Here is a 54465-nt window from a genome sequence, read left to right on the forward strand (position 1 = left end):
TAATAAAAGAAACTTTCTAATTGAATTCTTTTTCCATTTTGTATTCGTCCTAATAAGGACGGTTTGTAGATAACTATGTTGATACAAGACGGGAATTTTTTAAAACAATTCAAACCTTGCCGACGATTGTTTTTACTGCGTACATCCATACGATCTTTCCCCTTTCGCAGCTCACACCGAATGAGTACGCTTTGCAGCCTTCGATGTTTTGGTGGCATTTTTAGTGGCAGTTACTACCGCCTTTTCAGTGACTGCGTTTCTTAGCCTTTGGCTTTTTGGACTTCTCACCGCCACCACCTCTACCAACGTTTTTCTTCTTCTCTCCGATGGTAGCTGATTTGATTGGTCGTCCGATGCAGCTTCTCACGACCACGCACGTCTGTTATGCACTGCGTCTTACACACGTCTGGTTTTGAGAAAAGCTGCGACACCCCTATTTATAGGTTTTATCATTAATGTTGATTTCATTTAAAGTAGTTTTTGAACTATTTAAACAAATTTTATATAGCAAAGAACGTATCGGTAGCAAGCATTGAACGTTTTCCTTCCGATTTATGAAACAAGATTGGCAATCCGTTTTGTAGAAGAAAAGTTAATAAGGTTCAAAATGTACGTAACGCTTTCGCTAATATGCACTACTATCGCTTTCTCGCTCGTTCTCGTGGCGTGCATGAGCCTTTCCTTTCCGTCCGACTTCTAATGGCTTAACCAAAATTAATATCCCGGCTTTCCCCCACCAACTGCTCTCGTCAAGCAACCCAATACGAATAATCATAGGAACAAACATGTAGTGGACCTTTATATAAACTTTTCATTATTTTATTGTTCATTCGCTGCACCATTTTGACGGCTCTGTGCGGGATGGGCTGAAAATTTTCACTTTTCCGAGTCGTTTTCGAAAGATTTTTCAAAACACTATTTTTCCGTTGATAATGAATATCCTACATATTCCAAAATTTAATACAACATTGGTACAAATATTTTCGACAAAATGCCGAAGAAATTGATTAAATCCATTCAGTACAACAAAAGATATAAGCGTTCAAAATCTTACATCATTTTTCTTCCGAAATTTTGAAAAGGGGCCCCTATATTGAAAGGTAAGTCGTTAGTCACGACAAAAAAGGGAAACCCAGCGACTGAGCGCGTTGTCGTAACACTGGTCTCTCGCATATCAATCAAAATCGCACACTAAACAGTACGCCCCTGCAACATGAATGAAAATATGAAGGATACATTTCAAACTAATTCTTTTGTCGTGACTAACGACTTACCTTTCAATATAGGGGCCCCTTTTCAAAATTTCGGAAGAAAAATGATGTAAGATTTTGAACGCTTATATCTTTTGTTGTACTGAATGGATTTAATCAATTTCTTCGGCATTTTGTCGAAAATATTTGTACCAATGTTGTATTAAATTTTGGAATATGTAGGATATTCATTATCAACGGAAAAATAGTGTTTTGAAAAATCTTTCGAAAACGACTCGGAAAAGTGAAAATTTTCAGCCCATCCCGCACAGAGCCGTCAAAATGGTGCAGCGAATGAACAATAAAATAATGAAAAGTTTATATAAAGGTCCACTACATGTTTGTTCCTATGATTATTCGTATTGGGTTGCTTGACGAGAGCAGTTGGTGGGGGAAAGCCGGGATATTAATTTTGGTTAAGCCATTAGAAGTCGGACGGAAAGGAAAGGCTCATGCACGCCACGAGAACGAGCGAGAAAGCGATAGTAGTGAATATTAGCGAAAGCGTTACGTACAATTTGAACCTTAATAACTTATCTTCTACTAAACGGATTGCCAATCTTGTTTCATAAATCGGAAGGAAAACGTTCAACGCTTGCTACCGATACGTTGTTTGCTATATAAAATTTGTTTAAATAGTTCAAAAACTACTTTAAATGAGAATCAACATTAATGATAAAACCTATAAATAGGGGTGTCGCAGCTTTTCTCAAAGCCAGACGTGTGTAAGACGCAGTGCATAACAGACGTGCGTGGTCGTGAGAAGCTGCATCGGACGACCAATCAAATTGGCTACCACCGGAGAGAGGAAAAACGGTGGTGGCGGTGAGAAGGCCAAAAAGCCAAAGGCTAAGAAACGCAGTCACTGAAAAGGCGGTAGTAACTGCCACTAAAAATGCTACCAAAACATCGAAGGCTGCAAAGCGTACTCATTCGGTGTGAGCTACGAAAGGGGAAAGATCGTATGGATGTACGCAGTAAAAACAATCGTCGGCAAGGTTTGAATTGTTTCAAAAGATTCCCGTCTTGTATCAACATAGTTATCCACAAACCGTCCTTATTAGGACGAATGCAAAATGGAAAAAGAATTTAATTAGAAAGTTTCTTTTATTAACTAGTATTAAGTTTGCGCTTGGTAATTCTGTACTTTTACCAGTGAATCATGAGAAAATGTTTTTCTAATCTACAAATCCGAAGGTTTTTGCAAATCCTTCCAAGAAAATCAGTGAATGTGGCAACTCTGCCACTAAGCGAAAGCTACACCAAAACGAATGATGAAAATATTTTCATTTATCGAACAAAAGGACGGCCTTCCATCTGCATTGTAAAGTCAATAAATAGGAACACCATGATGAAAACCGTGCTCATTCGGTGTGAGCTGCGAAAGGGGAAAGATGTATGTACGCAGTAAAAACAATCGTCGGCAAGGTTTGAATTGTTTTAAAAGATTCCCGTCTTGTATCAACATAGACAAACCGTCCTTATTAGGACGAATGCAAAATGGAAAAAGAATTTAATTAGAAAGTTTCTTTTATTAACCAGTATTAAGTTTGCGCTTGGTAATTCTGTACTTTTACCAGTGAATCATGAGAAAATGTTTTTCTAATCTACAAATCCGAAGGTTTTTGCAAATCCTTCCAAGAAAATCAGTGAATGTGGCAACTCTGCCACTAAGCGAAAGCTACACCAAAACGAATGATGAAAATATTTTCATTTATCGAACAAAAGGACGGCCTTCCATCTGCATTGTAAAGTCTATAAATAGGAACACCATGATGAAAACTGTGCTCATTCGGTGTGAGCTGCGAAAGGGGAAAGATGTATGTACGCAGTAAAAACAATCGTCGGCAAGGTTTGAATTGTTTTAAAAGATTCCCGTCTTGTATCAACATAGACAAACCGTCCTTATCAGGACGAAGGCAAAATGGAAAAAGAATTTAATTAGAAAGTTTCTTTTATTAACTAGTACTAAGTTTGCGCTTGGTAATTCTGTACTTTTACCTGTGAATCGTAAGAAAATGTTTTTCTAATCTACAAACCCGAAGGTTTTTGCAAATCCTTCCAAGAAAATCAGTGAATGTGGCAACTCTGCCACTAAGCGAAAGCTACACCAAAACGAATGATGAAAATATTTTCATTTATCGAACAAAAGGACGGCCTTCCATCTGCATTGTAAAGTCAATAAATAGGAACACCATGATGAAAACCGTGCTCATTCGGTGTGAGCTGCGAAAGGGGAAAGATGTATGTACGCAGTAAAAACAATCGTCGGCAAGGTTTGAATTGTTTTAAAAGATTCCCGTCTTGTATCAACATAGACAAACCGGCCTTATCAGGACGAAGGCAAAATGGAAAAAGAATTTAATTAGAAAGTTTCTTTTATTAACTAGTATTAAGTTTGCGCTTGGTAATTCTGTACTTTTACCAGTGAATCATGAGAAAATGTTTTTCTAATCTACAAACTCGAAGGTTTTTGCAAATCCTTCCAAGAAAATCAGTGAATGTGGCAACTCTGCTACTAAGCGAAAGCTACACCAAAACGAATGATGAAAATATTTTCATTTATCGAACAAAAGGACGGCCTTCCATCTGCATTGTAAAGTCTATAAATAGGAACACCATGATGAAAACTGTGCTCATTCGGTGTGAGCTGCGAAAGGGGAAAGATGTATGTACGCAGTAAAAACAATCGTCGGCAAGGTTTGAATTGTTTTAAAAGATTCCCGTCTTGTATCAACATAGACAAACCGTCCTTATCAGGACGAAGGCAAAATGGAAAAAGAATTTAATTAGAAAGTTTCTTTTATTAACTAGTATTAAGTTTGCGCTTGGTAATTCTGTACTTTTACCAGTGAAGCATGAGAAAATGTTTTTCTAATCTACAAACTCGAAGGTTTTTGCAAATCCTTCCAAGAAAATCAGTGAATGTGGCAACTCTGCTACTAAGCGAAAGCTACACCAAAACGAATGATGAAAATATTTTCATTTATCGAACAAAAGGACGGCCTTCCATCTGCATTGTAAAGTCTATAAATAGGAACACCATGATGAAAACTGTGCTCATTCGGTGTGAGCTGCGAAAGGGGAAAGATGTATGTACGCAGTAAAAACAATCGTCGGCAAGGTTTGAATTGTTTTAAAAGATTCCCGTCTTGTATCAACATAGACAAACCGGCCTTATCAGGACGAAGGCAAAATGGAAAAAGAATTTAATTAGAAAGTTTCTTTTTTAACTAGTATTAAGTTTGCGCTTGGTAATTCTGTACTTTTACCTGTGAATCGTAAGAAAATGTTTTTCTAATCTACAAACCCGAAGGTTTTTGCAAATCCTTCCAAGAAAATCAGTGAATGTGGCAACTCTGCCACTAAGCGAAAGCTACACCAAAACGAATGATGAAAATATTTTCATTTATCGAACAAAAGGACGGCCTTCCATCTGCATTGTAAAGTCTATAAATAGGAACACCTTGATGCGAAGCGTACTCATTCGGAGTGAGCTGCGAAAGGGGAAAGATGTATGTACGCAGTAAAAACAATCGTCGGTAAGGTTTTAATTGTTTTAAAAGATTCCCGTCTTGTATCAACATAGTTATCTACAAACCGTCCTTATTAGGACGAATGTAAAATGGAAAAAGAATTTAATTAGAAAGTTTCTTTTATTAACTAGTATTAAGTTTGCGCTTGAGAATTTTGTACTTTTACCAGTGAATCATAAGAAAATGTTTTTCTAATCTGCAAACTCGAAGGTTTTTGCAAATCCTTTCAAGAAAATCAGTGAATGTCGCAACTCTGCCACTAAGCGAAAGCTACACCAAAACGAATGATGAAAAGATGGGTTGGTGATGTATATGACATAACAGGGGTGTCGTGACCACACTTCGAAGTTATTTCAAATCTTGCAAAGCATAAATTGACATAATTTCAATGATTGTTCCTTTATGAATGAAATGACAAATTTTCAGGTCAACGCGGCAATAACTTTGCAATTTATAGAACAATTTTATATTTTTAGTTATCATATATTAACTGTCATCTCTTCCAAACAACTTAACCCTCTGCTGCCAACCCCGTGGTTTTGCAGGGTTAAGGAGAATCATTGTAAAATGTCCAATACATGATTTTATGTTGTTACCTCCACTAAAACCACTTCAGAACACTCCCACCTGTCATACATGCACATTGTCTGCTTGTTGAAATCATTATATGAAATTATTGACCTGTATTCAATGCGGAGAACTCGGTAATAAAATTGTTTTGCTGAATATACTAACGAACGGGATCCCCAGGAAAATTTCGCTGAGCCCGGTGAATCGAACTTAATGCGTAAAATTTAGCCATTTGAAAGAGATACAAGCAGAATTTTAAGAATATGATCATCGCGGTTATGTCCCGGACATTACCCGCTCCTAGCTTTTGCTAAGTGTGTTCATTTCTGTACGAAAAAGATTCCGATGGTTGTTTCGAGAGATTTTAACATTGATATTTCAAAGCAAGAAAATTGTTCATTTCATGAATGAATGTCTCAACCAGCTTAGAATCCAGCGCATCCCCTATCAACGCAGACGCCAACAATAAAGGTTCTTTTCAAAACCACCATAATTATTATAAAGAATAACTTGAAACATTCCCACATATTTCATTGAGTATCATTCGATTTGAATTACAAGTCAAACGAGTAGTCACGACACTCCGGTTATGTCCTAGACATTACCCACCCATCTTTTTTCTAAACATTTGGTGGCCCTGAAAAGGGCCTTTTGTGTTGTCGTGAACGTCGTGGTAGGGCTTAACCACCAAAACCGTACAATGTGCGTCCCTGGCGTTTAAGCGCATAGACGACATCCATCGCAGTGACGGTCTTCCGTTTGGCATGTTCAGTGTACGTCACAGCGTCCCGGATAACGTTTTCCAGAAAAATCTTCAGCACACCACGGGTTTCCTCGTATATCAAACCGGAGATTCGCTTCACTCCTCCACGTCGAGCCAGACGACGAATGGCGGGTTTGGTGATGCCCTGGATATTGTCACGAAGCACCTTGCGGTGCCGCTTAGCGCCTCCCTTGCCGAGCCCTTTGCCTCCTTTGCCACGGCCAGTCATCTTCTTGGTTGTTGTAGGTAATAGCTTAGTAGGCTAGCGCAGCACACCTGCAGCAGCGAGATTCCAATACCGAATGTTGCAATTCGGCCCATTGAGTAGCGCTTTTATACTGATGCACACACATTCTCAGTCGCCGCCGCCTAGGTAGATTACCATTTTGCTATCTATATGCTTACTCGTGATGTGTTGGTTTGAAGGGGAAATAGCGCGAACACGAAGTTCACTGTTGCCACTGTTTTAGTAGCTTGGGATTGCCGAAATCTGCTTTATCCGGACTAATGCTGACATGGTAGCATTTTCCCTGGAAAACGATTGCCCGGAAATTGATTCTCCTGAAAAAGAAAGAAAGAAAAAGTAAATCGAAAAACAAACGGGTTTTTTTTTTTTAACTTATAAAGATTTTCTATACATCCGTCTACATGGTACGTTATATTGGCTTCTATGGTACTTAAATATCGATATCTGATACTGATCTATGATGGAACAAATTGTTACTGATGAACAAACTATTTCTGTTTGATATTCTTCTACTGTTGGAATTTTATTGATTTCTAGGCGATTTTTTTTGCTCATACATAGTTTTTCTTTTTAGGAATATTTTTTTGCAAATCTAATGAAAAGCTGAAAAAATCAAGTCTGGCAACACTGGCTCCGGAATGGAAATGGTGGGGGAAGTATAGTAGCCGAATCGAACCGTATACAGAACGAAAAGGCACATGGCACGTACACGAGCGAGACAGGCGATATAGTAGTGTTTATTCGCGACTATAAAAAAACTAGGAGTGGGTAATGTCCGGGACATAACCGCGGTGTTGACGTAGGACTAAACTTGGGCATATCATATGACATTCATGGATAATTTGAACCAATGCACTTTTTGAATGAATGTTTACGGAAATTTCATGTCGAATGAGATTGCCACATTCACTGATTTTCTAGGACTTGCAAAAACCTTCGGGTTTGTAGATTAATTTGATAAACATTTGCTTATATGAATCACTGGTACATGTACAGAAGAATTGACAGGCGCAAACTCAATCCAAGTTATTAAATGGAACTTTCTAATTCAATTCTTTCTCCATTATGTTTTCATCCTAATAAGAACGGTTTGCAGATAACTATTTTTGGTGATACCAGACGAGAATCCTTTCTAACGATTCGAACCTTGCCCCCGAATTCGCTTCTGCTGCGTATATACATGAACCCCTTTCGCAGCTCACATCGAATGAGCATTGTATATCGCAATGCGATCTCTTTTATAAACTTCTTAGTGCAGATGGAAGTCCATCCTTTTGTGCGACAAATGGAAATATTTTCATCATTCTTTTTGGTGTGGCTTTCGCTTAGTAGCAGGGTTGCCACATTCTCTAATGTTCTTGAAAGATTTGCGAAAACCTACGGGTTTGTAGATTAATTCGATAAACATTGGTTTATATGTGTCACTGATAAAGTACAGCAGACTTGACAGGCGCAAACTCAATCCAAGTTATTAAATGGAACTTTATAATTCAATTCTTTCTCCATTATGTTTTCATCCTAAAAAGAACGGTTTGCAGATAACTATTTTTGGTGATACCAGACGAGAATCCTTTCTAACGATTCGAACCTTGCCCGAACTCGCTTCTGCTGCGTACATACACGAACATTCCCCTTTCGCAGCTCACATCGAATGAGCATTGTATATCGCAATGCGATCTCTTTTATAAACTTCTTAGTGCAGATGGAAGTCCATCCTTTTGTGCGACAAATGGAAATATTTTCATCATTCTTTTGTCGTGACTAACGACTTACCTTTCAATATAGGGGCCCCTTTTCAAAATTTCGGAAGAAAAATGATGTAAGATTTTGAACGCTTATATCTTTTGTTGTACTGAATGGATTTAATCAATTTCTTCGGCATTTTGTCGAAAATATTTGTACCAATGTTGTATTAAATTTTGGAATATGTAGGATATTCATTATCAACGGAAAAATAGTGTTTTGAAAAATCTTTCGAAAACGTCTCGGAAAAGTGAAAATTTTCAGCCCATCCCGCACAGAGCCGTCAAAATGGTGCAGCAAATGAACAATAAAATAATGAAAAGTTTATATAAAGGTCCACTACATGTTTGTTCCTATGATTATTCGTATTGGGTTGCTTGACGAGAGCAGTTGGTGGGGGAAAGCCGGGATATTAATTTTGGTTAAGCCATTAGAAGTCGGACGGAAAGGAAAGGCTCATGCACGCCACGAGAACGAGCGAGAAAGCGATAGTAGTGCATATTAGCGAAAGCGTTACGTACATTTTGAACGTTAATAACTTTTCTTCTACTAAACGGATTGCCAATCTTGTTTCATAAATCGGAAGGAAAACGTTCAACGCTTGCTACCGATACGTTGTTTGCTATATAAAATTTGTTTAAATAGTTCAAAAACTACTTTAAATGAGAATCAACATTAATGATAAAACCTATAAATAGGGGTGTCGCAGTTTTTCTCAAAACCAGACGTGTGTAAGACGCAGTGCATAACAGACGTGCGTGGTCGTGAGAAGCTGCATCGGACGACCAATCAAATCAGCTACCATCGGAGAGAAGCAGAAAAACGTTGGTGGAGGTGGTGGCGGTGAGAAGGCCAAAAAGCCAAAGGCTAAGAAACGCAGTCACTGAAAAGCGGTAGTAACTGCCACTAAAAATGCCACCAAAACATCGAAGACTGCAAAGCGTACTCATTCGGTGTGAGCTGCGAAAGGGGAAAGATCGTATGGATGTACGCAGTAAAAACAATCGTCGGCAAGGTTTGAATTGTTTTAAAAGATTCCCGTCTTGTATCAACATAGTTATCCACAAACCGTCCTTATTAGGACGAATGCAAAATGGAAAAAGAATTTAATTAGAAAGTTTCTTTTATTAACTAGTATTAAGTTTGCGCTTGGTAATTCTGTACTTTTACCAGTGAATCATAAGAAAATGTTTTTCCAATCTACAAACCCGAAGGTTTTTGCAAATCCTTCCAAGAAAATCAGTGAATGTGGCAACTAAGCGAAAGCTACACCAAAACGAATGATGAAAATATTTTCATTTATCGAACAAAAGGACGTCCTTCCATCTGCATTGTAAAGTCAATAAAAAGGAACACCATGATGAAAACCGTGCTCATTCGGTGTGAGCTACGAAAGGGGAAAGATCGTACGGATGTACGCAGTAAAAACAATCGTCGGCAAGGTTTGAATTGTTTTAAAAGATTCCCGTCTTGAATCAACATAGTTATCCACAAACCGTCCTTATTAGGACAAAGGCAAAATGGAAAAAGAATTTAATTAGAAAGTTTCTTTTATTAACTAGTATTAAGTTTGCGCTTGGTAATTCTGTACTTTTACCAGTGAATCATAAGAAAATGTTTTTCCAATCTACAAACCCGAAGGTTTTTGCAAATCCTTCCAAGAAAATCAGTGAATGTGGCAACTCTGCCACTAAGCGAAAGCTACACCAAAACGAATGATGAAAATATTTTCATTTATCGAACAAAAGGACGTCCTTCCATCTGCATTGTAAAGTCAATAAATAGGAACAGCTTGATGAAAAGTGTGCTCATTCGGCGTGAGCTGCGAAAGGGGAAAGATCGTATGGATGTACGCAGTAAAAACAATCGTCTGCAAGGTTTGAATTGTTTTAAAAGATTCCCGTCTTGTATCAACATAGTTATCCACAAACCGTCCTTATTAGGACAAAGGCAAAATGGAAAAAGATGGGTTGGTAATGTATATGACATAACAGGGGTGTCGTGACCACACTTCGAAGTTATTTCAAATCTTGCAAAGCATAAATTGACATAATTTCAATGATTGTTCCTTTATGAATGAAATGACAAATTTTCAGGTCAACGCGGCAATAACTTTGCAATTTATAGAACAATTTTATATTTTTAGTTATCATATATTAACTGTCATCTCTTCCAAACAACTTAACCCTCTGCTGCCAACCACGTGGTTTTGCAGGGTTAAGGAGAATCATTGTAAAATGTCCAATACATGATTTTATGTTGTTACCTCCACTAAAACCACTTCAGAACACTCCCACCTGTCATACATGTACATTGTCTGCATGTTGAAATCATTATATGAAATTATTGACCTGTATTCAACGCGGAGAACTCGGTAATAAAATTGTTTTGCTGAATATACTAACGAACGGGATCTCCAGGAAAATTTCGCTGAGCCCGGTGAATCGAACTTAATGCGCAAAATTTAGCCATTTGAAGGAGATACAAGCAGAATTTTAAGAATATGAGCATCGCGGTTATGTCCCGGACATTACCCGCCCCTAGTTTTTCGCTAAGCGTGTTCATTTCTGTACGGAAAAGATTCCGATGGTTGTTTCGAGAGATTTTAACATTGATAGTTCAAAGCAAGAAAATATGAAATTTGTTCATTTCATGAATGAATGTCTCAACGAGCTTAGAATCCAGCGCATCCCCGATCAACGCAGACGCCAACAACAAAGGTTCTTTTCAGAACCACCATAATTATTATAAAGAATAACTTGAAACATTCCCACATATTTCATTGAGTATCATTCGATTTGAATTACAAGTCAAACGAGTAGTCACGACACTCCGGTTATGTCCTAGACATTACCCACCCATCTTTTTGGTGTGGCTTTCGCTTAGTAGCAGGGTTGCCACATTCACTAATGTTCTTGAAAGATTTGCGAAAACCTACGGGTTTGTAGATTAATTCGATAAACATTGGTTTATATGTGTCACTGATAAAGTACAGCAGACTTGACAGGCGCAAACTCAATCCAAGTTATTAAATGGAACTTTATAATTCAATTCTTTCTCCATTATGTTTTCATCCTAAAAAGAACGGTTTGCAGATAACTATTTTTGGTGATACCAGACGAAAAGCCTTTCTAACGATTCGAACCTTGCCCGAATTCGCTTCTGCTGCGTACATACACGAACATTCCCCTTTCGCAGCTCACACCGAATGAGCATTGTATATCGCAATGCGATCTCTTTTATAAACTTCTTAGTGCAGATGGAAGTCCATCCTTTTATGCGACAAATGGAAATATTTTCATCATTCTTTTTGGTGTGGCTTTCGCTTAGTAGCAGGGTTGCCACATTCACTAATGTTCTTGAAAGATTTGCGAAAACCTACGGGTTTGTAGATTAATTCGATAAACATTGGTTTATATGTGTCACTGATAAAGTACAGCAGACTTGACAGGCGCAAACTCAATCCAAGTTATTAAATGGAACTTTATAATTCAATTCTTTCTCCATTATGTTTTCATCCTAAAAAGAACGGTTTGCAGATAACTATTTTTGGTGATACCAGACGAGAATCCTTTCTAACGATTCGAACCTTGCCCGAACTCGCTTCTGCTGCGTACATACACGAACATTCCCCTTTCGCAGCTCTCATCGAATGAGCATTGTATATCGCAATGCGATCTCTTTTATAAACTTCTTAGTGCAGATGGAAGTCCATCCTTTTGTGCGACAAATGAAAATATTTTCATCATTCTTTTTGGTGTGGCTTTCGCTTAGTAGCAGGGTTGCCACATTCACTAATGTTCTTGAAAGATTTGCGAAAACCTACGGGTTTGTAGATTAATTCGATAAACATTGGTTTATATGTGTCACTGATAAAGTACAGCAGACTTGACAGGCGCAAACTCAATCCAAGTTATTAAATGGAACTTTATAATTCAATTCTTTCTCCATTATGTTTTCATCCTAAAAAGAACGGTTTGCAGATAACTATTTTTGGTGATACCAGACGAAAAGCCTTTCTAACGATTCGAACCTTGCCCGAATTCGCTTCTGCTGCGTACATACACGAACATTCCCCTTTCGCAGCTCACATCGAATGAGCATTGTATATCGCAATGCGATCTCTTTTATAAACTTCTTAGTGCAGATGGAAGTCCATCCTTTTGTGCGACAAATGGAAATATTTTCATCATTCTTTTTGGTGTGGCTTTCGCTTAGTAGCAGGGTTGCCACATTCACTAATGTTCTTGAAAGATTTGCGAAAACCTACGGGTTTGTAGATTAATTCGATAAACATTGGTTTATATGTGTCACTGATAAAGTACAGCAGACTTGACAGGCGCAAACTCAATCCAAGTTATTAAATGGAACTTTATAATTCAATTCTTTCTCCATTATGTTTTCATCCTAAAAAGAACGGTTTGCAGATAACTATTTTTGGTGATACCAGACGAAAAGCCTTTCTAACGATTCGAACCTTGCCCGAATTCGCTTCTGCTGCGTACATACACGAACATTCCCCTTTCGCAGCTCACACCGAATGAGCATTGTATATCGCAATGCGATCTCTTTTATAAACTTCTTAGTGCAGATGGAAGTCCATCCTTTTGTGCGACAAATGGAAATATTTTCATCATTCTTTTTGGTGTGGCTTTCGCTTAGTAGTTTGTAGATTAATTCGGTAAACATTGGTTTATATGTGTCACTGATAAAGTACAGCAGACTTGGCAGGCGCAAACTCAATGCAAGTTGTTAAATGGAACTTTCTAATTCAATTCTTTCTCCATTATGTTTTCATCCTAAAAATAACGGTTTGCAGATAACTATTTTTGGTGATACCAGACGAGAATCCTTTCTAACGATTCGAACCTTGCCCGAACTCGCTTCTGCTGCGTACATACACGAACATTCCCCTTTCGCAGCTCACATCGAATGAGCATTGTATATCGCAATGCGATCTCTTTTATAAACTTCTTAGTGCAGATGGAAGTCCATCCTTTTGTGCGACAAATGGAAATATTTTCATCATTCTTTTTGGTGTAGCTTTCGCTTAGTAGCAGGGTTGCCACATTTACTAATGTTCTTGAAAGATTATCAAAAACCACCAATCAAAGCAGGCTAATTAATGCTTTTACAAAATCTATCAAAATTTACGGTAAAATCTACGGAATCTACTACACAATTGTTTTGATTATTTCCCAACGAATCGCGCAAAAATCTGTTTGTTCCGTACAACACAGCGCAAATAATTGACGTTGGAAAACAAATCGGCAACTTCAATAAACTTGGTCAGTTTATTAGTTTTATCGTACATTTTTCGGATATTATTATAGAAAATAACTAACCCGATAAGAGGGAAGTTATTTTCCATAGCACGAAATGGAAATTTCAATTGTAATTCTTCTGAGAACGATTTTGTGGTCCTAATTAGAACCGTTTGTTGTGAATATTATTTCGCCGTTTCCCGCTCGGCATGATGATTATTCGCTTGGTATGGATAGCGCAAAGATTGGTATCTTCTAACAAACTAACCAGGCAGGCCTCGCTGGCTTCTTAGAGGGCCATTACGGCCGAGCTCCGGAAGAGTAGATCGGTTTTGAAATGCTGTGCAATCTCACGGACCAGGCACTGGAAGAGCAGCTTGTGAATTAGTAACTCTGTCCACTTCTGAGAGCGATGAATTTCACGCAGGGCGACGACAGTTCTTGGTTGGCAGCAATAAGGCAGTAGCTATGATTTGGTTGATAGTCCAAATGCAGCTTCTCGTTGAGCAGCACACGTACGTGTGTTCTGCTCTGTGGCTTAGACACGTCTGGCTTTAAGAAAAACTGTGACACCCATATTTATAGGTTCTAGCATTAATGTTGATTCGCATTAAAAGTAGTTTTTGAACTTTTTAAACAAGTTTTACATAGCAAACAAGGTATCAATAGCAAGCGTTGAACGTTTTCCTTTCGATTTATGAAACAATATTAGTAATTCCTTTAGTAGGAGAAAAGTTATTAAGGTTCAAAGTGTACGTAACGCATCCGTTTTGAAAATTTTGAAATGACACCCAGTATAGTAAAGAAAGACGTAAGTCCTACGTCAAAAATCGGTCGGTCTGTTTTGGTCATCATTCGTCGTTTGAACAGCACCACAGTGGTAGCAGTAGTAGAGCAGCATTTTCGCGCCATGGCCCATACGAAACAGACCGCCCGCAAGTCCACCGGAGGGAAAGCTCCCCGCAAACAGTTGGCAACGAAGGCTGCCCGTAAAAGTGCCCCAGCTACGGGTGGCGTTAAGAAGCCCCATCGCTACAGACCAGGAACTGTCGCGCTGCGAGAAATTCGTCGCTATCAGAAGTCGACAGAGCTACTAATCCGCAAGCTGCCCTTCCAGCGTCTGGTTCGTGAGATCGCGCAGGACTTCAAAACCGATCTGCGCTTCCAGAGCTCAGCCGTCATGGCCCTTCAAGAAGCCAGCGAGGCTTACCTGGTTGGTTTGTTCGAGGATACCAATCTGTGCGCTATCCATGCCAAGCGAGTGACCATCATGCCGAAAGACATCCAACTGGCTCGCCGGATCCGTGGGGAGCGGGCCTAAATTTGGTGTGTGCCCATCACCCCCCAGAACGAAACAGCAACAAACGGTCCTTTTCAGGACCACAACCAATCATATTTTACTAAGAATTATTAGCAGAAATTTTCCGTTTCCCTCCAAAAATGCTCAGGCGGGTGGCTGTGTGTGTTTGTTAGAAAGCACGCCGATGGGGGGATTTTTTGCCAGCAGCACCACCTCGTACCGATCGACAGTAGTAGCGTGTGAAAAACAAGACCCATTGAGGGAAATCTTGCGCGGCCGATTTGTGATTTAGCACCAAATCGATGAGTGAACTTTTGAGAGATTGGGTGAAATCGTCAATGCCATGATATGAGGGAAACTATTATTAAGCGTCTGACGAGCATTGCAAAAAAAAACTTGTGCAATGCTCACAGAAATGTACGTTGATGATTATCGGAGTGAAAATCAAATTAACTCTTTTTATCAGAAGAAAATAGTCGCCCTGAAAAGGGCGTTTTTTTTTTCAGCTCGGGCGAAGCGGGATTTAAGTTGCTGCGGAGGCCCTCTTTTCAGTCTTCTTCGGCAGCAGTACGGCCTGTATGTTAGGCAACACGCCACCCTGGGCAATGGTCACACCGGAGAGCAGTTTGTTCAGCTCTTCGTCATTTCGAATGGCCAGCTGCAGATGACGGGGGATGATTCTGGTCTTTTTGTTATCGCGGGCAGCGTTTCCTGCCAGCTCTAGTACTTCGGCGGCAAGATATTCCATTACAGCTGCCAAGTAGACGGGTGCTCCGGCACCGACACGTTCAGCATAATTTCCCTTCCTCAGCAGACGGTGAATTCGGCCAACAGGGAACTGGAGACCGGCACGAACTGAGCGGGATTTTGGCTTTCCCTTCACTTTTCCTCCTTTACCGCGTGCAGACATTGTCGTAGGTTTATCGCTGTGCGCGTTCGTGTGTAGTCACGTAGACAATACGAGTAACACTGATGCCACTCGCGCACACAGCACCCCTTGTTATGCATTCGCTTCATTGCACATCGTTCGCCAAAGGGGCGGAGTAGCGAACGAACGAAACGCGCTAAACACAAAAAAGGACGAACCTTCGTCTCGCTACACGATCGTATATAAGCGATATGTAGTGATTTTTGCTACCATCACCACCCACCATCACCAGAAGTTCCGTTTGTAACGCGAGCAGATTAAGACGTGTATTTAATAGTTGGAAAGTGGTAAAGTTGAAAAGTCGTACAGTTGGATCGGCCTCATGGGCAAGCGCAAAAAGAAAATACCGGGTGCTAGCCCCAATTCGGCTAATGTCACAGCTAGCACGCCAGAGCAATTACCAAAGAAGCAGTGCAATTTTGATGACGTTGAGTCCGTTCTATCGAAAAATCGGTTCAGCATCCTCAGTGAGGAAACGGCCAACAATATTAGTGACCTGAACGGGTTCGGGGATACAGATGCAGGCATACAAAAACCCGCAGCACCCCGCCGAGAGAAACTTCCACCAATTGTTGTACAGTCAATTCGGTTGGACAAATTATCGGAAATCATCAGTTCGATGAAAATCGTTGCAGAGTATCAGCTGACCAGGACAGGGATCAAGGTGATGACCCAGTCGCGCGAGAGTTACGACAGAATTAGAGGCTATCTGAACAAACATAATGCAGAGTATTTCACCCACGACGTAGTATCTGAAAAACCATTCAAGGTGATTGTCCGAGGTCTACCAAACATGAAGACGGATTACATAAAATCAGAGCTGGAGGAGCGGTACAAGCTGAAACCGATTGAAGTGTATGCAATAACCAGAAAGCCGGATGATAAAAAAACTTACAGAGATAGTTTATACCTTATCCACTTCAAGAAAGGCACTGTTACTCTCGGGGCGCTGAAGGCAGTGCGCTCATTGTTCAACATCATCGTTTCATGGGAAGCGTATAGAGGAACATGGAATGACGTCACGCAGTGCATGAGGTGTTTACACTTTGGTCATGGATCTAGGAACTGCCGCATGAAGGTACGATGCAATGTGTGCGCTCAACAACACGAAACAAAAAGCTGCCCAGTCGCAGACGTTGCTGCCTACAAATGTGGAAATTGCCTTAAAAATTATCGAGCTACTGATCGTGCGTGCCCAAAACGCGAGGAATACAAACGTATCCGTAAGGAGGCTTCAAGTAAAAATCAACCAGGACGAAGGCCAACTAAAGGGCCGATGCTGACACCGGAAAACTTCCCGCCCCTCCCTTTGCAGGGAAACCAACACAACGGTCGTGTTCAGAATTGGAACACTCATCAACCGCCCGGTCCCTCCCCCCAGCAACAACAACAAGAGCCCGCAGTCTGGCCCTCTACGAGCAATCGCAACGAAACAGAAGCAGGAAATGCACCAATGTTCACCGCTGAGGAATTGCTACCAATTTTCAGCACGATGTGGACTAAAATGAATCAGTGTCGCACGCGAGCGGACCAAATCCTTTGTCTTGGTGAATTTCTAATTAAATATGGACATTAGTGAATTCAAGATTCTCCTTTGGAATGCCCACGCTGTTAAAAACAAAGCCGTGGAACTACTTGACCTGACGGTAAGAGAAGAAGTGCAAATAATCGTCATCACAGAAACATACCTGAAGCCCGGTGACAATTTCAGTCTCCCGGGATATACTGTAACAAGGCTCGATCGGACACACTCAAAGGGAGGAGGTGTAGCCATCGCAATCAAACAACCAATCAAATTCACGACGCAGCCACACTATCGAACATCCACAATCGAAGCATTGGGAATCGAAATAGACACCACAAATGGACCACTCCTAATTATTGCTGCCTACTGCCCCCGGCAGTGTTACGAAGGACAAGGTAAAGCGCAACAATTCAAGAACGACCTGGTGAAACTGACGCGGCACAAGAAAAAATTCATCGTAGCAGGCGACATAAACGCGAAGCATGAAGCATGGGGAAACCATCGCCGAAACAAGAACGGTAATCTACTTTTCGACGAGTTACAATTGGGATACTTCTCGGTTCAGGCTCCAAACGAACCAACGTATACATCGCCGGCTGGTGCCCCGGCTATCATCGATATTTTCCTCTCAAACGTTACGGTCTCTACACCATCAACAATCAACGAGTTGAGCTCCGATCACCTACCAGTCATACTGCGGGTTGGTGGTGAAGCAGCAGTTCGACAGCGTCGAGAACGGAAGGACTACCATCGTGTAAACTGGGTGGAATTCCAGCGAAGAGTCGACGCCAGAATCGACAGCGAAGCCCAGCTAGAGTCCATCGAAGACATCGACCTTGCGGTGGCAAATCTTCAAAATGCCATTGCGACCGCCGAAGAAGAATGCGTCCCTAAGGTAGCTATCGTAAGTAAACAACTCCAACTCGATCCTGAAACGAAAAGTATCATCCGAGCTAGAAATGTGTTTAGGCGACAGTTCCAGCGTACTGGAGACTTGTCAAAAAGGTCAGCAGCTAATTACCTAACCAGTTTAATAGCCTTTCATGTCCAGGAACTCAAAAATTCTAACTTCAGGCAGGAACTTAGTAAAATGAACCCCTACTCAAGGCCATTTTGGAAGGTGGCAAAAGTGCTTAAAAGTAAACCACAACAAATTCCACCTCTCAAGTGCAATGATAGCCTCCTTGTAGCTCCCTTGGAAAAAGCAAATGCAATAGCAACACAATTGTCCCAAGCTCATCTGTTAGGTAGCAACATAATTAGCCCCATGGAACAAGCAGTTGCAGACACCTTGTCCATCCTGAATAATACCCCATGCTATGTTCCTGAAAACAGAAAAATCACAACTGAACAAGTAGTGTCAGCGCTCAAAGGTTCCAGAAACATGAAGGCACCCGGTTTCGATGCAATTTTTAACCTTGTCCTCAAGAAGCTTAGTATATCTTCCCTTGCCCACATAGCAAAAATTTTCAACAAGTGTCTTGACCTTAATTACTTCCCGTCCTGCTGGAAACTGGCCAAAATTGTCCCAATCTTGAAGCCGGGTAAAGACCCCACAAGCCCGAAGAGCTACAGACCCATTAGCCTGTTGTCCGCTCTAAGTAAGCTGTTTGAGAGGCTAATACTCGACCGTATCCAGACCCACGTGCTAAATAACAACATCATCCCCCCAGAACAGTTCGGTTTCCGTAAAGGACACTCGACATGTCATCAACTATATAGAGTAACGAAGATGATTAAGAGGAACAAAGCTGTTGCTAAGTCCACCGTCATGGCTCTTCTCGATGTAGAGAAAGCCTTGACAATGTGTGGCACGAAGGACTGATCTTTAAACTCTACAGATACAATTTCCCAAATTATCTGATAAAAATGGTACAAAGTTACTTGAAGGATAGAAAATTTCGAGTGTCCCTAGGCGGAGTCCTCTCAGAAAGTCTCCTCATACCTGCTGGCGTCCCTCAGGGCAGTTTATTGGGTCCCATAATGTACAGCATTTACACATCTGATGTTCCCCGACTTCCGGATGGTTGCTACCTGTCTCTCTTTGCTGACGACTCAGCAATAATGGTCAAAGGAAGATCGACCAAAACTACTACTAAAAAGCTGCAGGAATGCCTAAACTCGTTCCAGGAATATGCGTCTACGTGGAAAATCAAGCTGAATGCGAGCAAAACACAAGTGATCATTTTCCCATATAATCGCTCCCAACGATTGGTTCCCAATGAAAGCTGTAAAATTGTCATGGGGGGTTCTACGATAGAATGGTCCCTTGAAGTTGTATATCTGGGACTCACGATAGACCAGAAACTGCTCTTCCGTTCCCACTTGGAAAAAGTAAAAACAAAATGCAGCAAAATTGTTGGAGCACTATTCCCCCTAATCAATAGAAACTCTCGAATGTGTTTGAAAAATAAAATGGCAATATACACGCAAATCATTTCCCCTGTTATTTGCTATGCGATGCCAATCTGGCAAACAGTAGCAGGATCTTACAAAAGGATCCTACAAGCGTTTCAAAACAAAACGCTACGAATTATATTAGATTTGCCATATAACTCAAGAACCAATGAACTGTACAACCTCTCGGGTGTCCAGACCATAGAACAACAAATTACAAATTCTTGTAACAAATTCCAACAAAAATGTTTGCAATCAGAACACGAAACAATAAATACACTCTTCGAGTAGATAGGTTTAGTTTTAAGTTAGTTAGTAAGTAGTTTTAAGGAACATAAAAATCAACATTTGCTCTAAAGCAAAACACACTAGAAAGAATAAAAAGAACAAATTAAACGAAATCATAAATTAGAAAAACGAAGATGAAAAGTTGACAACTGAATCACTTGATATGTAAATCATACACAAATGTAAAATTGAAGAAAATAAATTATAATTGAAGTTAAAAAAAAAAAAAAAGTTTTTGCTACCAATCAGTCAGCGCAGTTCGCATCGAGAGCGTTAACAGCAGCACAACCACGTCGTTACTATGGCACCGAAAGCCAGCGGAAAGGCTGTGAAAAAATCCGGCGGCGGCGGTGGCAAGGCACAGAAGAACATCGCCACAAAAGCAGGAGGAGGAGAGAAGAAGAAGCGAAAGCAACGCCGCAAGGAAAGCTACGCTATCTACATCTACAAGGTGCTGAAGCAGGTCCATCCGGACACCGGTGTCTCGTCGAAGGCGATGAGCATCATGAATAGCTTCGTGAACGACATCTTCGAGCGTATTGCTAACGAAGCATCTCGTCTGGCCCATTACAACCGACGGTCGACGATCACCTCCCGCGAGGTACAGACCGCCGTTCGTTTGCTGTTACCGGGCGAGCTGGCCAAACATGCCGTATCGGAAGGTACCAAGGCCGTTACCAAGTATACCAGCTCGAAGTAAATCGTCGCCCGCCCCGCCGCCGGATGTCACACACCATCGTCATCGGCCCTTTTCAGGGCCACCAAAACACGTTCTGGTAAAGAGTTGAATTGAAATGTACACATAGTTTATATAAACATTAGTTGTTGTTGTTTGTTTGTTTCATTAGAGCTAAAAAGGTTGTCATTTTTGACATTAAAAATGTCTTACTCCACTATCTGGGGCTAGGTGTCATTCTAAAATCTAAACTATCTCCCATGTAACGAAACTATGTAAGGTTTGCACGCTTATAACTCCGATATTACTAGATGGATTTTAATCATTCATACACCAACCGATTCAGAAACACCTAACTTAAATATTGGTAATAATTTAATATCTCCCCAATAAAAGTAGACTTTTGGAAATTGGTAAAATTAAAAAGTTCACAAAAAACGGGAAAAATACCATTCGCGAGGCAGATTTCTCAGACACAGCCGTCAAAAGAGGGCAGCTTAGTTGCTCAATGAAACACGAAAAGTCATAAATAGAAGCAACGCATGTCCGTTTAAATCAGTTGTTGCTCTTATCCCACACGAGCAACGTCGTCTCCGGGCGATGCAATAAGCGCTATCGGTTTTCGGTAACGTTGGCATTTGCACACACTCGCACCTAAGTGACTAAACCATATACGGTTAGTTTATAAATAGAGGTGACGCGTACCCGTTTGAATCAGTTTTTGTTCTTATGTCGAACGGGTAAGATCATGGCTGCAGCGTCTGGGCACTACAATAAGCGGTAGACGCTATGCATTTTCGGCAGCGGTGGCCGTATGCGGATTTTTCGGGTTCCAGCACGGTGTCACAATGATTTGCAAAGTGGGTGGGTGGGGTGGTTTGGATTTAATTCAATACGGTGTGTGCTGCTTAAGAGTGTTGCGTTTGAAAAAAATATATTTATTTTTATGCATGCGTGTGCGTTAATCCATGTTTACGGCGCTTTGTAGCTGCGTAGGGTAAAGAGCCTATTGGTTTTCATGTTTCATATTTCGGTTATATGTTTTTTATCAGTAAGGCATCTGACAACGTGCTTCTGTAGTTATTGCACTGTTCAGCAGCGTAGTATTTTATATAGGAGAGTACACTTAGGTTTTTTACGCGGATTTTGAAATTTACGCGGTTTTCATTAACGCGTTTTTTTAAATTTACGCGGTTTTCATTTACACGGCCTGTATCCCCTGCGTGAAAAATCTGAGTGTAATTGCATCGGAAACAATCACATTCCCAGCAGAACTTTTTGTTTTCTAATTTCAAACACTTTTGTTTCGTACTGCACACAACGGAAAATTTTAAAACAGAACTTACCGTCCCAGCAGCAGTTGAAGCGGGTGTTCTTTTTCGATTCAAATTCAAGCCATGTCTTAAGCGTTACTGGACTTAAATTGTTTTCCCAGTTTAACCAGTCAGAATATCTGTCCTACCCTATGTATTTAAAACACAGTTCTAATGCGTTTTAAGGTATACAACAAATACGGTTGGGTATACTAATTTAAATTTTAAAATAAATCTGTTTTAAATTATGAAACAAACCGCTGTACTGAAGATATAATTATGTCAGTCCTATTACCACATAAAACACCTATATAACATAAAACGCTGCAGAATTGGTTTAATAATACAATGGTTACACTACAGAGTTATAACACGTTTTAATAATTAGCAACAAGAAAAATGTCACCAAGATAGCATAAAAACCCGTTTTAACTGGTAGTGCGAACGTTGCATAACAATGTAATTTATCAAATAATTTCATTTTTCCACCACTAATCGATCAAGAAATACTTACACTTAAGATTGTTTACTTAAGTTCATTAGTACATTATTGAAAATTTAAATGGAAGATGAAATTTCATATTTTATGGAGAATCTGTATATTTCCGTTGGCGGGCGTGGGTTTCCTCATCACAGCTCTCAATATGGAACTTTTCTTTTGAATATATTTTCTGGACAGACCAGCCTATTTTTACTAGATGGATCAGCCAAATAATGCCAATCACCTAGTGAGATACTTGATTAATTAATAGATTACCGTTAAAAGACCTTCAATAAATTATGTTTTAATGGGGAGGGTATATAGCAAATTGTGACATATGAAAACAGGCGAGTAAACAAGAACGTGTGTCGATATGTGTGATAGATAAAAAAGCTATATTTTTAATGTCACCGTGGTCGTGTCCTGTACACAACCCTTTAATTTTTTTCTCTGTCCATTTTTCTAATCAAATGTGTTTTGCTGTAGTTTGTGGAAGTAGTCTTTCCCCTTACCGCGCTAGTTGACTGTTTTTCGTTAAGACGGAAAACGGTCTTTTTGTCGTCTATTCTATTCAGTTTAAAACAGCCCATTATATGACCGACCCCCAGCGTGTGAGAAAATTCTGCCGCAAAAAGAACACACTTCTGGATCATACTTGTTAATACAATAAACTTCCCAGTCTTCAAACTTTTGATCTTCGTAGAAACCGTACCCAACACAATTTGTAATCTCAAAGTTGATCGATCAATACAATACGTTCGCCAATTTAGGCTAAAAAATCGGTAATTATCGTTCGTTCGTTTGTTTATTGTGCCAGCCAATTTTTCTCTGTTTTATTATAGCCAAAATAAGCGCGTTGTTTGCTAATCAGAGTAATATTATACTTGCTCTGTTTGTTTGTTTGTTTGTTAAGGCAACAGAAAACCACGGCCTGCTATTAATTTACCTGTACGTACGTTTATCTGAGCAAGAAACCGCGCCTATTTACTATAGTGATTTGTTTAATCAAACTAACGACTGATTTATCTTGCCAATCGGCGGGCCAGTTGAATGCGGGTGTGCTGCTCAAGCTAGAAAACTCATGGGGGGAACGGAGCATTGACGGAAAATAAGCATCAATCAATTCTTTACAATTTTGTTAGTCCTGAAAAGGACTGTTGTTTTGGGAGGACGCGCACGTTGTCGGGAATTTACTTCTTGCCGGCGGTGACCTTCTTCGGGGCGGTGGCGGCCTTCTTTGGCTTAGGTGCCTTCGGCTTGTTCGCTGCAGCCTTCGATGGTTTGGTGGCTTTCTGTTTAGTGGCAGCCGTTACCGCCTTTGCAGGGGCAGCAGCTTTCGCTTTCTTCGTAGCCGATTTCTTAGCGGCCGCGATCGCCGCCTTGGGCTTGCTGGTCTTCTCACCACCACCAGCCGGCGGATTTTTCTTCTCCCCGGATTTAGTAGCCGATTTCTTCGGTTTTTTCGCTGCACCCGATGGTGGTTTCTTATCGCCAGCCGGTTTCTTTGCTTCGACCGTCACCTTAAACGATCCGGAAGCACCGGTACCCTTGGTCTGGGTGATGTTTCCCTTCTCGACACCCGTTTTCAAAGCCTTCCGGATAAACGGAGCCAGCCTGGCGACGTCACACATGTAGTTGACGGCGATGTACTTTTTGATCGCCTGCAGTGATGATCCGCTCCGTTCCTTCAGGGTCCGGATGGCAGCCAGAACCATCTCACTCACTGGTGGATGGGTTGAAGATTTTTTCGGTTTCTTGGCGTCACTCTTGCTAGCCTTGGCCGCCTGCTTCGGTGGTGCTTTGGCAGCTGGCGGAGAGGCGACGACGGCAGGGGCCGTGGCAGCAACGTCGATAGCAGTTTCAGCCATTGCGCGTTCGTTTGGTTTGGTTTTCTTCCACACACAGTTGTAGACGACGAGTTGATGGATGCACGATGATGCAAGTCTGCGAATATGATAACCGGGGGTCCGGTGTCTGTTGTTTAGGATCGTATTCATCGGCTCTGTTTGGGAACGCGTAGATGACGGTTGAAAGTTACTATTCGATCGGTGCCGGTAAAATTTTACGGACTGTTGTTTTAAATCAACCAAAATTGAATTACTGCTTGTGAAAAGTACACTGGAAGTTTGCATTCAATTTACTGCACTGTCCGCACCGTCCAAACTAACACCCGCTGAACATTCTGTGTTAAGCGTATGGCCGAATATTATCAAATCATGTATCCGACTATGGCGGCACGTGCAAATTGAATTGTGGAAAATAGGTTAATTTGAACCTTCTAGCAATTGGAAAACCTTTTCGGTGCTATCCAATCGAAAGAAAACTTCTCTCTATATAAAATTATTTCATTTTTGTACATATTTGCTCGAGCGGAAGTGCTCGTAATTTGGCGACCTGCGGAAAACGTTTCGGTCGGCTGGTCCTTTGCTGAAAACTTTCGTTATTAAAATAACTAAAACACAAAAAGTTAACGGGTGGCAACACAAATTTTGGATTTTTTTTTCTCAACCTGTCAAAAAAAAAAAAAAGACAAACGATTTGATTGAAATTAGAAGATACGTTCTCCATTGTTGGCCAAAAATTAGTGAACATTTCAAACCGATCCGTAATTGGATGCTGTTCGGCGAAGCTTCCGTTTGATGTCGGAACAGGCGCGTAGTACGGCGTCTATGTCAACTTTGCTAATACATTTCGTGATCTTCTACCAGTCCACTTGTTTGCAATTCGTGGCTCTCAAAACGAAATCCGGAAGAAATCTGCGATTGGGCAACACTGAAGCAAATTGTGAAGCGGGTTGTGCTTTTTAGGGTACAAATGGAATCGAATGGGTATTCGGGAACGATTGTGTGTTTTTTCTTTTTTTTTTTTGCTTTTTTTGCGAGGGAAGTAACTTGCTTCGTGCAAAACAAAATATTTACCCAAAATAATTTTTATCAACCGGCAAGCGGCATTGAGATTGCAGCGTCGAAAGGTGTTGTAAACAGTCGATGGCGCAACGTTTTCCCCTTTGAAATATTGTACCGTGCACTTTTCGCCGAGATTCTTGTGTTGCTCGTAGAACCGTACAACGCGCTCGCGAAATGCTTTCTTGTTTCGACGGCAGAGACAGACAGAGAGAAATACCTCGAAAAAAATCCAACATTTTAGTTGCGGATTTGGATTTTAGTGCTCTAATCATCAGTGTTATTTCGAATTGCTTTGGCTAACTCAAAATTCTATTATTTAGTATGTACTGATCAACTCGCTACATCGTTGTGTAGCAGACTTCTCGCATACATAGTCGTCGACATGGCTGTGAGCTGATAAACCGCACGCGTCGACCATCACACCCAGGTGCTTCATTCAGCGCACGCATCGATGGGAACGATTGTCCCCCGACACAGATCACAAGCTGGACTTTTTTTACGGTTGCTCAATCTCTCTCTTCCTGTGTGTGTGTGTGTGTGTGTTGTAATTGCTTCCTGATTGATACAGTACTAACTCACCAGCCATCAACTTTACTTTTATCATTCAGACCAGTTAAAGGTACGCAAATTCATAGGTAGACAGGTAGGTGAAAGCGTGGTAAGCTAAAACGCGCGCGCGAAAAAAAGAGTCGGTCGGCGGTTCGTTGCTATCGAGAAACGAGCAGTTTTGTCCCATGATACGCAAGCTCAGGAGAAAGAAAAAGGAAATGCGTATATGAAAAAAAAAAAAAGGGAAACCCAGCGACTGAGCGCGTTGTCGTAACACTGGTCTCTCGCATATCAATCAAAATCGCACACTAAACAGTACGCCCCTGCAACATGAATGAAAATATGAAGGATACATTTCAAACTAATTCTTTTTTCTAAACATTTGGTGGCCCTGAAAAGGGCCTTTTGTGTTGTCGTGAACGTCGTGGTAGGGCTTAACCACCAAAACCGTACAATGTGCGTCCCTGGCGTTTAAGCGCATAGACGACATCCATCGCAGTGACGGTCTTCCGTTTGGCATGTTCAGTGTACGTCACAGCGTCCCGGATAACGTTTTCCAGAAAAATCTTCAGCACACCACGGGTTTCCTCGTATATCAAACCGGAGATTCGCTTCACTCCTCCACGTCGAGCCAGACGACGAATGGCGGGTTTGGTGATGCCCTGGATATTGTCACGAAGCACCTTGCGGTGCCGCTTAGCGCCTCCCTTGCCGAGCCCTTTGCCTCCTTTGCCACGGCCAGTCATCTTCTTGGTTGTTGTAGGTAATAGCTTAGTAGGCTAGCGCAGCACACCTGCAGCAGCGAGATTCCAATACCGAATGTTGCAATTCTTTTTTTTTTTTTTTTTTTTTTTTATTTATGTGACTTTAAATTTATTCATTCGTCACATCAATCAAAAATAAATAACTACATTTCATTTAACAAAGTGAACTTAAATACTATCTAATAATTTTTCTTCTTTCATAAATTCAATCAATTTTTCTTCATGATCTGGTCCAAGTATTTCACCTAAAGTCAGGTTGGCAAAATGTAGGTCCCTACTCTGCTGATTTCGTTGACAGTCTACCAGTAGGTGCCGTATTGTGAGGTCTTCCCCGCAGCATTGTGGTTTGTCTATCCGGTCCAGGAGAAAATCGTGCGTCAGCTTTGTGTGCCCGATGCGGAGCCTGGTGATAGCAGTTTGTTCTGAAGAATCATTCCTGTCTTTCCAGGCCGCGGTTGTTGATTTTATACTTCTCGTGAAAGTGTTACAGTTGTTCCATTCTGCATCCCATGCTTGTCGGAGTTGAGCTTTTGCATATTGCACGAAGTCCTTAGCTGGTACTGGGATATCGTTGCACTCTCTGGTTCGACCCTCACCGGCTAGATGATCTGCTCTTTCGTTTCCAGTAATGCCAGAGTGACTTGGCACCCAGCAGAATGTGATATTTTTATCAGCCGATGTGCATTCGACAGCCTGTATCCACGGGTGTCGGGACTTTCCGTGGTCAATAGCTTGAATGCAGCTCGCTGAATCGCTAAATATAATCGTGTGGCCAGAGATCGGTGCATTTTCAGCGGCAATCATAAGTGCTAATGCCTCTGCTGAAAAAATGGTACAACAGTCCGGAATGCGCATAGAGATATTGGTGTGTTCACTGTGTACTCCCAGACCGACGCCCTTCTCGTCTAACGAGCCGTCGGTGTAAAACTTTGTCGATGTGGAGTATTGTTTCGTTAGCATCTCGTTGAATACAGCTTGTATTTTTGCTGGGGCTTCATGAGCTTTCAGTTGGTTCTTTATTTTCCAGTCGATAGCAGGTTCGGATGAATTCCATGCTCTGTCGCTTACTCGGCTAAGGGTACTGATGGTCGGCAATTGACGTGATGTTAACCGCTTCAGCCACTCTGATGTCCTTCTGACCATAGGACAGATCAGTTCTTCATCTATTGGTCGTTTTTCCAGCCAGCTGCATGCTTTGCTAACGAGGCAACCGGTCATGAGGTATTCAAAAGGCATTTGTCCACTTTCTATGAGTAGTGAAGGTATGGGACTGGTTATATGTGCTTTCGAGATAGTTCTAATCGCAGTGTGGTAGATCGGTTGAAGCCGTTTCATCACCCTTTCACCACCCCTACTATATAGTCCGAATCCATGGGTAATTTTGGTTATCAGGATGCTGTTGCAGATCCTGATAAGTGTTTGACGGCTACCGCTAGCATATCTTCTACTAATTGCTTTTAGTATCTTTAGTTGGTTTTGACAATTTTTGACGAGGTAATCAGCGTGCTTCATAAACTTCAGATTTGAATCTATTTGTACTCCTAGTACCTTTGTACTTCCTACTTTTTCGATGATGCCTTTCGGGGTTTTCAAGTCTGGGACGTTTTTGTGCTTACCGCCACTGCATACATGGAGCAGTTTGGACTTTGCAGCAGAAAATTCAAGCCCTTGCTGTTCAGCCCAGGTTAGCACACAGTTTAGTGTAGTTTGTGCTTTTATTCGAACGGCTCGTGGGAAGCTTCCAGCAGCGATGATGATTAAATCGTCCGCGTAAATCAGTATATCTATATCTTCCGGGATGCATTCGCAAATGGAGTTGATGGCGATATTAAAGAGAGTTGGCGAAATCACTGAGCCTTGTGGTATTCCATTCTCAAGTGGTCGTCGATCAGAAAGTGCACCATCTACAAACACTCTAAAGCATCTTTCGTTCAGGAAGTTGTGGACATACCTCTGCATCCTGCTCCCAACGTTCCACTGGCTGAGAGTAGAGATAATTGGGTGTCTCCACGTTCTGTCGAATGCCTTCGATAAGTCAAGCATTATCACATCTGCATGCATGCCGGATTCTAGCGCGTCTTCTAGAATCGTCTCAAGTTGAGCTAAATGGCTGTCCACGCCGGAGCCTGGACGAAAGGCAAACTGTCGGTTTCCAAGTCTGTTATTTGATTCTATTTCCTCAGTCAATCGCCGATTTATCATCCGTTCAAGAATTTTACCGACACAACTGGTTAGTGATATCGGTCTGTATTCTTCTGCTTCGGTTCCTTTTTTGTCGGGTTTCTTGATTGGTATAATAGTAGCCTCTTTCCACTCGGTTGGAATGTTACCGCTACTCCAAACACCGTTGTATATGTCTAGTAGAACCAATTTCGCCTGTACGGGAAGATGTTTCAGCAGTGGGTATCCAATTCGATCAGGACCTTCAGATAGCCCTGCAGCCTTGTTGAGTGCCCAGTTTAATTCGCTAAAGCTGAAGTTAGCATCCAGTGGTGAGTATTCTGTGTTGAAGTTGGGTACGTTTCTCTCTTCTTGTTCCTTACGTTCCTGGAACGTTTTCGAGTAGCCATCAGTTGCCGATACTGCTGCAAAGTGATCAGCAAGTGAATTGGCCATGTCGGCAGGGGTGTCGGTGAATGTGCCGTCAATTCGCAGATATTTTCTATTGCTTCTCCGTTTTCCGCTTAGTGCGTTGATTTTTTCCCATAGCTTCTTGGATGTAGTGGTTGGGTTGATTTCCTCAACAAATTTCTTCCAGCTCGAATTTTTTGCTTCTTGAATAGCGTTTCTAGCATCCCTTCGTGCTTCCTGGAAATCCTTTAGCGCCTGTACTTTTCTTGAATCTTTGTCATCCAATCGTCGTAGTGCTCGAAGTGTTTTTCTTCTGTACTTAATGGCTTTTTTTACCGTGTCATTCCACCATGGTACAGATTTAGGTCCTGGGCGACCACTAGTTCGCTGGATTGATTTCTTGGCGGCATTGAAGATAAGCTGACTGAATTCGGAGGCGGAGTATTCTTTCGATATGTCCATGTTATCTTTAATTTCGTTCTGAAATTTCTCCCAGTTGGCGTTGTCGTATTTCCATCGTGGCCTTGCACAGACTGTCGGAGACGAGCGGCCAGTAACCAATCTAATGGGATAATGGTCACTGCCGTGATTGTCTTCCTCCACCTGCCAGCTAAATCTGGCTGAGATTTGCCAGGATATTATGGAAAGATCGATTGCAGAAGTTGATCCATCAGCTAGACTTATTCGGGTGTGGGTGCCGTCATTGAGGAAAACTAGACCTTTGTCAATACACCACTGTTCTATCATTTTCCCTCTCAGATCAGTATGCTTGGATCCCCATTCAGTGCTAGCAGCATTGAAATCTCCCATTAATATTACTGGTTCTGGTAGTTGAAGTATGAGTTCGCTGAGCTGTTTTTCTATATTTCTGTTTGATCGTTCGCTTGGAGGGATGTACACGCTTACAATTGTTGACTTCGAACCTGTGTCAATTTGTACAGCTATTGCCTGCATCTCTGTTCGAATTTGTAGTTGTTTGTGGGGAATATCACTTCGCACTCCCAGTGCTACTCCGTGTTTAATGTTATTTATTATTCCTTCAACTAAGTACAAATCATAGTCCTTAATGGTGGGGGCGCAATCTATCGGGGTCATGGTCTCCTGCAGCGCCAGTACACAGGGTGAGTACTGGTTTATTAGCAATTGTAATTCAGGTAGTCGGCGTCTCAAACTGGCGATGTTCCACTGTATAGCGAAAGTGTTATCAACATACTGGTCTCTTTGTCTTCTTGCTTGTTTATTGGTTGATTGCGTCATTGTTAGGTCGGAGAAGTTTCTTTTTTCCTTTTCGGTTGATAACAATAGTGTCAGATCTGTCAGATTCGTTGTCCGTTATACTCATACCGTCTGTGTTTACATCGGAAATTTCTGTTTCAAAAGTGTGTTCTAGTGTTAACTGTGTCGAAAAAGTTTGTTTTGGGTGATCGTGCTCAGTATTTTTAGTTGTTCCGGAAGTTATCTTCTTCAAGGGTGGGGGACGAAATTCGGATCCAGTTGGCGTTTCCGGCGAGACTTCTTTTTGGCGTTTTTTCTGCAGTTCCTTCTTTTTCTTTTTTCCTTCGTCGGTTTTTTGGCATTGGCAGTTTGAGCGTCCTTTTAGTTCGGTTATCACAGCAGCAAGTTGATTCCGTAGGGCGGTTATTTCTTCTTTCAGATTCGCGATTTCCTTGTCCTTGTTATCTTCTTGCTGTATGATCAGTCTTTTGCTGACGTTGGAGTACGATTTAGCACCGATTCGGCTGTCGTATAGTTTTTTGGCCTCCGCAAACGATAATCCTTGTTCGGATTTTATCCGGATGATTTCGTTCTCTCGTTTGTATATCAGGCAATTACGGTCGGTCGGTTTGTGGCTTTCCTTGCAGTGGAAACAATTTTCAGTATTTTTGCAATCTTCGGTTTTGTGTTCATGTGCCGAGCAATTTTGGCACCGTGGTGCACTTTTACATCGAGCCTTTGTATGTCCGTATTCAAGACAGTTAAAGCATAACATGGGTACGGGATAATAAAAACGAGTTGCCACTCTAAGCGCTCCGAAGAAAATATGCTGTGGCCAGGTTGTACCTTCCATGGTCAGTACCATTGTAGACGTGTTCACTCTCAAATTGTCCACCAATCTGGTAAAGCGACGCACTGCCGTTACTCCTTGAGGAGCCAACTCAGTTAGTAGCTCTTCCTGTGTCATATCGCTTACTTCTGGACAGTTAACTATGCATCTGCTATAGTTAAGCGTGGGGTGTGCTGTTATTTCGACCGGCGTTCCATCAATTAATTTTTTCATACCGAGCAATTTGGAGGCATGTTCCTGATTTCGCACTTTTACAACATATTTAGTACCTTTGGCTTCGGTAGTAGCGGTATATGCGCCACCGATTAATAATTGGATCGACTTACCCACTGTGAAGGGATGATTTTTCGGTAGTACTCCCTCATTAGCAGCCTTAAGTAGAAGCACAATCACCTTTCCGTGCTTTCCTTCCGCATCCATCCATCTCGGCAGGCCTGCGCCGTAATCATCCGGCGGTCGAGGCAGCCCGTATGTCGATGATGAGGCCATTCGGCCGAACAAAATATTCCCAACAGCCACTCACTTCAATGTTTTATTGCAGAGAAAATCGAGAAATAAAGTGCACTGGCAACAATAACCGGTTTTACAAAAACGTCACTATTCCGACAGGGTTTTTTACAGCCAATTGCGTCTCTCTCTACTCACACACCGACCACGTCACCACGTCGGTTTTTTCCACGATTGCTTCACGACCGTTTCACTTTTGATCGCCGACCGCGTCACTCTACCGATGGCGGTTTTTTCACTGCCAGCGGGATCTTCAATGGTGGTTTTTCTCACCGATAACGTCAATTTTTCTTCCGATAGTAGTTTTTCACATACGATCACTTTGTTTTTTAAAAACCTCCAGCCACCTCACTGCACTAATGGCGGCTTTTTCACTACCAGTGGCGTCACTTTTCTGATGGCGGCTTTTGCACCGTTCTTGTCACTTCTCGTGTGCGGTTTTTTCACTCCCGGTATCGTCATCCAAATGAAAAGGCAGCGGATGCTTCCCCGGTCAATGCCGGTTGTCACTAACACGGGAAATTTGCTACAATTCACATATCACTTTTTCAACATATATGAGTTCGCTAATGTTAACTTTCTGCTGGCGACTCTATGTTTACTCCCGTCGGCGCTACCCAGCCGAAAAAGGGCAGCGGATGCTTTCCCGGTCTATGCCGGTTGTCACACTCGCGGGAAACGAAAAATAAATCCACTGTATTTTTCCACGTCACTTCGACTTTGCTTGCTTACGCGCGTATACAAAAGCGTCCGTACAGCTCGCTGGTCAGACAAAGACTGAATGTTGAATGTTGCAATTCGGCCCATTGAGTAGCGCTTTTATACTGATGCACACACATTCTCAGTCGCCGCCGCCTAGGTAGATTACCATTTTGCTATCTATATGCTTACTCGTGATGTGTTGGTTTGAAGGGGAAATAGCGCGAACACGAAGTTCACTGTTGCCACTGTTTTAGTAGCTTGGGATTGCCGAAATCTGCTTTATCCGGACTAATGCTGACATGGTAGCATTTTCCCTGGAAAACGATTGCCCGGAAATTGATTCTCCTGAAAAAGAAAGAAAGAAAAAGTAAATCGAAAAACAAACGGGTTTTTTTTTTTAACTTATAAAGATTTTCTATACATCCGTCTACATGGTACGTTATATTGGCTTCTATGGTACTTAAATATCGATATCTGATACTGATCTATGATGGAACAAATTGTTACTGATGAACAAACTATTTCTGTTTGATATTCTTCTACTGTTGGAATTTTATTGATTTCTAGGCGATTTTTTTTGCTCATACATAGTTTTTCTTTTTAGGAATATTTTTTTGCAAATCTAATGAAAAGCTGAAAAAATCAAGTCTGGCAACACTGGCTCCGGAATGGAAATGGTGGGGGAAGTATAGTAGCCGAATCGAACCGTATACAGAACGAAAAGGCACATGGCACGTACACGAGCGAGACAGGCGATATAGTAGTGTTTATTCGCGACTATAAAAAAAATCGGTCGGTCTGTTTTGGTCATCATTCGTCGTTTGAACAGCACCACAGTGGTAGCAGTAGTAGAGCAGCATTTTCGCGCCATGGCCCATACGAAACAGACCGCCCGCAAGTCCACCGGAGGGAAAGCTCCCCGCAAACAGTTGGCAACGAAGGCTGCCCGTAAAAGTGCCCCAGCTACGGGTGGCGTTAAGAAGCCCCATCGCTACAGACCAGGAACTGTCGCGCTGCGAGAAATTCGTCGCTATCAGAAGTCGACAGAGCTACTAATCCGCAAGCTGCCCTTCCAGCGTCTGGTTCGTGAGATCGCGCAGGACTTCAAAACCGATCTGCGCTTCCAGAGCTCAGCCGTCATGGCCCTTCAAGAAGCCAGCGAGGCTTACCTGGTTGGTTTGTTCGAGGATACCAATCTGTGCGCTATCCATGCCAAGCGAGTGACCATCATGCCGAAAGACATCCAACTGGCTCGCCGGATCCGTGGGGAGCGGGCCTAAATTTGGTGTGTGCCCATCACCCCCCAGAACGAAACAGCAACAAACGGTCCTTTTCAGGACCACAACCAATCATATTTTACTAAGAATTATTAGCAGAAATTTTCCGTTTCCCTCCAAAAATGCTCAGGCGGGTGGCTGTGTGTGTTTGTTAGAAAGCACGCCGATGGGGGGATTTTTTGCCAGCAGCACCACCTCGTACCGATCGACAGTAGTAGCGTGTGAAAAACAAGACCCATTGAGGGAAATCTTGCGCGGCCGATTTGTGATTTAGCACCAAATCGATGAGTGAACTTTTGAGAGATTGGGTGAAATCGTCAATGCCATGATATGAGGGAAACTATTATTAAGCGTCTGACGAGCATTGCAAAAAAAAACTTGTGCAATGCTCACAGAAATGTACGTTGATGATTATCGGAGTGAAAATCAAATTAACTCTTTTTATCAGAAGAAAATAGTCGCCCTGAAAAGGGCGTTTTTTTTCAGCTCGGGCGAAGCGGGATTTAAGTTGCTGCGGAGGCCCTCTTTTCAGTCTTCTTCGGCAGCAGTACGGCCTGTATGTTAGGCAACACGCCACCCTGGGCAATGGTCACACCGGAGAGCAGTTTGTTCAGCTCTTCGTCATTTCGAATGGCCAGCTGCAGATGACGGGGGATGATTCTGGTCTTTTTGTTATCGCGGGCAGCGTTTCCTGCCAGCTCCAGTACTTCGGCGGCAAGATATTCCATTACAGCTGCCAAGTAGACGGGTGCTCCGGCACCGACACGTTCAGCATAATTTCCCTTCCTCAGCAGACGGTGAATTCGGCCAACAGGGAACTGGAGACCGGCACGAACTGAGCGGGATTTTGGCTTTCCCTTCACTTTTCCTCCTTTACCGCGTGCAGACATTGTCGTAGGTTTATCGCTGTGCGCGTTCGTGTGTAGTCACGTAGACAATACGAGTAACACTGATGCCACTCGCGCACACAGCACCCCTTGTTATGCATTCGCTTCATTGCACATCGTTCGCCAAAGGGGCGGAGTAGCGAACGAACGAAACGCGCTAAACACAAAAAAGGACGAACCTTCGTCTCGCTACACGATCGTATATAAGCGATATGTAGTGATTTTTGCTACCAATCAGTCAGCGCAGTTCGCATCGAGAGCGTTAACAGCAGCACAACCACGTCGTTACTATGGCACCGAAAGCCAGCGGAAAGGCTGTGAAAAAATCCGGCGGCGGCGGTGGCAAGGCACAGAAGAACATCGCCACAAAAGCAGGAGGAGGAGAGAAGAAGAAGCGAAAGCAACGCCGCAAGGAAAGCTACGCTATCTAAATCTACAAGGTGCTGAAGCAGGTCCATCCGGACACCGGTGTCTCGTCGAAGGCGATGAGCATCATGAATAGCTTCGTGAACGACATCTTCGAGCGTATTGCTAACGAAGCATCTCGTCTGGCCCATTACAACCGACGGTCGACGATCACCTCCCGCGAGGTACAGACCGCCGTTCGTTTGCTGTTACCGGGCGAGCTGGCCAAACATGCCGTATCGGAAGGTACCAAGGCCGTTACCAAGTATACCAGCTCGAAGTAAATCGTCGCCCGCCCCGCCGCCGGATGTCACACACCATCGTCATCGGCCCTTTTCAGGGCCACCAAAACACGTTCTGGTAAAGAGTTGAATTGAAATGTACACATAGTTTATATAAACATTAGTTGTTGTTTGTTTGTTTCATTAGAGCTAAAAAGGTTGTCATTTTTTTCTCTGTCCATTTTTCTAATCAAATGTGTTTTGCTGTAGTTTGTGGAAGTAGTCTTTCCCCTTACCGCGCTAGTTGACTGTTTTTCGTTAAGACGGAAAACGGTCTTTTTGTCGTCTATTCTATTCAGTTTAAAACAGCCCATTATATGACCGACCCTCAGCGTGTGAGAAAATTCTGCCGCAAAAAGAACACACTTCTGGATCATACTTGTTAATACAATAAACTTCCCAGTCTTCAAACTTTTGATCTTCGTAGAAACCGTACCCAACACAATTTGTAATCTCAAAGTTGATCGATCAATACAATACGTTCGCCAATTTAGGCTAAAAAATCGGTAATTATCGTTCGTTCGTTTGTTTATTGTGCCAGCCAATTTTTCTCTGTTTTATTATAGCCAAAATAAGCGCGTTGTTTGCTAATCAGAGTAATATTATACTTGCTCTGTTTGTTTGTTTGTTTGTTAAGGCAACAGAAAACCACGGCCTGCTATTAATTTACCTGTACGTACGTTTATCTGAGCAAGAAACCGCGCCTATTTACTATAGTGATTTGTTTAATCAAACTAACGACTGATTTATCTTGCCAATCGGCGGGCCAGTTGAATGCGGGTGTGCTGCTCAAGCTAGAAAACTCATGGGGGGAACGGAGCATTGACGGAAAATAAGCATCAATCAATTCTTTACAATTTTGTTAGTCCTGAAAAGGACTGTTGTTTTGGGAGGACGCGCACGTTGTCGGGAATTTACTTCTTGCCGGCGGTGACCTTCTTCGGGGCGGTGGCGGCCTTCTTTGGCTTAGGTGCCTTCGGCTTGTTCGCTGCAGCCTTCGATGGTTTGGTGGCTTTCTGTTTAGTGGCAGCCGTTACCGCCTTTGCAGGGGCAGCAGCTTTCGCTTTCTTCGTAGCCGATTTCTTAGCGGCCGCGATCGCCGCCTTGGGCTTGCTGGTCTTCTCACCACCACCAGCCGGCGGATTTTTCTTCTCCCCGGATTTAGTAGCCGATTTCTTCGGTTTTTTCGCTGCACCCGATGGTGGTTTCTTATCGCCAGCCGGTTTCTTTGCTTCGACCGTCACCTTAAACGATCCGGAAGCACCGGTACCCTTGGTCTGGGTGATGTTTCCCTTCTCGACACCCGTTTTCAAAGCCTTCCGGATAAACGGAGCCAGCCTGGCGACGTCACACATGTAGTTGACGGCGATGTACTTTTTGATCGCCTGCAGTGATGATCCGCTCCGTTCCTTCAGGGTCCGGATGGCAGCCAGAACCATCTCACTCACTGGTGGATGGGTTGAAGATTTTTTCGGTTTCTTGGCGTCACTCTTGCTAGCCTTGGCCGCCTGCTTCGGTGGTGCTTTGGCAGCTGGCGGAGAGGCGACGACGGCAGGGGCCGTGGCAGCAACGTCGATAGCAGTTTCAGCCATTGCGCGTTCGTTTGGTTTGGTTTTCTTCCACACACAGTTGTAGACGACGAGTTGATGGATGCACGATGATGCAAGTCTGCGAATATGATAACCGGGGGTCCGGTGTCTGTTGTTTAGGATCGTATTCATCGGCTCTGTTTGGGAACGCGTAGATGACGGTTGAAAGTTACTATTCGATCGGTGCCGGTAAAATTTTACGGACTGTTGTTTTAAATCAACCAAAATTGAATTACTGCTTGTGAAAAGTACACTGGAAGTTTGCATTCAATTTACTGCACTGTCCGCACCGTCCAAACTAACACCCGCTGAACATTCTGTGTTAAGCGTATGGCCGAATATTATCAAATCATGTATCCGACTATGGCGGCACGTGCAAATTGAATTGTGGAAAATAGGTTAATTTGAACCTTCTAGCAATTGGAAAACCTTTTCGGTGCTATCCAATCGAAAGAAAACTTCTCTCTATATAAAATTATTTCATTTTTGTACATATTTGCTCGAGCGGAAGTGCTCGTAATTTGGCGACCTGCGGAAAACGTTTCGGTCGGCTGGTCCTTTGCTGAAAACTTTCGTTATTAAAATAACTAAAACACAAAAAGTTAACGGGTGGCAACACAAATTTTGGATTTTTTTTTCTCAACCTGTCAAAAAAAAAAAAAAGACAAACGATTTGATTGAAATTAGAAGATACGTTCTCCATTGTTGGCCAAAAATTAATGAACATTTCAAACCGATCCGTAATTGGATGCTGTTCGGCGAAGCTTCCGTTTGATGTCGGAACAGGCGCGTAGTACGGCGTCTATGTCAACTTTGCTAATACATTTCGTGATCTTCTACCAGTCCACTTGTTTGCAATTCGTGGCTCTCAAAACGAAATCCGGAAGAAATCTGCGATTGGGCAACACTGAAGCAAATTGTGAAGCGGGTTGTGCTTTTTAGGGTACAAATGGAATCGAATGGGTATTCGGGAACGATTGTGTGTTTTTTCTTTTTTTTTTTTGCTTTTTTTGCGAGGGAAGTAACTTGCTTCGTGCAAAACAAAATATTTACCCAAAATAATTTTTATCAACCGGCAAGCGGCATTGAGATTGCAGCGTCGAAAGGTGTTGTAAACAGTCGATGGCGCAACGTTTTCCCCTTTGAAATATTGTACCGTGCACTTTTCGCCGAGATTCTTGTGTTGCTCGTAGAACCGTACAACGCGCTCGCGAAATGCTTTCTTGTTTCGACGGCAGAGACAGACAGAGAGAAATACCTCGAAAAAAATCCAACATTTTAGTTGCGGATTTGGATTTTAGTGCTCTAATCATCAGTGTTATTTCGAATTGCTTTGGCTAACTCAAAATTCTATTATTTAGTATGTACTGATCAACTCGCTACATCGTTGTGTAGCAGACTTCTCGCATACATAGTCGTCGACATGGCTGTGAGCTGATAAACCGCACGCGTCGACCATCACACCCAGGTGCTTCATTCAGCGCACGCATCGATGGGAACGATTGTCCCCCGACACAGATCACAAGCTGGACTTTTTTTACGGTTGCTCAATCTCTCTCTTCCTGTGTGTGTGTGTGTGTGTGTGTTGTAATTGCTTCCTGATTGATACAGTACTAACTCACCAGCCATCAACTTTACTTTTATCATTCAGACCAGTTAAAGGTACGCAAATTCATAGGTAGACAGGTAGGTGAAAGCGTGGTAAGCTAAAACGCGCGCGCGAAAAAAAGAGTCGGTCGGCGGTTCGTTGCTATCGAGAAACGAGCAGTTTTGTCCCATGATACGCAAGCTCAGGAGAAAGAAAAAGGAAATGCGTATATGAAAAAAAAAAAAAAAAGGGAAACCCAGCGACTGAGCGCGTTGTCGTAACACTGGTCTCTCGCATATCAATCAAAATCGCACACTAAACAGTACGCCCCTGCAACATGAATGAAAATATGAAGGATACATTTCAAACTAATTCTTTTTTCTAAACATTTGGTGGCCCTGAAAAGGGCCTTTTGTGTTGTCGTGAACGTCGTGGTAGGGCTTAACCACCAAAACCGTACAATGTGCGTCCCTGGCGTTTAAGCGCATAGACGACATCCATCGCAGTGACGGTCTTCCGTTTGGCATGTTCAGTGTACGTCACAGCGTCCCGGATAACGTTTTCCAGAAAAATCTTCAGCACACCACGGGTTTCCTCGTATATCAAACCGGAGATTCGCTTCACTCCTCCACGTCGAGCCAGACGACGAATGGCGGGTTTGGTGATGCCCTGGATATTGTCACGAAGCACCTTGCGGTGCCGCTTAGCGCCTCCCTTGCCGAGCCCTTTGCCTCCTTTGCCACGGCCAGTCATCTTCTTGGTTGTTGTAGGTAATAGCTTAGTAGGCTAGCGCAGCACACCTGCAGCAGCGAGATTCCAATACCGAATGTTGCAATTCGGCCCATTGAGTAGCGCTTTTATACTGATGCACACACATTCTCAGTCGCCGCCGCCTAGGTAGATTACCATTTTGCTATCTATATGCTTACTCGTGATGTGTTGGTTTGAAGGGGAAATAGCGCGAACACGAAGTTCACTGTTGCCACTGTTTTAGTAGCTTGGGATTGCCGAAATCTGCTTTATCCGGACTAATGCTGACATGGTAGCATTTTCCCTGGAAAACGATTGCCCGGAAATTGATTCTCCTGAAAAAGAAAGAAAGAAAAAGTAAATCGAAAAACAAACGGGTTTTTTTTTTTTTAACTTATAAAGATTTTCTATACATCCGTCTACATGGTACGTTATATTGGCTTCTATGGTACTTAAATATCGATATCTGATACTGATCTATGATGGAACAAATTGTTACTGATGAACAAACTATTTCTGTTTGATATTCTTCTACTGTTGGAATTTTATTGATTTCTAGGCGATTTTTTTTGCTCATACATAGTTTTTCTTTTTAGGAATATTTTTTTGCAAATCTAATGAAAAGCTGAAAAAATCAAGTCTGGCAACACTGGCTCCGGAATGGAAATGGTGGGGGAAGTATAGTAGCCGAATCGAACCGTATACAGAACGAAAAGGCACATGGCACGTACACGAGCGAGACAGGCGATATAGTAGTGTTTATTCGAGACTATAAAAAAAATCGGTCGGTCTGTTTTGGTCATCATTCGTCGTTTGAACAGCACCACAGTGGTAGCAGTAGTAGAGCAGCATTTTCGCGCCATGGCCCGTACGAAACAGACCGCCCGCAAGTCCACCGGAGGGAAAGCTCCCCGCAAACAGTTGGCAACGAAGGCTGCCCGTAAAAGTGCCCCAGCTACGGGTGGCGTTAAGAAGCCCCATCGCTACAGACCAGGAACTGTCGCGCTGCGAGAAATTCGTCGCTATCAGAAGTCGACAGAGCTACTAATCCGCAAGCTGCCCTTCCAGCGTCTGGTTCGTGAGATCGCGCAGGACTTCAAAACCGATCTGCGCTTCCAGAGCTCAGCCGTCATGGCCCTTCAAGAAGCCAGCGAGGCTTACCTGGTTGGTTTGTTCGAGGATACCAATCTGTGCGCTATCCATGCCAAGCGAGTGACCATCATGCCGAAAGACATCCAACTGGCTCGCCGGATCCGTGGGGAGCGGGCCTAAATTTGGTGTGTGCCCATCACCCCCCAGAACGAAACAGCAACAAACGGTCCTTTTCAGGACCACAACCAATCATATTTTACTAAGAATTATTAGCAGAAATTTTCCGTTTCCCTCCAAAAATGCTCAGGCGGGTGGCTGTGTGTGTTTGTTAGAAAGCACGCCGATGGGGGGATTTTTTGCCAGCAGCACCACCTCGTACCGATCGACAGTAGTAGCGTGTGAAAAACAAGACCCATTGAGGGAAATCTTGCGCGGCCGATTTGTGATTTAGCACCAAATCGATGAGTGAACTTTTGAGAGATTGGGTGAAATCGTCAATGCCATGATATGAGGGAAACTATTATTAAGCGTCTGACGAGCATTGCAAAAAAAACTTGTGCAATGCTCACAGAAATGTACGTTGATGATTATCGGAGTGAAAATCAAATTAACTCTTTTTATCAGAAGAAAATAGTCGCCCTGAAAAGGGCGTTTTTTTTTTCAGCTCGGGCGAAGCGGGATTTAAGTTGCTGCGGAGGCCCTCTTTTCAGTCTTCTTCGGCAGCAGTACGGCCTGTATGTTAGGCAACACGCCACCCTGGGCAATGGTCACACCGGAGAGCAGTTTGTTCAGCTCTTCGTCATTTCGAATGGCCAGCTGCAGATGACGGGGGATGATTCTGGTCTTTTTGTTATCGCGGGCAGCGTTTCCTGCCAGCTCCAGTACTTCGGCGGCAAGATATTCCATTACAGCTGCCAAGTAGACGGGTGCTCCGGCACCGACACGTTCAGCATAATTTCCCTTCCTCAGCAGACGGTGAATTCGGCCAACAGGGAACTGGAGACCGGCACGAACTGAGCGGGATTTTGGCTTTCCCTTCACTTTTCCTCCTTTACCGCGTGCAGACATTGTCGTAGGTTTATCGCTGTGCGCGTTCGTGTGTAGTCACGTAGACAATACGAGTAACACTGATGCCACTCGCGCACACAGCACCCCTTGTTATGCATTCGCTTCATTGCACATCGTTCGCCAAAGGGGCGGAGTAGCGAACGAACGAAACGCGCTAAACACAAAAAAGGACGAACCTTCGTCTCGCTACACGATCGTATATAAGCGATATGTAGTGATTTTTGCTACCCCATTCTCGTTTTTGCATCGGAAGAGTTAAGACGTGATTGTTTTTGGTCTTACGGTTAGTTTTCGCGAAGTGATGTCTAAACGCAAACGGCGTTCGGGTGGCTCGAAGGCGAGCCCGAAATCGAACCCAAAACGGAAAAACGCAATGAGCAGCCCTCAAGTGCCTGGAAATTCGGGCAGCAAACCGGTTGGTGAAATGATGTCAGTGCATTCAGCACAAACGAATCGTATTAGTGTTATCAGCAGTCGTGCCCAAACTGCAACGAACGTGAGCGATTTGGACGGCTTTGGTGGTCCAATGGAGGATCAGCAAGAGGCAGAAATTGCAGTGAAATTGCCGCCGCTGGTGGTAAAATCGATCCCGCTCGCCGCGCTGAAAAAGCAGCTGGCGGAAATTGGTGTAAAAGCAGAGTACAAACTAAGTGGCGTCGGTATAAAAACAGTTGTACATACAAAAAGTGACTATCAGAATGCCCGGAATTATCTAAATAGAGTTGGTGCAGAATATTTTTCACATGATTTTGCATCGGAAAAACCATTCAAAGCAGTAGTGCGCGGTCTTCCATTTATGGCAATCAGTGAAATTGAACTTGAACTAAAAGAACGGTACAAATTGCAGCCGCTGGGCGTCTTTCGCATGGCGCGAAAAGAAAAGAAAATGGCGTATCGTGATTGCTTGTATCTTGTGCATTTTCAAAAGGGTACAGTATCGCTAAATGCATTGAAAGCTGTGCGTTCACTGTCGAGTATGGTGGTTCGCTGGGAGGCCTACCGAGGCACAAATCGTGATATCACTCAGTGCATGTGCTGTTTAAATTTCGGACACGGCACACGTAATTGCCACATTAAACCGCGGTGTAATTATTGTGCACAAGCTCACCTTACTACGGAGTGTCCGATTGAGGGTGCAGTGGCTTTTAAGTGTGTTCACTGTGGGAAGGGGCACCGCTCGACCGATAAACAGTGCAGTAAGCGTGAAGAATATAAAAGCATACGTAAAGATGCATCGCAAAAACACCAGCCGGGCCGAAAACCGAACAAAGAAGTGATTTTTAGTGAAAGTGATTTCCCATCGTTACTGCCAAGTCAACGTAAGAATGGAGTACCAGCATCGCAGGCACAGTGGCAGCAGCAGCCACAGCAGCTACGCCAGCAAGCGGAGAAATATCAGCAGCAGCATTCATCGTCAATTTCAAAGCAGCAACCGGCATCTGTTCGGCAAGCGTGGCAGCCGACGTCGGCCGAAGTGGTAGCTTCGTCATCGCCAAACATATTCCTGCCTCAGGTGAGTCCCAATCAATGTTCCCCTCAATTGGACCAACAACTTCCGCCCAAATTTACTGCCGCACAATTAATGCCTATATTTGTGAAAATGTGTGAAAAATTGCAACAATGCCAAAATAGGCAGGAACAAATTTGCGTACTGGGACAGTTTGTGATTCAATATGCTTGTTAATCCTCTGCAATTGATTCTTTGGAACGCCCGCGGATTACTGCGGAAACGAATTGAACTTGGTGAATTTCTGGATCGGCAAGGAATAGACATTGCCGTTCTAACCGAAACAAATCTGAAACCCGGGATAAATTTTAGCATCCCAGGATTTTCTACTGTGCGCATGGATCGAACCCACTCGGGCGGAGGTGGTGTAGCTTTGATCATAAAAAATAATATCAAATATATAATCCAACCACATTACCAAACATCAATTATCGAGACTGTTGGTGTTGAATTGGAAGGCGATATGGGAAAGTTTCTCGTGATAGCTGCATATTGCCCATTCCAGTGTTATGAAACCAATGGGAATGCAAGGAAGTTTAAAAATGACCTCCAAAAATTGTCGAGATCCCGGAAAAAATTCATAATAGCTGGTGACTTTAACGCTAGACACGAAACATGGAAAAATCACCGTAGAAATCAAAATGGTCGCCTTCTTTTCGAAGACTCTCTGACTGGACACTATACAATTCATGCCCCCGACGAACCAACTTTTCTATCTCCAGCTGGAATCTCGTCAACACTGGACATTTTCTTGTCAAACATGAATGAGATTTCCCACCCAAACACAATACAGGACTTAAGCTCTGATCACTTTCCGGTTTCACTTCAAATTGGTGAGAACATACGAGTAAGGGAACGAATTATTAGAAAGGATTATCATAATGTAAACTGGGTTGAGTTTCAACGCCGGGTGGATCGTGAACTAATTGATGATATTGCTTTAAATTCAACGGAAGACATCGACCTAGCCATTGAAAATTTTCAGCTGGCATTGACGCAGGCGGAAGCTCAGTGCGTTAGAAATATTCCAGTGACTGGTAAAATTCTGCAGATCGACACAATGACCAAGGCCATTATCAGGCAACGCAACAAAGTAAGACGCCAGTTTCAACGGACAGGAGATTTGGCCAAAAAATATGTGGCAGGAGGACTATCGAAAATAATTGCTGAAAGGATAGAACAAATTAAAAATAACAATTTCAGCAACGAGCTGCGTAAACTTGATCCATACTCGCGCCCGTTCTGGAAAGTCTCCAAAATCTTGAAGTCCAAACCGCAACAAATTCCACCGTTGAAATCAAATAACATTACCATGATTACACCAGTGGAAAAGGCTAATGCTATTGGGGAGCATATCCTTAGCTCACACAATCTAGGCAATTCGATGGTTAGCCCCATGGAACAAGCTGTTCGAGAAACAATCCTCACTTTGCAAGCTACGCCATGCTATGTTCCCACTAATAGGAAAATTACTAGCGAACAGGTAACATCTGCACTGAAAATTTGCAAGAATATGAAGGCACCTGGTTTCGACGCGATACTAAATCTCATGCTGAAAAAGCTCAGTACCAACGCCCATGCCTGTATAGCACGAATACTGAACAGATGTTTGGATCTTCACTACTTTCCATCGGCATGGAAAACAGCGAAAGTTGTGCCGATACTGAAGCCTGGTAAGGACCCCACCAGCCCTTCTAGCTATCGCCCCATCAGCTTACTGTCGTCCTTCAGTAAATTGTTCGAAAGGTTAATCTTGGATAGAGTTCTACAGCACATTGAGATGAACAACATTCTGCTTCCGGAACAATTCGGTTTTCGTAAAGGCCACTCGACAACGCAACAGCTTCAAAGGGTTACGAATACCATCGATAGAAACAAAGCAGTATCCAAATCCACAGCCATGGCGTTACTGGACGTGGAGAAAGCATTTGATAATGTTTGGCACGACGCTCTAGTATTCAAAATGTACCGGTACAATTTTCCCAACTATGTGATCAAGATAGTCCAAAACTACCTAAAAAATAGAAAATTCCATGTTTCAATCCTCAACACTCAGTCTGATGCATTTGATATCCCTGCTGGAGTTCCACAGGGCAGCCTACTCGGCCCTATACTATATAGTCTCTACACCTCTGACTTCCCCCGATTGCCTGAAGGATGCCAACTGTGTCTTTTCGCCGACGATACTGCTGTCCTATGTAAGGGCCGTAAAACGCGACAGCTAACGAAGAAACTCCAGGATTGCCTCGCCACTATTACAACGTACATGGACACATGGAAAATAAAAATAAATGCGGCTAAAACACAAGCAATACTGTTCCCATTGAGTCTCTCCCCCAAGCACATTCCACCTGCGGACTGTAAAATAAAAGTAAATGGCACTCAAATTGAATGGTCCAATGAGGTAGTGTACTTGGGACTCACGTTCGACAAAAAGATGCTCTTCAGTTCCCACATCGAAAAGACCAGGAATAAATGCAGCCTATTAGTGAAGAAATTATATCCTCTGATTAAAAGAAAATCAACACTAAACATTAAAAACAAAATAGCCGTGTATAAACAAATCATTCTGCCCACAATGTGTTATGCCATGCCAATATGGCAAAGGTGTGCAAATACTCATAAAAACAAGCTGCAGGTTCAACAAAACAAATGTATAAAAATGATTCTGGATCTTCCATGGCATACGAGCACTACAACAATTCACGAGCTAGCAGAAAAAAAGATGGGTGGGTAATGTCTAGGACATAACCGGAGTGTCGTGACTACTCGTTTGACTTGTAATTCAAATCGAATGATACTCAATGAAATATGTGGGAATGTTTCAAGTTATTCTTTATAATAATTATGGTGGTTCTGAAAAGAACCTTTGTTGTTGGCGTCTGCGTTGATAGGGGATGCGCTGGATTCTAAGCTCGTTGAGACATTCATTCATGAAATGAACAATTTTCTTGCTTTGAAATATCAATGTTAAAATCTCTCGAAACAACCATCGGAATCTTTTCCGTACAGAAATGAACACGCTTAGCGAAAAACTAGGGGCGGGTAATGTCCGGGACATAACCGCGATGCTCATATTCTTAAAATTCTGCTTGTATCGCCTTCAAATGGCTAAATTTTGCGCATTAAGTTCGATTCACCGGGCTCAGCGAAATTTTCCTGGGGATCCCGTTCGTTAGTATATTCAGCAAAACAATTTTATTACCGAGTTCTCCGCGTTGAATACAGGTCAATAATTTCATATAATGATTTCAACATGCAGACAATGTACATGTATGACAGGTGGGAGTGTTCTGAAGTGGTTTTAGTGGAGGTAACAACATAAAATCATGTATTGGACATTTTACAATGATTCTCCTTAACCCTGCAAAACCACGTGGTTGGCAGCAGAGGGTTAAGTTGTTTGGAAGAGATGACAGTTAATATATGATAACTAAAAATATAAAATTGTTCTATAAATTGCAAAGTTATTGCCGCGTTGATCTGAAAATTTGTCATTTCATTCATAAAGGAACAATCATTGAAATTATGTCAATTTATGCTTTGCAAGATTTGAAATAACTTCGAAGTGTGGTCACGACACCCCTGTTATGTCATATACATTACCAACCCATCTTTTTCCATTTTGCCTTTGTCCTAATAAGGACGGTTTGTGGATAACTATGTTGATTCAAGACGGGAATCTTTTAAAACAATTCAAACCTTGCCGACGATTGTTTTTACTGCGTACATCCGTACGATCTTTCCCCTTTCGCAGCTCACACCGAATGAGCACGGTTTTCATCATGGTGTTCCTATTTATTGACTTTACAATGCAGATGGAAGGACGTCCTTTTGTTCGATAAATGAAAATATTTTCATCATTCGTTTTGGTGTAGCTTTCGCTTAGTGGTAGAGTTGCCACATTCACTGATTTTTTTGGAAGGATTTGCAAAAACCTTCGGGTTTGTAGATTAGAAAAACATTTTCTGATTCACTGGTAAAAGTACAGAATTACCAAGCGCAAACTTAATACTAGTTAATAAAAGAAACTTTCTAATTAAATTCTTTTTCCATTTTGCATTCGTCCTAATAAGGACGGTTTGTGGATAATTATGTTGATTCAAGACGGGAATCTTTTAAAACAATTCAAACCTTGCCGACGATTGTTTTAACTGCGTACATCCGTACGATCTTTCCCCTTTCGCAGCTCACACCGAATGAGCACACTTTTCATCAAGCTGTTCCTATTTATTGACTTTACAATGCAGATGGAAGGCCGTCCTTTTGTTCGATAAATGAAAATATTTTCATCATTCGTTTTGGTCTAGTTTTCGCTTAGTGGCAGAGTTGCCACATTCACTGATTTTCTTGGAAGAATTTGCAAAAACCTTCGGGTTTGTAGATTGGAAAAACATTTTCTTATGATTCACTGGTAAAAGTACAGAATTACCAAGCGCAAACTTAATACTAGTTAATAAAAGAAACTTTCTAATTAAATTCTTTTTCCATTTTGCCTTTGTCCTAATAAGGACGGTTTGTGGATAACTATGTTGATTCAAGACGGGAGTCTTTTAAAACAATTCAAACCTTGCCGACGATTGTTTTTACTGCGTACATCCGTACGATCTTTCCCCTTTCGCAGCTCACACCGAATGAGCACGGTTTTCATCATGGTGTTCCTATTTATTGACTTTACAATGCAGCTGGAAGGACGCCCTTTTGTTCGATAAATGAAAATATTTTCATCATTCGTTTTGGTGTAGCTTTCGCTTAGTGGCAGAGTTGCCACATTCACTGATTTTCTTGGAAGGATTTGCAAAAACCTTCGGGTTTGTAAATTGGAAAAACATTTTCTTATGATTCACTGGTAAAAGTACAGAATTACCAAGCGCAAACTTAATACCAGTTAATAAAAGAAGCTTTCTAATTAAATTCTTTTTCCATTTTGTATTCGTCCTAATAAGGACGGTTTGTAGATAACTATGTTGATACAAGACGGGAATCTTTTAAAACAATTCAAACCTTGCCGACGATTGTTTTTACTGCGTACATCCATACGATCTTTCCCCTTTCGCAGCTCACACCGAATGAGTACGCTTTGCAGCCTTCGATGTTTTGGTGGCATTTTTAGTGGCAGTTACTACCGCCTTTTCAGTGACTGCGTTTCTTAGCCTTTGGCTTTTTGGACTTCTCACCGCCACCACCTCCACCAACGTTTTGACGTAGGACTTACGTCTTTCTTTACTATACTGGGTGTCATTTCAAAATTTTCAAAACGGATGCGTTACGTACACTTTGAACTCTAATAACTTTTCTCCTACTAAAGGAATTACTAATTTTGTTTCATAAATCGAAAGGAAAACGTTCAACGCTTGCTATTGATACCTTGTTTGCTATGTAAAACTTGTTTAAAAAGTTCAAAAACTACTTTTAATGCGAATCAACATTAATGCTAAAACCTATAAATATGGGTGTCACAGTTTTTCTTAAAGCCAGACGTGTGTAAGCCACAGAGCAGAACACACGTACGTGTGCTGCTCAACGAGAAGCTGCATTTTGACCACCAACCAAATCATAGCTACTGCCTTATCGCTGCCAACCAAGAACAGTCGTCGCCCTGCGTGAAATTCATTGCTCTCAGAAGTGGACAGAGTTACTAATTCGCAAGCTGCTCTTCCAGTGCCTGGTCCGTGAGATTGCACAGAATTTCAAAACCTACTCTTCCGGAGCTCAGCCGTAATGGCCCTTTAAGAAGCCAGCGAGGCCTGCCTGGTTAGTTTGTTGGAAAATACCAATCTGTGCGCTATCCATGCCAAGCGAATAATCATCATGCCGAGCGGGAAACGGCGAAATGATATTCACAACAAACGGTCCTTATTAGGACCACAAAATCGTTCTCAGAAGAATTACAATTGAAATTTCCATTTCGTGCTTTGGAAAATAACTTCCCTCTTATCGGGTTAGTTATTTTCTATAATAATATCCGAAAAATGTGCGATAAAACCAATAAACTGACCAATTGGACGGAAGCAATAAAATACCTACAACAATTTGAGTCAGAAAAGTGATATTAACGGAAAAATGCTTCGATCGTTTCTAAGTGTTTGGCAGCTGAAGTTGCCGATTTGTTTTCCAACGTCAATTATTTGCGCTGTGCTGTACGGAACAGATTTTTGCGCGATGTGTTGGGAAATAATTAAAACAATTGTGTAGTAGATTCCGTAGATTTTACCGTAAATTTTGATAGAAATGATTTTGTAAAAGCATTAATTAGCCGTGCTTTGAATGGTGGTTTTTGCAAATCTTTCTAGAACATTAGTGAATGTGGAAACCCTGCTACTAAGCGAATGCCACGCCAAAAAGAATGATGAAAATATTTTCATTTGTCGCACAAAGGGATGGACTACCATCTGCACTAAGAAGTTTATAAAAGAGATCGCATTCCGACATACAATGCTCATTCGATGTGAGCTGCGAAAGGGGAATGTTCGTGTATGTACGCAGCAGAAGCGAATTCGGGCAAGGTTCGAATCGTTAGCAAGGATTCTCGTCTGGTATCACCAAACATAGTTATCTACAAACCGTTCTTTTTAGGATGAAAACATAATGGAGAAAGAATTGAATTAGAAAGTTCCATTTAATAACTTGCATTGAGTTTGCGCCTGTCAAGTCTGCTGTACTTTATCAATGACACATATAAACCAATGTTTATCGAATTAATCTACAATGCAAATCTTTCTAGAACATTAGTGAATGTGGCAACCCTGCTACTAAGCGAATGCCACGCCAAAACGAATGATGAAAATATTTTCATTTGTCGCACAAAGGGATGGACTACCATCTGCACTAAGAAGTTTATAAAAGAGATCGCATTCCGACATACAATGCTCATTCGATGTGAGCTGCGAAAGGGGAATGTTCGTGTATGTACGCAGTAGAAGCGAATTCGGGCAAGGTTCGAATCGTTAGCAAGGATTCTCGTCTGGTATCACCAAACATAGTTATCTACAAACCGTTCTTTTTAGGATGAAAACATAAAGGAGAAAGAATTGAATTAGAAAGTTCCATTTAATAACTTGCATTGAGTTTGCGCCTGTCAAGTCTGCTGTACTTTATCAATGACACATATAAACCAATGTTTATCGAATTAATCTACAATGCAAATCTTTCTAGAACATTAGTGAATGTGGCAACCCTGCTACTAAGCGAATGCCACGCCAAAACGAATGATGAAAATATTTTCATTTGTCGCACAAAGGGATGGACTACCATCTGCACTAAGAAGTTTATAAAAGAGATCGCATTCCGACATACAATGCTCATTCGATGTGAGCTGCAAAAGGGGAATGTTCGTGTATGTACGCAGTAGAAGCGAATTCGGGCAAGGTTAGAATCGTTAGCAAGGATTCTCGTCTGGTATCACCAAACATAGTTATCTACAAACCGTTCTTTTTAGGATGAAAACATAAAGGAGAAAGAATTGAATTAGAAAGTTCCATTTAATAACTTGAATTGAGTTTGCGCCTGTCAATTCTTGTATACATTTACCAGTGATTCATATAAGCAAATGTTTATCAAATTAATCTACAAACCCGAAGGTTTTTGCAAGTCCTAGAAAATCAGTGAATGTGGCAATCTCATTCGACATGAAATTTCCAGTAAACATTCATTCAAAAAGTGCATTGGCTCAAATTATCCATGAATGTCATATGATATGCCCAAGTTTAGTCCTACGTCAACACCGCGGTTACGTCCCTGGCATTACCCACTCCTAGTTTTTCTTCTTCTCTCCGATGATAGCTGATTTGATTGGTCGTCCGATGCAGCTTCTCACGACCACGCACGTCTGTTATGCACTGCGTCTTACACACGTCTGGCTTTGAGAAAAGCTGCGACACCCCTATTTATAGGTTTTATCATTAATGTTGATTTCATTTAAAGTAGTTTTCGAACTATTTAAACAAATTTTATATAGCAAAGAACGTATCGGTAGCAAGCATTGAACGTTTCCCTTCCGATTTATGAAACAAGATTGGCAATCCGTTTTGTAGAAGAAAAGTTAATAAGGTTCAAAATGTACGTAACGCTTTCGCTAATATGCACTACTATCGCTTTCTCGCTCGTTCTCGTGGCGTGCATGAGCCTTTCCTTTCCGTCCGACTTCTAATGGCTTAACCAAAATTAATATCCCGGCTTTCCCCCACCAACTGCTCTCGTCAAGCAACCCAATACGAATAATCATAGGAACAAACATGTAGTGGACCTTTATATAAACTTTTCATTATTTTATTGTTCATTTGCTGCACCATTTTGACGGCTCTGTGCGGGATGGGCTGAAAATTTTCACTTTTCCGAGTCGTTTTCGAAAGATTTTTCAAAACACTATTTTTCCGTTGATAATGAATATCCTACATATTCCAAAATTTAATACAACATTGGTACAAATATTTTCGACAAAATGCCGAAGAAATTGATTAAATCCATTCAGTACAACAAAAGATATAAGCGTTCAATATCTTACATCATTTTTCTTCCGAAATTTTGAAAAGGGGCCCCTATATTGAAAGGTAAGTCGTTAGTCACGACAATAAAAACTATAGGAGAAAGTATCAACGCTATACGAAGCAAATTTATAGAAAAGTGTTCCACTTCGGAATTCCCACTAATTAACAGTTTGTTTAATATTTAGGTTAAGTTAGTATAAGTAGTCTTAAGTTAAATAACATAACTGCAAAAGTTGACCCACTACCATATCGAAAGAAAAAATTTAAAAATGTATATACACAATCAAAACGAAGATGAAAAGCAAAGCTGTATCACTTACTATGTAAAACATACAGAAATGTAAACCGAAATTAACCAATAAAACTTTAATTGTCAAAAAAAAAAAAAGATGGGTGGGTAATGTCTAGGACATAACCGGAGTGTCGTGACTACTCGTTTGACTTGTAATTCAAATCGAATGATACTCAATGAAATATGTGGGAATGTTTCAAGTTATTCTTTATAATAATTATGGTGGTTCTGAAAAGAACCTTTGTTGTTGGCGTCTGCGTTGATAGGGGATGCGCTGGATTCTAAGCTCGTTGAGACATTCATTCATGAAATGAACAATTTTCTTGCTTTGAAATATCAATGTTAAAATCTCTCGAAACAACCATCGGAATCTTTTCCGTACAGAAATGAACACGCTTAGCGAAAAACTAGGGGCGGGTAATGTCCGGGACATAACCGCGATGCTCATATTCTTAAAATTCTGCTTGTATCGCCTTCAAATGGCTAAATTTTGCGCATTAAGTTCGATTCACCGGGCTCAGCGAAATTTTCCTGGGGATCCCGTTCGTTAGTATATTCAGCAAAACAATTTTATTACCGAGTTCTCCGCGTTGAATACAGGTCAATAATTTCATATAATGATTTCAACATGCAGACAATGTACATGTATGACAGGTGGGAGTGTTCTGAAGTGGTTTTAGTGGAGGTAACAACATAAAATCATGTATTGGACATTTTACAATGATTCTCCTTAACCCTGCAAAACCACGTGGTTGGCAGCAGAGGGTTAAGTTGTTTGGAAGAGATGACAGTTAATATATGATAACTAAAAATATAAAATTGTTCTATAAATTGCAAAGTTATTGCCGCGTTGATCTGAAAATTTGTCATTTCATTCATAAAGGAACAATCATTGAAATTATGTCAATTTATGCTTTGCAAGATTTGAAATAACTTCGAAGTGTGGTCACGACACCCCTGTTATGTCATATACATTACCAACCCATCTTTTTCCATTTTGCCTTTGTCCTAATAAGGACGGTTTGTGGATAACTATGTTGATTCAAGACGGGAATCTTTTAAAACAATTCAAACCTTGCCGACGATTGTTTTTACTGCGTACATCCGTACGATCTTTCCCCTTTCGCAGCTCACACCGAATGAGCACGGTTTTCATCATGGTGTTCCTATTTATTGACTTTACAATGCAGATGGAAGGACGTCCTTTTGTTCGATAAATGAAAATATTTTCATCATTCGTTTTGGTGTAGCTTTCGCTTAGTGGTAGAGTTGCCACATTCACTGATTTTTTTGGAAGGATTTGCAAAAACCTTCGGGTTTGTAGATTAGAAAAACATTTTCTGATTCACTGGTAAAAGTACAGAATTACCAAGCGCAAACTTAATACTAGTTAATAAAAGAAACTTTCTAATTAAATTCTTTTTCCATTTTGCATTCGTCCTAATAAGGACGGTTTGTGGATAATTATGTTGATTCAAGACGGGAATCTTTTAAAACAATTCAAACCTTGCCGACGATTGTTTTAACTGCGTACATCCGTACGATCTTTCCCCTTTCGCAGCTCACACCGAATGAGCACACTTTTCATCAAGCTGTTCCTATTTATTGACTTTACAATGCAGATGGAAGGCCGTCCTTTTGTTCGATAAATGAAAATATTTTCATCATTCGTTTTGGTCTAGTTTTCGCTTAGTGGCAGAGTTGCCACATTCACTGATTTTCTTGGAAGAATTTGCAAAAACCTTCGGGTTTGTAGATTGGAAAAACATTTTCTTATGATTCACTGGTAAAAGTACAGAATTACCAAGCGCAAACTTAATACTAGTTAATAAAAGAAACTTTCTAATTAAATTCTTTTTCCATTTTGCCTTTGTCCTAATAAGGACGGTTTGTGGATAACTATGTTGATTCAAGACGGGAGTCTTTTAAAACAATTCAAACCTTGCCGACGATTGTTTTTACTGCGTACATCCGTACGATCTTTCCCCTTTCGCAGCTCACACCGAATGAGCACGGTTTTCATCATGGTGTTCCTATTTATTGACTTTACAATGCAGCTGGAAGGACGCCCTTTTGTTCGATAAATGAAAATATTTTCATCATTCGTTTTGGTGTAGCTTTCGCTTAGTGGCAGAGTTGCCACATTCACTGATTTTCTTGGAAGGATTTGCAAAAACCTTCGGGTTTGTAAATTGGAAAAACATTTTCTTATGATTCACTGGTAAAAGTACAGAATTACCAAGCGCAAACTTAATACCAGTTAATAAAAGAAGCTTTCTAATTAAATTCTTTTTCCATTTTGTATTCGTCCTAATAAGGACGGTTTGTAGATAACTATGTTGATACAAGACGGGAATCTTTTAAAACAATTCAAACCTTGCCGACGATTGTTTTTACTGCGTACATCCATACGATCTTTCCCCTTTCGCAGCTCACACCGAATGAGTACGCTTTGCAGCCTTCGATGTTTTGGTGGCATTTTTAGTGGCAGTTACTACCGCCTTTTCAGTGACTGCGTTTCTTAGCCTTTGGCTTTTTGGACTTCTCACCGCCACCACCTCCACCAACGTTTTTCTTCTTCTCTCCGATGATAGCTGATTTGATTGGTCGTCCGATGCAGCTTCTCACGACCACGCACGTCTGTTATGCACTGCGTCTTACACACGTCTGGCTTTGAGAAAAGCTGCGACACCCCTATTTATAGGTTTTATCATTAATGTTGATTTCATTTAAAGTAGTTTTCGAACTATTTAAACAAATTTTATATAGCAAAGAACGTATCGGTAGCAAGCATTGAACGTTTCCCTTCCGATTTATGAAACAAGATTGGCAATCCGTTTTGTAGAAGAAAAGTTAATAAGGTTCAAAATGTACGTAACGCTTTCGCTAATATGCACT

General features: G+C 41.8%; 4 protein-coding genes and 1 pseudogene across 4 annotated transcripts; 1 reads left to right on the forward strand and 4 right to left on the reverse strand.

The window, feature by feature from the left end:
• Positions 1–6036: 6036 nt before the first annotated feature.
• On the reverse strand, positions 6037–26524 carry LOC131694698 (histone H1A-like). The gene is made up of 3 exons (XM_058983177.1): positions 26190–26524; positions 23595–24225; positions 6037–6348 (listed from the first exon to the last, which is right to left on the reverse strand). Exons 1-3 carry the CDS (start codon positions 26480–26482, stop codon positions 6037–6039), a joined length of 1236 nt encoding a protein of 411 aa, XP_058839160.1. The 5' UTR covers positions 26483–26524.
• Positions 26525–34266: 7742 nt separating this feature from the next.
• LOC131694699 (late histone H2B.L4-like) lies at positions 34267–35228 on the forward strand (annotated as a pseudogene).
• Positions 35229–35941: 713 nt separating this feature from the next.
• On the reverse strand, positions 35942–36787 carry LOC131694700 (histone H1A, sperm-like). Its single transcript, XM_058983179.1, has 2 exons — positions 36233–36787; positions 35942–35989 (listed from the first exon to the last, which is right to left on the reverse strand). Exons 1-2 carry the CDS (start codon positions 36785–36787, stop codon positions 35942–35944), a joined length of 603 nt encoding a protein of 200 aa, XP_058839162.1.
• Positions 36788–38813: 2026 nt separating this feature from the next.
• Positions 38814–39373, reverse strand: LOC131694646 (histone H4-like). Its single transcript, XM_058983126.1, has one exon. The coding sequence runs from the start codon at positions 39123–39125 to the stop codon at positions 38814–38816; it is 312 nt and encodes a 103-aa protein (XP_058839109.1). The 5' UTR covers positions 39126–39373.
• On the reverse strand, positions 39346–41282 carry LOC131694701 (histone H2A-beta, sperm-like). Its single transcript, XM_058983180.1, has 2 exons — positions 41032–41282; positions 39346–39457 (listed from the first exon to the last, which is right to left on the reverse strand). The coding sequence occupies exons 1-2, from the start codon at positions 41280–41282 to the stop codon at positions 39346–39348; spliced, it is 363 nt and encodes a 120-aa protein (XP_058839163.1).
• Between the last annotated feature and the right edge of the window lie 13183 nt (positions 41283–54465).

This window comes from Topomyia yanbarensis, unplaced genomic scaffold, assembly GCF_030247195.1.
Source record: "Topomyia yanbarensis strain Yona2022 unplaced genomic scaffold, ASM3024719v1 HiC_scaffold_12, whole genome shotgun sequence".
Lineage (NCBI taxonomy): Eukaryota > Metazoa > Arthropoda > Insecta > Diptera > Culicidae > Topomyia > Topomyia yanbarensis.

Excerpts from the sequence above, each read along its gene's own strand:
- LOC131694698 (XM_058983177.1), bottom strand. The coding sequence starts at position 26,482 with ATGACTGGCCGTGGCAAAGGAGGCAAAGGGCTCGGCAAGGGAGGCGCT. Across the intron at positions 24,226-26,189 it reads AAACGCCAGGGACGCACATT|ACTTGCATCATCGTGCATCC; the intron begins GTACGGTTTTGG and ends TCATATTCGCAG. Across the intron at positions 6,349-23,594 it reads CTGCTGCCCCTGCAAAGGCG|ATGACTGGCCGTGGCAAAGG; the intron begins GTAACGGCTGCC and ends ACAACCAAGAAG.
- LOC131694701 (XM_058983180.1), bottom strand. The coding sequence starts at position 41,282 with ATGTCTGCACGCGGTAAAGGAGGAAAAGTGAAGGGAAAGCCAAAATCC. Across the intron at positions 39,458-41,031 it reads ATCATCCCCCGTCATCTGCA|GAGAATCAATTTCCGGGCAA; the intron begins GCTGGCCATTCG and ends TTTCTTTTTCAG.
- LOC131694700 (XM_058983179.1), bottom strand. The coding sequence starts at position 36,787 with ATGGCTGAAACTGCTATCGACGTTGCTGCCACGGCCCCTGCCGTCGTC. Across the intron at positions 35,990-36,232 it reads CTGCTGCCCCTGCAAAGGCG|CTTGAGCAGCACACCCGCAT; the intron begins GTAACGGCTGCC and ends TGAGTTTTCTAG.
- LOC131694646 (XM_058983126.1), bottom strand. The coding sequence starts at position 39,125 with ATGACTGGCCGTGGCAAAGGAGGCAAAGGGCTCGGCAAGGGAGGCGCT.